The sequence below is a fragment of the Capsicum annuum genome, chromosome 3 (assembly GCF_002878395.1).
Source record: "Capsicum annuum cultivar UCD-10X-F1 chromosome 3, UCD10Xv1.1, whole genome shotgun sequence".
Taxonomy (NCBI): Eukaryota; Viridiplantae; Streptophyta; class Magnoliopsida; order Solanales; family Solanaceae; genus Capsicum; species Capsicum annuum.
The window spans coordinates 11,002,970-11,065,042 of record NC_061113.1 but is presented as its reverse complement, the minus strand read 5'-3'; the positions used below and the strand labels follow the sequence as shown (position 1 = coordinate 11,065,042).

General features: G+C 34.5%; 1 protein-coding gene and 1 long non-coding RNA gene across 2 annotated transcripts; one reads left to right on the top strand and one right to left on the bottom strand.

Annotated features, from left to right (window-relative positions):
* Positions 1 to 21,593: 21,593 nt before the first annotated feature.
* LOC124896992 lies at positions 21,594 to 23,454 on the bottom strand. Its single transcript, XR_007053381.1, has 2 exons — positions 23,284 to 23,454; positions 21,594 to 22,528 (listed from the first exon to the last, which is right to left on the bottom strand). It is a non-coding gene; the product is annotated as an uncharacterized LOC124896992 (long non-coding RNA).
* On the top strand, positions 23,334 to 49,558 carry LOC107864259. The gene is made up of 26 exons (XM_016710592.2): positions 23,334 to 23,461; positions 25,770 to 25,846; positions 25,968 to 26,151; positions 34,853 to 35,070; positions 35,307 to 35,412; positions 35,498 to 35,599; positions 35,766 to 35,819; positions 35,967 to 36,045; positions 37,141 to 37,288; positions 37,721 to 37,844; positions 37,955 to 38,135; positions 38,798 to 38,826; positions 38,953 to 39,101; positions 39,445 to 39,547; positions 39,656 to 39,751; positions 39,822 to 39,877; positions 39,963 to 40,086; positions 40,253 to 40,315; positions 40,432 to 40,491; positions 40,574 to 40,735; positions 42,461 to 42,534; positions 42,617 to 42,710; positions 42,820 to 42,956; positions 43,054 to 43,134; positions 43,248 to 43,353; positions 49,275 to 49,558. Exons 3-26 carry the CDS (start codon positions 25,978 to 25,980, stop codon positions 49,344 to 49,346), a joined length of 2,592 nt encoding a protein of 863 aa, XP_016566078.2. The 5' UTR covers positions 23,334 to 23,461; positions 25,770 to 25,846; positions 25,968 to 25,977; the 3' UTR covers positions 49,347 to 49,558.
* The last annotated feature ends 12,515 nt before the right edge of the window (positions 49,559 to 62,073 follow it).

Sequence of the window (62,073 nt, the reverse complement as noted above, 5' to 3'; positions counted from 1 at the left end):
TAAGGTTCATGTTGGTCTCACACTTCAATCAACACTTTGTCAAGTTCCACCTTTCAACAACAACTTCAACAAGAAGTTCTTAAACCACCAATTCACAACAATAATACAAGGTCAAGCTCAAGAACTCAACAACAACAACACCAACCTTCAACAATAAGGATCAACACATGGCCACTTCAAGTTCATAACAACAATGTCAATATTATAAGCTCAACCTTTAGATCTAGACACTTTTAGTGTTGGTGAGAAAGAACCAACACCAGAAACACACTTGACAAACAAAAGAACTACAAGATCTAGTCAAGAAAAACAAGAAAATCTCGACCAAGACAACAACACAACACAATTTTTGGCCAAGAACACAAAAATGGACAGATTGCTATTTTCTAGAATTTTTCAGTTTTTATCAACTTTTTTTTTTGACTAATCAAACCCAAGATTGGCTTTGTGGGAACAAAAATCAGTCTTGCTCTAATACCAAATGATACGAGAAAGACAACGGAAGGCACAAAACACACTCCAAATCAGTCCCTAATCTTAAGGATCCAAGGACCAAATGGGGACCTCTCTCGGATTCACTATCTAGAACAAGAAAGAAGAGGATACAAGGTGTTAATACACCAAAATAGCCAGCCAACAACAAGTTTAGCAACATAAGATGAAGCTCCACAATATTACAATAGCAACAAGAACGAACGGGTTACATTAACAACACAAGAAGTCGAAACTAAAACAAGATACAAGATAGATAGTGAGATAAATGTTGATGTAGTCTTAACAACCCAAGAGCATATTTCACTCTTGGACTTTAACACTTCACACAACAAACACCTAACTCTTACAATTGATACAAGAGAGGCATCCACCACCCAAGCACCAACGTATCAAACAAAATACAATACACAAGAGAATCCACCCTTATGTTATGCCCTAGTTTCGGTTGTGAACTTTCTCTCTCTAAGAGGAGTTTTATTTCTTCAACATTCATAAAAAATACCAACTAAAACCCTACAATGTTCAATTTATATTACATTATAAAATAAAAGACAAAAGACTAAAAGACCCTTTAACGAAAAGGGCTCCAAAAACAGCCCATGGAGTGTGCTTGGGACGGTTTTGGGCCTCCTTCACACTTAGACTTGTGCACTCTTTAGGTGGTATTAAAAATACTCAAAAAGTGTACATGATCGTGATTGTACTCGTATCAAGAAACATTACTAGAATAAGACAATGCAGGATACAAGAAGACTAACTCATAAGACAATGCCGGATACAAGAAGACTAACTCATGGAAAACAACATGTCGACTAACATAAACACGACCTGTTTTGGGATCAAAACAATGGTAACCCTTGTAGTTGGAAGCATAGGAAAACATATTATACAGAACGTGGTGTAATCTTGTGAAACACTTGGGCAGTCAAGTTTGGAAAACACTCACAACCAAAAACACAAAGAAAATCATAGTTCGGAGGTGTGTGAAAAAGTTTTTCAAATGGAGAAACTCCGTCCAAAATAGGGGTAGGTAGTCTATTAATTGTAAAAACGGCATAAAAGGCATCACGACCCAAAATTGAAGTGGTAAGGTAGCCTCCGTAAGGATGGTATGTACCATTTTAATAATATGTCGATGTTTTCTTTCGGCAATCCCATTTTGTTGAGGGGTGTCTGGACATGACTTATGAAAATAAATACTCGAGTTAGAAAAATATTGGATCATACTTTTGTTATCAAATTCACCACCTCCATCACTCTAAAGAGCTTTTATTTTGGTATTAAAAATATTCTCCACAAGCTTCTGGAAAACACAAGTGTGTTGAAAAGCTTCTGATTTGCTTTTCATAGGACAAAGCCATGTAAATCGAGAAAAATCATCGACAAATATAACATAGTAACGAAAACCTAAATTTGATAAAATAGGTGATTTCCAAACATCTGAATGAATAATTTCTAAAGGAAAGAAACTACAATATTCAACTGAAGTAAAAGACAAACGTTTTGATTTTCCTAATTGACAAGAAACACAACTATCACTAAAAGAATTAACTAAACTAATATGATGATGTTTTCTAAGACTATCCAAAATACGAGCTCCACTATGGCCCAATCGACGATGCCAGACATCACCAGACTTACACACGACAATAAATGCTTGAGGATGAGAGGACATAGGTGAAGAGGATAAATGATAAACATCATCCTTACTATTGTCTTGAAGAAGAGTTGCCCCAAAGTTTTTTCCTTCACAGAAATAGAAGAGGAGCCAAAGTTAACAATATAATCATTATCTATACATAATCGTTTAACAGAAATAAGGTTATAATGAAGTTGAGGAACATGGAACATAGAGTTCAAGTGCATAGGACGAGATGCAAAAGGTACTTTAGAATAGCCTATGTTAGCAATACTAAGCAATATGCCATTTCCGACCAAAACACAATCAAAACCAAAGTAAGGGGATTTTTGTATAAAGTTACCTTCAGATGGAGTCATATGAGCAGACGCAACGGAATCAAAATACCAAGTAGCATAATTTGTTTCACCAACTGACATAGTAGCAAAATACTTGTGAAGATCATTAGCAACAAATGAATGATTAAAACGATTATGACATTGTACGGTAGTATGATCAGGAGATGCACAAATTTGATAAGTAGTAGAAGAGGGGAGAAGACCTAATATCCCATTAGATGGTGATGATGGACTAACAGATTATTAATTATAGGGGTTAGAGGAAGCACCAATAATACCTTACCAGGACTGACCAGTATAACCATTGCGTGTAGTATTATTCTGATTAGCATATTGACCGTGACCATATCCACGACCTTTTCCACTACTACCTTTGCCTCGCGAATATGAACCTCGGCCCCGACCACGATTACCTTGAGTTGAATTAGCATTTCCAGATACCTTAGAGGATCCTGATGGCACAAATTGTGTATTGAATGCATGATGTGACACGAGTGAGTAGAGTTCACGAGATCTCTTTAGCCTCTGTTCATGGAGAAAGAGCTTGGAGCACAAATCTTCAAGAGATATATGGCCAGGAAAGTGAGTTATGATACCCACCAGTGTATCATACTCTGTACCTAATCCAAGGAGCATATAGTTAATAAAATCTCGATTAGAAACTGGTGAATTTATTGTAGCTAGTGGATCAACAAATTGTTCGGCTTCCCGTAGATACTGATCAACAGACATAAAATTAGTTTTGTTTATGGTTGTAAGTTGATGTTTTAATTCGACAGATTTTGCTTGACTATCATCCATAAACCTCTTATGAAGGGACAACCAAATATCATGTGAAGTAGGCAAAAGGTGGACATCAACAAGTACTTCACGAGACAATGTAGCAAAAATCCAAAAACGAACACTCTCATCGATTCGAATCCATGAACAATAGGCTGGATTTGGTTGCGGAGAGCCAACAATATCACAAAGAAGTGGTGAAGGTGACGGAAGAAAGCCATCAACAAAGCCCAATAAAGCATGTGATATAAGAAGAGAAGTGAATTGTGTACGCTAAGTAAGATAATCCTCAATAGAATTCAACTTGATAGTTACCAAATTAGTAACATTCGGGACAGCCAAAGCAGCAAAGGACTGTAAATTAGAAGAGAATGCCAGATCAGTATATAAAGAAGGAAACAACAGTCCAACATAATTTGGTGGCAGGTTACGAACTACAGAAGGTGTGGAAAATGAAGAAATTGGGGATGATAGAGGAGGTAGAGATGCCGGAAGAGATAGAGAAGTCATTGGAGAGGTAGAGATAGTGTTATGGAAACATATGCAATGGTAGCAGATGCAGACAAGGGTTGAGAAGCCACGAGTGGTACAAATGCAGTGGTAGCAGATGTGGAAAAGGGTTGAGAAACCATTGTTTAAATAGTTATGGAGATTTGCAGGAGATACCAAAAAAAATTTAATGATATTAGATAGTATTGTTTCCAGAATATAGAGTCCTATTGCAACCGAATTTATCAAAGTCAACTTGAAGGGGAAAAGAAATATCACGTTGGAGAAAAAGGATTTTATGACTAATCTGATACCATGAGAATGTTTTAGTGAATGGCTCAATAAATTGAGAGTCTGAATAACCTCTATTTATAATGAGAAATATACATGTATAGATAAGTACATCTCCTAACAGATAAATGTTTGCTATCCGTGGGATAAGTACAATAAGAGTCCTAACAGTACTAAAGTGGGGAAACAATTCCCACCCCTACACCCCTGAGCCCTACTCTCAACCCCATTCTATCTCCATAGCATTTTCTTAGATTACATATAAATATTTTTAAAATGATAGATTTTTTGCTTACTTATCAAATATTAAAAAAAAAAATTATTTATTTTTCTTGTGGAAAAATATTTCCCTTCACACCAAACACACCAATTTTCTTCAGTCCCTTTGTTTTAAGTGGTAATAATGAAAAAATTTAATTAGAGACTTGTCCAAAAAAGAAATCTTAAAAATCACACTTTGAATCTCTCCAAATTGGAGACTTAACAAAAAAAGATTTTTAATCGATGTTAGGTCTATCCCCTTTCGCGAACGCTAGAGACCTATTGCAAACATGACCAAATCTTCGTGAATGCAATGACCAATTGACCTAAATTGAACTAACCCCTTACCATTCGCAAATTTAACTCCAACCACCGCGAACGCGACAACCATCTGACTCCCTTCTTCGCAAACATGACACTTCATCGTGAATGTGAAGAAGGGGAAGGCTGCACCAGAACAGCTGAAGCAGCAACAAAGGTTAAAAAATCTTCCTAATGAACCCACAAGAATGAGTTTGGAACCCCACAAAAATGATCCGAATATGCTACTAGTCCAAATTTGATATTTAGACTCAATGGTGTAGTTAGAATTTTTAATTGCGGTTGTTATTAAAGGATGTTGACAAAAGTCAACATTAGGCATAAAATTTCAACTTTCCGTCCGAAGATCCAAAATCACATTGAAAGCCCCTGTACCCAAACAAACCATGCTACCCACTTACTTTCCATATTCTGAAGCTGATAGAATTACAAAATTTTGATACGACGCTTGAATCTCGAAATGATGATCAAAGTCAACCATTCCAAAATAAAAAAAATCACTTCATTCTCAATTGAATGCCTCGGAACAATTCTACCCACTCCCGCAACCCATAAATACCAAAATACAACTTCGGAGAGGATTTTTACTGTCAAAACGCAGAAAATTCAAAAAGTCAGGTATTGGTCTTTACATTATATGTCACGTCAAGAATTAGGTGTCCATGAGACTCAATGAGACGAGTTAAAGTATTCAGTTGTCAATTGTGATCAAGTTAAATTGTCAGGGCTAAATTCAAATATTTATTTATGTGCTAGTCTAAAATATATTTATAGAACCCCTTAAACTTGGCCTGATATTTTAATTAGACACTCAAGCCAACAACTAGTCCACTTGTCCCTGTACCTATATCACTGCCAGCTACATCACGAAGACTGCAAGAGAAGTGTTGGGTGTTTCGAGGGGTTTGGCAGGCCGACATATGGGGGACTGGTGGTGGAATGAAGAAGTTAAGAAGAAAGTGGAGATTAAGAAAGGGGCGTATGTTAAGTTGATTGAGAGTAAAGAAGAAGATGAGAAACGAGTGAATAGAGAGCTGTATAAAGTGGCAAGGAAGGAGGCAAAGTTGTAGACACGTAATTTTATCCCTCTTCGAAAGCATTTTTATCATTTTAACCCCGTCTTACTGTATACCCACACCCATGTGATCCTATCCCACAAAAATACAAAAAATAACAATCCCAAAACAAAATTTCTAATAAATTTTATCTTATTTTAATTTATCCTAACAATTTTATCCTAATCACCTACCTCACTACCTTATCCCAACCAGCTACCCCACGTCACCCTCCTCACCCCATTTACACGTTTTCCTCATCCTTTTCTATAACAGAATAGGCATACAGTACAAAAGCAAATAAAGGTGAATAGGGGGGCCCACAGGGAGGAGGATGGTAGACATCACTCACAATATATATTCCATATGCACACAACACAGGGGAGGGGAGGAATCTCACTAAAAAAAAAGAGGAGCACACCATTTCTGAAGAGGGAATTTTTCCTTTCCCTTTCTTCTTCTTCGCACATTGCATACCCACAAGACCCGATTTACCACAAAACTTCACCCACCAACATGTAAATACTAGACAATCGGAAATCGGAGTGAATAGTCAGAGAGAAACTGGAAAATTTGAGGAGAGTTTGAATGAAATGGGATTAATCTGGTAGATTTTGGAGATTTTCCGGCCGTTTTTCACCGGAAAAACATCTAAGTCACAAAATCTGAGCTGTTTCAATCGATTCCGAGCAAAAAAATTCAATCAGGGAACCATTAAATTAAAGTGGGTCAGTTAGTTTGTTTGGGTCAGTTCAAATTTTGGGATTATTGAAGTCGGGAGCTGGTTATTGAAGTTTTGGTTCGGGTTTTGGACTCTATTTATCTCGATCGATTCTTTGTTGTTGTTTCGTGGTTTATCTGCCTTCGTCTTCTTCTTGGTTTAAATTTGTCCGTTTGCTATTTCTCAATATCGAATCGATTTTGTTCGAGTTGAGGCGGGTTAGTCGATCGAGGTTTCGGGTCCGGTTCCATCACCCAATTGCATAATTTGCACAATAAAGCTCGATTTGAGGTCCAATTCTATCTCGTTCTCATTTTGATTTCATTATATATGCGTGATTGGTTTGTGTAAAGCATGATATAAATACTTGGGTGATATCATTTGTTTTTTTGATGTTGTTGATAATGATTGTGGATTGTTAAAGTAGTGATCGTGAATTGTTGGAATTTTGAGAATTAATTTGGGGCGGGAATGAAGAAATTGATAAAAGTTGAATGTAGATTAGTGTGGATTTGTTGTCTTTTGTTTTAAATCGGAATAAGTATGAATGTGATAGATTTATGATATATTGAAATGGATAGGCAATATAGGTTCGGGTAGGCAAATTTTAGAACTTGTTTCGATTGAATGTTGGAATGTGCATATGAATGTTCCTTTCTAGTTTATCGTATCTAAAATGTACTCAGTTAGTCGGGGAATGCCCCGAGATACATTGTATTTATTCACCGGGGAATGTCCCGACGTACTATGTTGGCGGAAGACATTCGTGAGAAAGGCCCGAGGCGTCGGGTAAAGCACGGGAGCGTAGTTAGTATTAGTATAGGTTAGATAGTATTTATTTTCGCATTTTCCTATCTTGGACTGTATAAATTGGACTGGACACTATATTTTTATTCTCTTTTATTTTGTTTGTTTGTTTGATTGTTTTTACGTGTTTTGTGTGGTTTGTACATTCGTAGTGACAAATTAGCCGATACGCTCTACCGAGCGACAGTGGTCGAACCACGGGATTGGGGGGTGCCTAACACCTTCCCTTCGGTCAACAAAATTTCTTAGCCGGAATCTCTGTTCGCAGATCAGTTATAGAGTCAAAAAATAGTTTTGAAAATGATTTTTCAAAGCTGACTTGGCACACCAGATTATGACAAGCGGCGACTCTGAATTTTGAATATAAAAGGCCCTTTTCAAAACAAATTTTCATCTTTTATCACTTTAATAATAAAAACCCTTTCGACCCTTAAATTTAATCTTTTTGGAGTTAAAAAAAGGGGTGTGACAAAAGTTAGCATTAACGGTTGCCTAGACAGCAGTGTTTGAGAGTCTGTATGCGGGGTTTGAGGATAAAGGCGGGGAAAAGAGATTGTATAGGCTGGCTAAAGCTAGAGAGCGGAAGGGTCGTGACCTCAATCAAGTAAAGTGCACTAAGGGGGAGGATGGTAGAGTTTTGTTGGTGGATGTCCACATTAAGAGGAGATAGCAGGAGTATTTTTGTGGACTGTTAAACGAGGAGGGGGACAGAAACATTGAGTTAGGGGAGCTGGAGCACTCGGAGGAAAACCAGAATCTTAGCTACTGCAGACGTTTTAGGGTTGAGGAGGTCATAGAGGCTATTCGTAGGATGCGGAGCGGTAGGGCGACAGGGCCAGACAAAATTTCGGTGGATTTTTGGAAGTTTACTGCTGGAGCAGGTTTAAGGTGGTTGACTGATCTGTTTAACGACATTTTCAAGTCTTTGAAAATGTCTGAGGCTTGGAGATGGAGTACGATGATTCCGTTATATAAGAACAAGAGTGACATTCAGAGTTGCAACAACTATAGGGGTATTAAGCTGTTGAGTTACACTATGAAGATTTGGGAGAGGATTGTTGAGCGGAGATTGAGGAGGGTCGTGTCCTTTCAGAGAACCAATTTGGATTTATGCTTGGTCGTTTGACGACAGAGGTAATCCACCTGGTGAGGAGATTGGTGAAGCAGTATAGGGATAGGAATAAGAATTTATACATGGTGTTCATCGACTTGAGAAGGCCTGTGAAAAAGTCCCTAGGGAGGTGCTTTGTAGATGCGTGGAGGTGAGAGGGGTCCCAGAGGCGTACATCAGAGCTATTAAGGACATATACGAGGGAGGGAAGACTCGGGTGAGGACGGCGGGAGGAGACACTATTTTTTGATCGAGATAGGGCTGCATCGGGGATCGAGTCTCAGTCCGTTTCTGTTTGCGCTGGTGATGGATGTGTTGATGCGGAGTATTCAAGATGAGGTGCCTTGGTGTATGTTATTTGTAGATGATATAGTGCTGATTGATGAGACGCGGGTGTATGTGAATGATAAATTGGAGGTTTGGAGGCAAACTTTTAAAGCTAAGGGGTTTAGGTTGAGTAGGTCTAAGACGGAGTATATGAAATGCAAGTTTAGTGACTCGAAGTAGAAGGACCGAGTGGTGGTGAGGTTGGATTCCCAGGATGTTTGTAAAAGGGATAATTAAGTATCTCGGGTCTATGATTCAGGGGAATGACGAGATTGATGAGGATGTATCTAAACGTATTGGAGCAGGTTGGATGAGTGAAGGCTCGCCTCGAGAGTGTTGTGTGATAAGAAGGTGCCCTTAAAGCTTAAATGTAAGTTCTACAGAGTGGCAGTCCGTCCGGCCATGCTGTATGGTGCTGAGTGTTGGCCTGTCAAGAACTCCCACATTCAAAAGTTGAAGGTAGCGGAAATGAGAATGTGTATTGGATATGTGGACTTACTAGAGGAGATAGATTTAGGAATGAGATTATTCGGGAGAAGGTGGGAGTGACGTCGGTGTAAGACAAGATGTAGGAGGGAAGACTGAGATGGTTTAGGCATATGATGAGGAGAGGCACGGATGCCCCAGTTCATAGGTATGAGAGTCTAGCTTTGGATGGTTTCAGGAGGAGTAGAGGTAGGCCGAAGAAATACTGAAGAGAGGTGATTAGACATGACATGGAGCTGTTACAGCTTACTGAGAACATGACACTAGATAGGACAGTGTGGAGGTCACGGATAAGGGTAGAAGGCTAATGCGAGGGAGGGTTGTATCTTGTAGTTAGGGAGCTATTGCGTAGCTGGGTTAGTAACTCTAGGATTGTGTCCATTGGTAGGAGCTCTCACGTATTTCTATTTTTATTAGTCCTTATTTCTTATTTCGGTTATGCCACCAATCTTGTTTTTGTGTATTACTTTGATCTTGCTAACTAGTCTTTATCTTGAGCCGGGGGTCTATCGAAAATAACCTCTCTACTTCTTCGGAGGTAGCGGTATGGACTGTGTACATTTTACCCTCCCCAGACCCCACTTGGTGGGAATTCACTGGATTTGTTGTTGTTGTTGTTGTTGTTGTTGATGACAGGGTGTTATAATGGTGACAAACGTACTACTTGATGTATGTTGGGTGTTTATATCAGGTCAATATATATATGTTATGTTTTTGAATATAAAGTTAATTAACTTAGCCATGATGATTATATTAACGTTATAAACATCGACAGTGTGGTCTTTCGATATGATCTTCACCAGAAGCTAAGGGGTATATAATTATTCTGAGATTATAGTTCTGGAATGATATAATTACTCGATAGCTTATCCCATATGAAAGATAAGATAAAATATTAATCTCAAATTAAATGGGATAAGATGAATATCTCATGGTTTAAATTTAGCATAAAATAATTTTTTATCATCAATCAAATGCAATATGAATTTTATCTCAGCCTTATCCTTGATAGTCCACTCTACCAACCAAACAACCCAAAAGAGTGTATATTTACTTGTTCGTCCATCCCCTAATTTGGCAATACCAAATTATTAAAATAAGAACTCAGCCAATTAAAAATATCAAGTGCTATGAGCGGAAGAGAATTATTCTATGCATTTGGGAAATTTTTTTCGTCTTCTTTTTTTCACTTTTTGTACTTAGAGCCCAGGCGTCATAATTAATATTGTTGTTATAAATGTAGAAGCAACTGTCACGTCTTATCTTGAAACTGAACACATCATGCAGATTAGTCTCCATAAATTCATTTATTACCATATTAAGATGTGCTCACTAATTATCTGGATGTTACTTTTAAGTTATCTTATTTTCATGCATTCATGGATGAAGTGATAAGTGGAATGTTTTTACTTATTAGACAAGATTATTATTGTCAACCACTAATTGGTTTATTTAACACGTCAGTGGAGAGTGAGTTTCACATTAATGGTCGTAAGTTTGGAGGTGAAGTGTCTATTTAATTTGATCCCTACATGAGTTTGATTGTCTAACTAAAATATCAGGCCAAGTTTAAGGGATTCTATAAATATATTTTAGGCTAACACATAAACAAATATTCAAATTTGGCCCTGACTGAAAAGTAACATTTCAATTTTGAAAATGGACATCTTTGACATTTTAATTTTGTCTCAACTGACAACTAAACACTTTAACTCGTATCATTGTGTCTCGTGGACACCAAACTCTTGATGTGACATATAATGTAAAGACTTGTACCTGACTTTTAGAATTTTCGAAGTTTTGACAGTAAAAAATCCTCTCTGAAGTTGTATTTTGGTATTTATGGGTTGCAGGAGTGGGTTGAATGGTTCTGAGGTGTTCAATTGAGAATGAAGTGGGTTTTTTTATTTTGAAATCGTTGACTTTGATCATCATTCCGAGATTCGAGCGTCGTATCAGAATTTCCTAATTCTATTAGCTCCAGAACATGGAAAGTAAGTGGGTAGCATGGTTTGTTTGGGTACCGGACTTTCAATGTGATTTTGGATCTTCGGAAGGAAAGTTGAAATTTTATGACTAATGTTGACTTTTGTGAACATCCTTCGATAACAACCGCAATTGAAAATTCTGACTACACCATTGAGTCTAAATATCAAATTTGGACTAGTAGTATATTCAGGTCATTTTTGTGGGGTTTTGAACTCATTCTTGTGACTTTGTTAGGGAGGTTTTTTAACCTTTGTTGCTGCTTCAGCTGTTCTGGTGCAGCCTTCCCCTTCTTCACATTCGCGATGAAGGTGTTGTTAGAACATATACAGCGGAAGCAATAATTCTACAGGATCAATATAACTTACATATAATTTAGATAACATAAATCATCAAAGGAAATTGAAAAGCTACTTACCTGTTGAAGCTTTCACACAATTCGTTCACTGTTTTGACCTCCAGGGCTACAGTCTTCTACTTTATCCTGATCAACTTTTGCTATCAAACTTGTGTGAGCAAGTAATTTTTGGATTCAAAGAGAGTATGTCAAGAGATAATAATTTTCTGAACAAACACTCCTATTTAATCTTGTTTTCTCTTAAAAGGGGAAAGCCAAGAGGCAAACGTTTTTGTCTTTTCAGTTGTCAAAAACGTTTTCTGCCTCTTTATTATCCAAAACGTTTTGTACCCTTTTATTGTCCAAAACGTTTTCTTATTTAAAATCAAAAGATATCTTTTCCTTATAGAAGACCAGTAAATAATATTACTTCTTCTACTAAGTTCTTTCTCTTTTTCAAAATTGATTAGTTAATCAGGTATAGCAGGGACCACAAATTTATTAAAGTAAGGCTTTCAATTATGATATTAATTCGGTAATGAATGAATTATCATATCATAATAAATTATAAATTATTTCACTAAAAATCTGTAATCACACTCAATTTAATTTCAAATTCTATCATTACATTTTATTTAACTTCCCATGTTAGAATTACCGACACCAATCAATTAAATTAAGTTCTCTGAAAAATTTAATTCATTGATTAATTTAATCCTTTATTTACAATGCTTAACTTATTTCACATGGCAGATATAAAATCCACCTGCAGGATTTTCGCATGAAAACTTATAAGCAACCATAAAGGGGTGTCTTCTATCTCAAGTTCGAGACATGGTTCTATCAACTCATTAATATTTCACTAAGTGATTTGTCATCATCCAACCTATTAGGAATATATTGACTCACAAAAGAGTCTCACCTTTTAATAGATTAAAACAATAACCAAACCACATAGATCATAATAATTATATCAAGATTAAGAGTATAAGTACACGTAATGGACTAGAGAAGTCGTTTATTGATATTCAGAACATAAACGAATATCTCTAATGGTTCGTTCAATACATACGAAATGTACTAGCACAAGAAGTTGGAATATTACCATTCTCATAACTAAGATCAAATTATATTTAATCTTGTGCTACAATCAATAAGATATTTGTGTTACCTCATCTTTGATTGTGAACATTAATTTATAACTTATAAGAACCGATAATTTTAATCTTTCGTGCATGAGTTAAAATACTTTATACACAAAATTGTCTACTACATAAGTAAAGGACACACATGTTAACACAATGATCTATTGAAATAACCATTTTATTAATATAATAAATTATTTTTACATGGGATGAAAATATAATACTATAACTCAAACTACATGGTTAATAGTATATTCTAAGAATCTCCCACTTAGACTCATAACCATGAATGCACAACTTTAACACCCATTTCTTCCACATGCTTATCAAAAACCTTATTGGTTAAGCCCTTTGTAAATGGGTCCGCCAAATTGTTCTTCGACTCAAACTTCAAAACTCTCACATCACCCATTTGAGTTATATCCCGAATCAAGTGATATTTTCTCTCAATATGCTTACTTCTTTTATGGTTTCGTGGTTCTTTCGAGTTTGCGACCGTACCACTATTGTCATAGTAAAATAGTAGTGGTGTTTGCATTGAAGGAACAACTCCAAGCTCTTTCAAAAAGTTACCGAGCCAAACAACCTCTGAGGCAGCTATATATTCGACTTCCATAGTGGAATCAGCAACACATGATTGCTTGATACTCATCCAAATAATGGCTTCACCTCCCAAAGTAAACATATATCCTGAAATAGATTTTTTAGAATCTTTATCCGATTGAAAATCTGAATCCGTAAACCCAATAGGTACAAGATTCACATAGTGAAAAACAAGCATGTAATCCCTGGTCCTTTTAAGGTACTTGATTATATGCTTGACAACAGTCTAATGTTCTTGCCTAGGATTAGACTGAAATCTGCTAACCAGCCAACAAAAAAATAGATATCTGGTCTAGTGCACAACATAGTATACATGAGGCTCCTTACAGCAGAAGCATAAGGAACCGCCTTCATTCTATCTATCTCATCAGTCGTTTTGGGGGACTGATCTTTTGATAGAGTAATTCCATGCCTAAAAGGAAGTAATCCCTTTTTCAAAATTTTGCATGCTAAACCTTGCAAGAATAGTATCAATATAAAGTGCTTGAGATAAGCCTAATATCCTTCATTTGCGATCTCGCATGATCTTGATCCCAAGGATATGACTCGCTTCTCACAAGTATTTCATATCAAAATGCGAGGACAATCGTTCTTTAATAGAATTCAACATGCTCACATTATTTCCTATGAGCAAAATTTCATCTACGTACAGAATCAAAAGTGCTACTCTTTCTCCTTCCCATTTTTAATAAACACGTGACTCATTTTCACATTGATCAAAACCAAAAGCCTTAATCAAATTATCAAAACAAGTATTCCATGCTCTAGATGCTTGTTTCAAACCATAAATGGATTTCTTAAATTTACAAAACTTATGTTCATCACCACTTTCCATGAAATCTTCTGGTTGTGCCATATAAATGCACTCATCAAGACTTTCATTTAGGAAAGACGTCTTGACATCCATTGGCCAAATCTCATAATCATAATGAGCAACAATGGATAAGAGAATCCTAATGAATTTAAGCACAGCTACCGACGAAAAATTTTCCTCATAATCAATTCCTTCTTTTTGAGTAAACCCTTTCGCGCCAAGCCTAGCCTTAAAAGTTTGCACTTTTCCATCCATACCTCTCTTTTTCTTATAAATCTATCTACAGCCAATGGGTTTGACTCCCGCAGGTGGCTCTACAAATTTTCAGACTTGATTGGAATACATAGACTCCATTTTAGATTTCGTAGCAACAATCCATATTTTAGCATCTTTATCATGTAGTACTTCGGCGTAATTAAGGGGTTCTGTATTAAGCTTCTCAGGGATTCTATCATACGATTCTCCCAAGACCGTAAATCGTAAAGGTTTTCTAATAATTCTCCCACTACGATGACTAGTCACTACAAGATCTGCTACTACTGGAACTAAATTCTGAACATCCCAAATGTCTTCCTTCACTATGACAGGTTCCTCGACATTACCCTGAACGTGTTCCTCCATAATTACAGGCTACTCGACGTTACTTTTAGTATATTGAGGTGGTGTAATGTCAAGTATCTTCTCTTGTGCAACCTCTTTCCTATTGACATTTCTCCCACTATGTGGATGCAGTTGTATGTCAATAACGGTTTTCAAAAGTTGTTCTTGTGTTTCATTATTCGTTATTCTATTGCTCAATTCCTGTCAAATAATTTTTCTTCTAGGAACGTGGTTCATTAAATAATCTTCTTCAAGAAATCTGGCATTTATTGAAACAATTACCTTCTGTTCCTTAGGACAGTAAAATTACCCCCTTTTTTTTCCTTTTGGATATCCAATAAAAATGCATACTTTTGTCCTAGATTTTAATTTATCAGTTTTTCATTTTAGCACATGGGCTAGACAACCCCAAATCCAAATATGCCGTAGACTAGGCTTGCGCCTACTCCACAATTCAGATGGGGTTAAAGGTACTGATATTAAAGGAATCAAGTTCAGAATATAATTTGTTGTTTCTAATGCATAACCCTAAAAAGAAAAGGGCAAATCTGAATAACTTAACATTGATCTAACCATTTTCATTGGAGTTTCTATTTCGTCGTTCTGCCACATCATTTTGTTATTGATGTTACTGGAGCAGAATATTGAGATGTAATTCCTGATTCTGATAAGTATTTAATGAACTCTGCAGAAAGGTATTCCCCACCATGATTAGATCGTAATGTATGGATATGTTTGTTATGTCACATTTTCGTTTTCATCTTAAATTCTTTGAATTTTCAAAGCATTTAGATTTACGGTGCAATAAATAAATGTATCCATATTTTGAGTAATCATTTTTGAAAGTCATAAAATACTCAAAACCACTTCTTGATTGTATATTCATAGGACCACACAAATCAGTATGAATTAATTTCAACTTATTACCGGCTCTATTTCCTTTGAAAGGAAAATGTCTCTTGGTCATTTTACCTTCTAAATAGGATTCACAAGTTGGAAGTGCCTCCACTTTCAATGAACTCAAAGGTCCATCAAAAATCAACCGTGAGATCCTATTTAAGTTAATACGACCTAGACATAAGTGCCATAAGTATGTTTCACTCAATTTTAAAATATGTTTTCTTTTATGTGATTGATCAACATTATTAAGTTTTATTATTTGTAGCATATCATGGGAAACTTCAAATACAAGCAAATCATGTAATCTAGGAGCAGAAATAATAAAATGCTTGTTAAACTTAATAATTGCACAATTATTAGCAAAATAAATATTATAACCAATATCCATTATTCTTGAAACTGAAATTAAATTTCTTCTTATAGAAAAACTCTAGTACCACTAAACGAAATAAAAATATTTCCTATAGCTAAGGCTGGTGCTGGTTCCCCATTTACTTGAAACACGTTCAGTTCATTTTCATGTAAGCGTCGTGTTTTCTGAAACCCCTGCAAAGATGTGTAGATATGATTAGTGGCTCCCCAATTGATCTATAGCCCAAAATTGGATAGAAACAGCCGCTAAAAATATTTCAACGACATATGAAAACGATGTACCTTATTTCTGCATCTTTGCTATGTAGTCGGGACACTGTTTCTTATAATGACCAGGTTGCTTGCAATGATATATAACACTTGCCGTTAGGTTTAGCCACACCACCATTAGCACCTGAAACCTTATGGGACTTCTTTTTCTTTTTCTTTTCGTCTTTCGGCTTAGAAATTGAAGATAAAGGTTTGTCAACCATCAATGCCGCAGGAGGAGCTTGTTGCTTAATGATAGATTCTGCCGCTTGCAGCTCATTCAATAGTTTCGTAAGAGATAAATCCATCTTATTCATGTTATAATTCAAGAGAAACTGCTGAAAACTGTCCGACAGAGTCTGCATGACCATCTCAACCTAAGATTCCTTATCAATAACCGCACCAAGAATTTCTAACTCGTTCAATAGACTCATCATTTTAAGATCATGTTCCATTACCAAAGTTTCTTCAATCATTTTCGTGGTCAAAAGTTCTTTTATAATCGTCTACTTAGTAGCACAATTTTTCTCACCAAACATCTTTTTGAGAGATTCAAGCATATCGTAAGTTGTAGTCATGGATTGATGCTGATGCTGCAACACATTTTTCATAGAGGAAAGAATGTAGCATCTTGCCATCTCGTCAGCCTTAACTCACTTATCGTAGGCTTTAATCTCATTATCAGTAGGTTCATCCGACTTAATAGGACATTCCTCAACCAGCACAAATTTAAAGCCCTCGACCATAAGAAGAATATCCAAATTACATTTCCAGTCTACATAGTTAGGGCCTTCTAATTTATTTTGATTCAGGATAGAAGTTAAAGGATTAAATGAAGACATGGTTAATCTGTTATATAATACAATTAAAAATAGATCATTAGACATGCTGCAGAATAATAAAATTCTTAAAACCACATCACACATATAACGATGCACATAAACAGTTAGAATCGATAGGAAAACTTAACCATTTAAGCAAATATACATGTAATGTCAGATATTTTATCTCTCCAATAAAACAGAACCAACTCAGCTAGAGAGTAAACTGTTGATTTAAGTTAGATAAATATCACATTTTATAAGTCTCTGTACCATTGAACAAACATGTAATTTAGTTGGAAAGTTAATACAAGTCATCAAAAACAAGAGACTATAAAACAGTATTACATGATACAAGTTTATCCGATGGGGAAGATGTAACGCCCCAAAAATCTAATCCCAAGGCATCACACGGTGTTCAAGACTATGAGTAGCCTTAAGCTAACCATGCCTGCCTTTTACTAAGTCTGAATCTCATAATAAAGGAAATATAGATATAAGATCACACAAAATGCAAAAAATTATCCGAGTTAACTGAGAATATCTGAAAATACGACTCAAAATGTCTGAAGAATACTGAAATCATCTATACTAGAAAGCTGAAAATTTGAATAACTAAGTCCCCAAACTATAAGGACTCACCAACTGTCGAGATGTAGATGGAGATGCTCAAAATCACTCTCGCTGCTGAAACTGAGCACCTGAACCTACATTATGAGACAATGTAACACATAGACGTAGATGTGGATCAATACTTTGAGGATGTACTGAGTGTATGGGGTGAATGCATAAGTAAAACATTATCTCAATATTTATATAAATTTACAAAAGAATGCATGCAAAATATAAATGACTCACATAAGCTGAAATATCTGAAAGAAAATTAAAATCTGTAATCATGACTAGCAAATCATACTTTGTAAATCTAGTGAGCCATAACATTTAGTTCTAAAAGTTGTACTAGTGGTCTATCTATAAATCATACTTCCTAAGTGTAGAAAGGACTCACTTTTATATCTAAAATATGAAAGCTGAAGTCTGTAGCTAATATCTTTCTGTAAAGCATAATCTGAATAAAGTTGTGAGCCTTTACACTTAGTTTTCTAAAAGTTTTTTTTTACTAGTAGGAAATTCTTTAAAAACTAATCTATAAAATTTTGCTATTAGAGAGGTTCTCTTAACCGACATAAACCATGTGAGATAAAATGGAGTCCAACGTCTTATTCTCTTATAGGAAAAACCTCACGATGGGGAGAGGTACCATGCTCTTGCCAAGGAGTATAACCTAATCTAAGTGATCACATCTATAACTGTCATCCATATAGAAATGAGAATAATCTGATAATCTGTACCTACGTTGGCTATGTAGTTCTGTGAAAGTTAGGGCACACTAATCCCACACTTCCCGCTCGGTGCTAAATACTACTCCCTTTAATGTGTATGCCCATTCTGTTGGAAATCCACTTTAAAACTAGCATAAGGGTTTATTGTGAAACCAATTATGCTTTTATCTGATTCAATCTGTAAGTAAAGCAAATATGATTTTTGTAATCTGTAAAGTAGATTTCAAATCTTATTTGATGGTCAACAGATCAAATCTTTACTGAAAATCTAAAAAGAAATTGATTATTTGATGCTTAAAGCATAATCGTTCATGAAATAATAGTATTCAATCTTGAGATGATAACCCATGCATCAATCTCATGTCAAAACATTATAAAGTTCATGCTTGATAATGTAATTAATGACAATTCATCTCAAAAGCTGAAATTTACTGCAATAGGCATGTAAATATGAAAATAGTTATGCAATTCAACTTCTAAAATACTTGAAATCTCATAATCTTGCAATTAGCAATAATGGGTATGAACCCTAATTTAAAATCACTGTATAATCATTCAAAATCATATAAATTTAAAATAAAAACTTGGTTTTGGGCACAAGGATGAAAGAGGATCCTTGTTCATAAACCCCACATACCTTAATTGATGAAATCTCTAAGGAAGCTTAAACTTGAATCTCTAATTGTGCTCTTGAAGATGAACTCTTGATTATCTTGATTTGGGAATCCTCAATTTTGGGTTTTCTTGGAAAAACAATGGAGGAAATTCGATTTCTTGGAGCTTAAGTTTTGAGCTCTGGGGTTTTCCTTTGAAAGAGAATGGATGAAAATAAGCATAAAGTGCTTAGAATGAGCTTAATTCCTTGTTTTTGACGAATTGGGGCTTGAAAATTGACTAAACTACCCTTTTTAAAGTTTTATCGGAACTGAAAAAAGAACATTTTTTCTAATTTTGCATGCCACCATGACGTGCCACTATCGTGGTGGTTCACTGGATTTCGACAACTGGGAAATGGGGATCCAACGCAATGCGGTGAAATTGCGTTGGGCACTGGAAAAGGAATGAGTCCCATTTTGGTCATCACCGCAACGCGCCACCATCACGGTGAGCCACTGGAAAGAGAACGAATGGGACCTGTTATTTCTCCGCGATGCGGGCTAATCGAGGAGGTCCACTGAAAATCAACAATTGTCAAATTGTCCCTCTTCGCGACGCGGTGCTTGCCTAAATGGTACACTGTTTTACTAAAAATGTCATAACTTCTCAACTGAGTATCGAATTTAGGCGAATTTGGTATCGATGGAAAGCTAATTCAATTTTCTACATAATGGAGGGTTTGAATCTGAAAAATTCTACATGTAATAAAATTTATTCATCTTTAAAGATAACCTTTGACATTCTAGGAGAGAAATTAAGCTACGAAAAAGTACGGGGTATTATAGAAGATGACCTACGTCAACATGTAAATTCATATTATTTACTGTTATTAACTACTGAAAATCATAAGGAATGATCCTTATTACTATTGGTTTGCAAAAAATAATTTTTTTAGAATTTATAATTTTTCCGAAAGCATAAAAACGCCCCAAAACTCACCAAAACAACCCCGAATGGCCAAAAAATGGCATGGATCAAAATTATTTGTGTGTATTGTTCAGTGGATCGTTTCAAATGAACGTACCAAATTTCAAGTCATTCGGAGTTTGTCAAAAAGCAAAAAACTCCAAAACCATCCAAATCGACAATTATTGGTTGGGCTGATTGCGAGGGTCAGCAGGGCTGCCTCTTTGGTTGACCAAATATGTTTTCTTCAATGATACAGTTAGATTCTGAAAATCACTAACATCATCAAAAATACGAAAAACAGCCAGCAACAACATGATTTATACAACTATTATTCGAAATATGTACAACAAATCATGTAATTTTCTTATATTGTTTAGTATATGTAAGAAGACTACTGATACCAATTGTTAGAACATGCACAATGGAAGCAATAATTCTATAGGATCAATATAACTTACATATAATCTAGATAACATAAATCATCAAACGAAATTAAAAAGCTACTTACTTGTTGAAGCTTTCACACAATTCGTTCACTGTTTTAACCTCCAGAGCTACAGTTTTCTACTATATCCTGACTAACTTTTGTTATCAAACTTGTGTGAGCAAGTAATTTTTGGATTCAAAGAGAATATATCAAGAGATAATAATTTTCTGAACAAAAACCCTTATTTATTCTTGTTTTCTCTTAAAAAGGGAAAGCCAAGAGGCAAACATTTTTGTCTTTTCAGTTGTCAAAAACTTTTTCTGCCTCTTTATTATCCAAAACAATTTGTGCCCTTTCATTGTCCAAAACATTTTCTTATTTAAAATCAGAAGATATCTTTTTCTTATAGAAGACCAGTAAATAATATTACCTCTTCTAGTAAGTTCTTTCTCTTTTTCAAAATTGATTAGTTAATCAGGTATAGCAGAGACCACAAATTTATTAAGTGAGGCTTCAAATTATGCTATTAATTCGGTAATGAATGAATTGTCATATCATAATAAATTATAAATTATTCCACTAAAAAACTATAATTGCACTCCTCAATTTAATTTCAAAATCTACCATTACATCTTATTTAACTCCCCATGTTAGAATTACCGATACCAATCAATTAAATTAAGTTCTATGAAAAATTTAACTCATTGATTAATTTAATCCCTTATTTACAATGCTTAACTTATTTCACAAGACGGATATAAAATCCACCCGCAGGATTTTTACGTGAAAACTTATAAGCAACCATAAAGGGTATCTTCTATCTCAAGTTCGAGATATGATTCGATCAACTAATTAATATTTCACCAAGTGATTTGTCATCATCCAACCTATTAGGAATATATTGACTCACAAAAGAGTCTCACCTTTTAATAGATTAAAACAATAACCAAACCACATAGATCATAATAATTATATCAAGATTAAGAGTATAAGTACACGTAATGGACTAGAGAAATCGTTTATTAATATTCAGAACATAAATGAATATCTCTAATTGGTCCGCTCAATACATACGAAATGTACTAGCACAAGAAGTTGGAATATTACCATTCCCATAACTAAGATCAAATTATATTTAATCTTGTGCTACAATCAACAAGATGTTTTTCCCAACTCATCTTTGATTGTGAACATTAATTTATAACTTATAAGAATCGACAATTTTAATCTTCCATGCATGAGTTAAAATACTCCATACACAAAATTGTCTACTACATTAGTAAAGGACACACATGTTAACACAATGATCTATTAAAATAACGATTTTATTAATATAGTAAATTATCTTTACATGGGATGAAAATATAATACTATAACTCAAACTACATGGTTAATAGTATATCCTAACTTGTGTCACTTTTGCAAAGAAGGGAGTCAGATGGTTGTCATGTCTGCGGTGGTTGGAGTTAAATTTGCGAAGGGTAGGGGGTTAGTTCAATTTAGGTCAATTGGTCATTGCATTCTCGGAGATTTGGTCATGTTCGCAATAGGTCTCTCGTGTTCGCAAAAGGGGATAGAGTAACATTGATTAAAAATCTTTTTTCGTTAAGTCCTTATTTTCATCATTTTTTAAGCTTAGAGCCTCAGATCTTTGATTTAGAGAGATTCAAAATGTGATTTTTTAAGATTTCTTTTTTGGATACGTCTCTAATTAAATTTTTCATCATTACCCACTAACTATTCCAGAAAAAATTTGGAGGTTTTTCATCAAAGTTAAGATTTGATAATTTGATGATTTCTAGATCGATTTTAACTTCTTTTTCAATGAAATTTCAAATGTAGAACTCTAAAACAATAAGTAACATGGTTTTTTTTTTTTTATATAAAAGTTTAGTTTTTTACTTGTGGACTAGAGAGTGATTTTTATTTAGGTTAGCTTTTTGGATCCAGATTCAAAAGATAGCTTTATAGCTTTATGGGGATCAATGATTTCCTTTTCTCCTATAGAATTCATATTTGAATAGATTGGCCTCGTTCGAAGGCGATTTGAAAGGGAAAGGCTTTTATCTGCTTCTTCGGGCTTTGATTCGACTTCTTGTCTTTTTTTAAAACAAGTTGAGGTTTTTATTTTTTTTGATTTTTTTTTTGATGTGTTTATGTGATAATTATATGTAAGAGAAGTAACTGAAATTAGGCAGTCCCGTATAAATGAAATGAGAAGCATCTATGCGACTGCTGATTTACCTGTGAAGAGAACAAAAATCAGTTAATATGGTTGCAAAGTTTAGCAAAATTAGATTTTATAATTTATTATGGTTGCCTCATACTTCTCTATTAACTTAATCAGCTCAAACTTTAATTTTCTCAAGTGATATGACCAATTAGCACTCTTCATTTGAAAAACTTTGTTAATAGCTCAAATTTCACCTTTTCATTAATTTCCTTATAAAGTAAATTGAAACTATGTTACTCCACTTAACACAAAGGGATTGAAGAAAATTAGAGTGTTTGGTGTAAAGGAAAATATTTTTCATTAAAAATAATTTCACGACATAAATTATGCTCCCGCCATTTCAGAATAATTGAATTATTAGGTACGATGACACACTTCTTAAGAAAATTTTTTTAGGAAATAAATTATATGTTATTTTTCACTATTATGCTTAATTGTTCTTAAGTTACTCTCCTAGAAAATGTAAAATACGGATAAAATTGAATAAAATTTTCAACACGTCTTTGAAAAAATAAATAATTCATTTATTTTGAACACTGAAAAATAGCTCAATAATTTATTTATTTTGAAATGAAAGAAATAAGTAAAAAGTTTATCATTTCAAAAATATTTGTATGTAATCTAATAAAATAATATAGAGATAAAATAGGGTGAGAGGTTAAATAGCAACCGTAGTTCAGCTTGGAAATGTAAAGGATGATTTCTGTCAAAATAGGCACAAGAAGAAAGTAAATCGAAGAAATTGAAGGTAAAATGAAATTCTTACCTTGGTTGGTATTCCCAAACTTCCGATCTGAAGGAACCAATTGAAGAACTTCGATTGTTGGAGATCTTGAGAAAAGAACCGTTTGAAGGAGTATCATTTTCATGGAATTTTCAAAAAGATGGACAAGAGCAGCTCATTAATGGTGGCAGCAGCAATAGTTTGGTACAGTGGATGGAAGGTCCGGTAACTTTCCTTTTTCCACATTTGTTAAAACCAGATATTGCTCGTAGATTTTATTGTTGCTTTTATGGACCGGGTCACTTTTGACCCGCGTGTAAATAATTTATTTTGGATTTTAATAAATAAATTAAAAATTACATAAATATACAATTTATGTTTTTAATATTACAAAAAAATCTCAACTTCTTAAACATATTACAAAAATCTCGCATATATACAGAATGTTATGTGTATATTAACTATGTTATGTATATTAATAGAAAGAGAGAACAAAGTAATTAATAAAATAGAAGAGAGTATAATTAAAGATTGATATTTATGTTATTTATATTTTAATAAATGCGCCAAGTAGCCCAACTTTGAATTTAAAAAAAAGGGCCAAGGAGATAGGCGTGGGACTGGTCAAGGGTTAGGGGTTGGTGGCATTATGTGGATGGGGTGAAGACAATAAATTTGGAAGGTCATTCATGAAATTTATTTCCCTACTTTAATACTAGTATATGCAAGATCTTTTGTCAATTGTATCACCATTTAAAACGAGATATAATAAATAAAAAGGATTCCTTAAATAAAATAATGTAATGTAACACCATAGTGAACACTTCAAATTTTTTAATATGCACATTTAAATAACTAAATGTGTCTTCCCTATATTAGTTGAATGCTCTTACTTATAAAATGATCATTTAAAAATCTTTATAATTTATGGGTTGCGTCAGTATCCAACGTACATGAGCCACAATGAGAATGAGTTGGGGCATTCAATATTGATTGAAATCAAGTTGATCAAGTGTCTAGATATGTATACTCAAAGTTAGAGTGTGTGCTTATCAACGAAGGTCAAATTCAAGTGTCTCTTACTCTATTTATCTATTATGCTAGGACCCGTTTTAAATTTTTTGCCCTTTTTTTTTAGAAAGAAGTGACAAGTTTTTATTTTTCGCATAAAAAGAAATAAGTTTTATTTTTCAAAATAAAAATACTTTTATCACAAATTTCTATTTATCAAATTATTCCTCATTAAAAGTACATACATTGCTCAATTAATTTTCTTTTTCTCATCTTTCTCTATGTAAATGGACCGTCAACTATATAAATGTGTGCGCTTTTTTTTTTTACTGTTCCTAATAATACACACCAAGTAATTTTTTTCCTCATAATACAAGTGTCTTTATTAATAAATATTTAAAATGAATTTTATGTTTCAATAATTCTTGATGTAAAACATATCTCTATACAGATTGTTTTTTGGTAGTAATCTAACATTCAGAAATACTTTCTAAAATAATTTAACAAATACAGTTTGCTTATCAAATACTGAAAAAATTACTTTTCAACTGATTAACCAATCAGAAATTGATTCTTTCCCAAAGAATTTATCAAAAATTATTTTTTAGTGAAAATACTTCTCAAAATAAGCACTATCCCAATTTTAATTTATTTATCTTACTTTTTATTTTAAATTCATTTAAAAAAGAATGTTTTTCTTTTTTTCTTTTTGGACAGCTTTCTAATTCTGACTTTCACATTATACGTTCAAGACTATAAGATTAAATAACTTTTTGATACTTTCTACATATCCTTAATGTTAAGACTACAAAAATTCAAAAGCTTCTTTATTTTCTTAAGACGTGTGTCAAATTAAAATCAAATAAATAAATTAAAACGAAAGAATTAGTATTTAATAATTTGGTCAAACAGGCCATAAGGAACTAGCCGTCCTAAAGCCGTTCTATCCATCCATCCCTTTAATTTATTATAGTGAATTAACATAGGAATTTTCCACAACTCTATAAATTATAGTACTTCCTAATTTCGTCCTGCATTCTAATTAATTAGTCTCTATAATCCATTCATATATCCTTTGAGGTAAGTTAATTAATGGAAGGAGTTATGTTTTCATACATTATAGATTCAGGTAGTCTTGATTATTTTTGAGAGTTGAGTTCTAATACTGATTCGTATGAAAGCAGTACAACATGACAATCAAGTACTATTCCTTTTTGTTATGTTTTTCGTTTGTTTGATACGTTTAGAAAAAAAAATAAACTGTTTATTATGCTTTTAGTGACATGCTTTTATAATTGCTACCAATATTACTCATTTTATTTCAATCCGCTTAAAAGAAAACGACTCTGTCATTATATTTGGATAAACTTTAATTCTGAATTTTCCACATAGTTTAAGATTAGTTCTAAACTTTCTTCTAATATACACGTACTGAATTCTAATCTAAGTACCTACTCTCTTATTAAGTGAATACTAACAATACATTTCATCAAATATCGTTATATAAAATAAAACAGGACGGCTATCATTTGAACTTCATTCTGCCTCTTCAACCTTAATCTAAGTTGCTCAGACTCTTCAAAGATATCTAAAGGTGCGTGTCGGATCCTCTAAAAATAATTTATGTTTGAAGGATTCGACACAGATGCATGCGGCAACATTTTTCGAGATTTCAAGCAACTTAGACCTTAATCATCTTTTCATCATTGTTGCAGTTTTATAAACATGAAAGTAGCAGTGGTGGGAGCAGGAATAAGTGGACTGGTTTCTGCATATGAATTGGCAAAATCTGGTGTCCAAGTTGTGGTTTATGAAAAGGAAAATTATCTTGGTGGCTACGCTAAAACTGTTACTGTCGATGGCATTGATCTTGACCTTGGTTTTATGATCCTCGATCGAGTAAGTACATAAAATACTCACTGCATGCTAATGGATATGTAAATATTTGAATAATAATCACAAAAATATTTAAGAAAGAAACAGTAACTTTGTAGCTACACTATAGTTTTTTGGCATGATATATAAGCGTTTGATTTTAATAAATAGTAACAAAGTCAAGGTATCTTTGTTTGATCCTAAGAGTAACATATTGCATGAGGTAGGCGTTAGGTGGGAGATTGTTGGGTAATGCCGGCATCTGCCTTATGCATGGCAAGATCGAGTAAGTACATAAAGTACTCACTGCATGTTAATGCATGTATAAATATTTGAGTAACCACAAAAGAGCAACATATTGCATGAGGTAGGCGTTAGGTGGGAGATTGTTGGGTAATGCCAGCATCTGCCTTATGCATGGCAAGTCGAGTAAGCACATAAAGTACTCACCTCAATCGAGTGAGTACATAAAGTACTCATTGCATGTTAATGCATGTGTAAATATTTGAGTAACCACAAAAATATTTAAGAAAGAAACAGTAGCTTTGTAGTTACACTATAGTTTTTGGCTTGATATATAAGCATTTGATTTTAACAACTAGTAACCAAGTCGAGGTATCCCTGATTGATCCCAAGAGTAACATATCGCATGAGGTAGGCGTTAGGTGAGAAATTGTTGGGTAATACCAGCATATGCATTATGGCAAAACTTACACGAGAAGTCTAGAGTGGTCAGGATTGGACTCATGATCAAACAAGATACTTTTTTGGTAGGCTTTAGTTAATAAAGAAATAAAATTGTACTTTTTGTTATCAATCACTCGAAACTTTAATTTGGCATTGTGGTAAGCGTTTGATTTTGATACTTGCAGTCTCGATCCGGTTCTTCTCCATTTTTCTTTTCTCCAATTTCTCCAAGTTCCTACTTGGATCATTGACACATTACAAAGATTAAATTAAATGGTTAAGATTTAATTATTCAATATAAATCTTTAATTATAATTTAGATATATAATAATAAAATTATATTATTTGGTTTCAAAAATTATTATAATTTCACAATTCTAGCAATATATTATGTTGTCCCTAAATATAGGGGAAAATTTTTATCTTCCTAGTTGTTTTTTCTTTAGGCAGATCCAGCTTTCAATTTCTTTTTGAATCAATCGTTGTATTGCATTTTTTTCTTTGAAACTTTCTCTTTAACAATTATCTTCATAAAACTTATTTCACAACAAAAATACAAAGAAAATAGGTTAAATAATATAGTAGAAATAATTGGCTCTCCATTAACTAATGTTTAAAGAAAAAGTGTTCAAAAAAAGGTAATAAAAAAATAATTTTAAAAATAAAATAAAAGATGAATCCGACTAAGAACAAAAAATTAGGAAGAAAATTTATTCTTCTATATTTATTGACAAGATAATATGTTGCTAGAATTGTGGGATTATAATAATTTTTGAAATCAAATAATATAGTTTAATTATTATCCAAATTATGATTAAAAATTTACTTTGGACAATTAAAACTTAACCATTAAATTTAACTTATGCCATGTGTTACTAATCCAAGTAGAAATTTGGAGAAATTGAAGAGAAGGAAAATAGAGAGGAGCCGAATAGCTTGCGGTCTAAAATTTAGTATGCCATAATATTTTTATGAATATAATAATTATCTCTAAAAATAAACTAAAAAGTTTAAATTAAAATATTTTCAAATTTAGAAACATTATATATTCTTTAAATATTAAAAAGAATGTTGCCATAAAGAAGCGAAGGAGTATTATTTAAATAAATAAAGTTTTACTTAATCAAGATTCAAGAAATACTACACAATTATATTTTTTTCAAAATATTTATTAAGGGTAAGTTATTATAAGTATATTTTATCTTTTAGAAATGAATAGCTTTTAAGTTGTGTTAAAACTAAAAAATGACATTTAGAGTGTGTTTGGTATGAAGAAAAATATTTTTCAATTTTCTCATATTTGGTTGGCTTAAAAGTTTTAAATTTTTTTTTTTTTAAATCAACTATTTTTCCCTTCAAAAAGTAAAGAAAACACTTTCCAAAACTCTCTTTCAACCTCACTTTCAAGTTGAAATGTTCATACAATTTTCAAAATCACTCACCCCTATTCCCCGACCTCCAATCACTTACTATCCCCATCCAAAAAAATATTTCAATTTTTTTTCTTACCCCATCCCCTACCCCTACCGTCACCCCCATCCCCTACCAACTCCCCTCCTCTCCCCTCAAAAAAAATATTTAATTTTTTTAATAAAATTCAAAATTTTTTTTACCCCACCCCCTAGCTACCCGATCCCCTAACCCTACCAACCCCAACCTCAAAAAAAATATTTTAAAACCTTTTTCTTACTCCACCTCTAGCACCTATTCTGACCCCCAACGCCCCCTCCTCCCTCCACACACCTGCCAACTCCCCTCCCAAAAAGAAATTTAATTTTTTAATTTATTTTTTTAAAAAAGTTTCAAAACTTTTTTCTTATCTCACCCTTTTTATTATATTCGTTCTCATATATTGTTTTTTGTTAAATATGTAAAAATATATTTCTACTTACATAACGAACACAAAAACATAACCAGGAAACAAATTACTTTTCCAGAAAATATTTTCTCCTCCATATTGAGTATATCCTAAAAAAGTATTTTCGGGGTCAAAAAATATTTTTTTAAAGAGCATTTTCTACTTGTTAGCTAAACACTAGAATTTATTTTCTGAAAGATATTTTTTCATTCACCAACTAAACACCAGAAAATATTTTTCACCTACCAACCAAACATAAGAAAATCAATAAGAAACCAACTTGTTTTCCAAAAAAAAAATATTTTTCATGAAAAACATTTTCCTTCTATACCAAACACACCCTTATTTTAAAACGGTTGAAGTAGCTAGTGTGAAAAACAGAAACAAGAAGAGGGAAAAAAATGGCGAGACTAGAAAAATGCTGGACTAATCTGTTGGGAAAATCAGGCAATTTTCCCGCTAAAAATAAAACAACAAAAGCAATACCCGACAAATAATATTGAATACTAAATAAAAAGACACCAGAAAAATTTGATAACGGAGTTCAGCCAATTAGGTTAATCTCCGAGCACACAACGTTTTTATTAATTGTGGGAGAAGAGAACAAATTTGGGATGGATACAAATGGGAGGAGGAAGGGTTCTTTTATAGTTCTAAACCTCCTCCCCAAATGGTATTTTTCCGATGTGGGACAAAAATGAGTCAAACTAACAAATCTCCACCTTGGCTCAATTTCAATCCCTCCAAAATACATATCTTCTCAAACAAACAAATAAAAAAAAAACCTTTGTGGTGCTTCCAACTTTGCGCCATGAGGCGCCAACTTCAAATGTGCAGGACATTAACCAAGTTTAAACAGTGTTCGAACTTGGCCCTTGTAACCACCTTGGTCAGCATATTTGCGGGATTCTCCGTAGTGTGAATCTTCTGGAGAAGTATCTCCTTCTCTTCGAGAATTTCCCGCACATAATAATAGCGAACATCAATATGCTTCGTCCGAGCATGAAAGACTTGATTCTTTGCTAAATGAATAGCACTCTGACCGTTAGAATATACCTCAAGTTGTTTCTGACCAACTCCCAAGTCTTTAAACAACCCATGAAGCCAAATTGCTTCCTTCACAGCCTCTGTAATCGCCATATACTCTGCCTCTGTTGTAGACAAAGCCACCGTAGACTGCAAGGTAGACTTCCAACTAACTGGCACCTTTGCTAAAGTGAACAAATAGCCAGTTGTAGATCGTCGCTTATCCAAATCACCTGCATAATCAGAATCACAATATCCAACTATGCATTGACCAAGTGTTTTATCCCGATCGAATGTCAATCCAACATCTACGGTATTTTGGATATACCGCAAAATCCATTTCACAGCTTGCCAATGACCTCTGCTAACAACACTAACAACTTGTGAAATATTTGGTCTCGTACATACCATTGCATATATCAAGCTTCCAACTGCATTTGCATACGGGACTTTTGCCATGTATTCTCGCTCTTCATCAGTTGTCGGAGATAATCTGCTACTCAATTTCAAATGAAGAGCAAGTGGGGTACTTACAGGTTTTGTATCATCATGGATACCAAAATATTGTAGTACCTTTTTCAAATACTGCTTCTGTGACAGTCAAAGTTTGCCCCTCTCTCTATCCCTGCTTATCTCCATGTCGAGAATCTTCTTGTCTTTCCCCAAATCTTCATCTCGAACTCTTTACTCATTTGAGCCTTCAACCTGTCAATCTCAACTTGGCTCTTTGCTGCAATCAACATATCATCAACATATAAGAGTAAGTAGATGTAGGATCCTCCTTGAAGCTTGCGCAAATACACACAATGATCGTATTAGCTTCTCCTGTACTTCTGACCCTTTATGAACATGTCAAATCATTTGTACCACTGTCTTGGAGATTGTTTCAGTCCGTACAACGATTTGCTAAGTTTGCAAACCCAATCTTCTTTACCAGGAACATTATATCCTTCTGGATGAGTCATATAGATTTCCTCCTACAAATCACTGTGTAAGAACGCGGTCTTCACATCAAGTTGAGCTAGCTCTAAATTCAACTGCGCTACCAAGGCCAGCAAAATTCTAATGGAGGAATGTTTTGCAACTGGAGAAAATACCTCATTATAATCAATTCCCTCCTTCTGAGCATAGCCTTTAGCTAGTAATCTTGCCTTGTAGCGAATGCTTTCTTTTTCAGGAAATCCTTTTTTCTTTGCAAATATCCATTTGCATCCAATTGCCTTTCTACTTTTCGGTAGTTGTGCCAGCTTCTACGTCTCGTTCTTCTTCAGAGATTGTATTTCTTCTTCTATTGCACCTGCCCAACTACCACTTTCTGTGCTTTGAATGGCCTCTGGGTAGGCGGATGAAACATCTTCGTCAGTCACTGAAAGTCCATAAGCTACCACGTCAGTGAAACGAGCAGGCTTCTAAATTTATCTTCTCTGTCTTTTGACTACAATTGGTTCTGGTTGCTGCAGAGGTTCTTGGGTCGGAACCTCTTCCTCATCTGACTCTTCTTCTACCATAGTCGAGTCAGGGGTTGTGCTTCGTGCTGTGGTCACTACTGTTTGCTCAAACTCCACCTGCTTTGGATTACTCTCCACCTGCTTCATAGTACTATCAGCTTTCTCTGGATTTACCTTGTCCAACATGTCAGATTCATCAAAGGTAACATCCCTGCTGATAATCGTCTTCTTTGCCTCAAGACTCCACAAACGATATCCCTTCACTCCAGCATTGAAACCCATGAAAAGAGCCTTCTTTGCACGTGGATCTAGCTTTGATTCAATCACATGATAATATGCAATAGAACCAAAAACATGCAAAGTATCATAATCAGTTGCAGGTTTTCCAGACCATACTTCTAACAGAGTTTTGCCACCTATAGCAGATGATGACAAACGATTGATGAGATGTTGAGCGTACATCATAGCCTCAGCCCAAAATTTTCTGCCTAACCCAGCATTAGACAACATACAACAAACTTTCTCCACAAATGTCTTGTTCATACGCTCCGACACCCCATTCTGTTGCGGTGTATTTCTAATAGTGAAGTGTCGAACTATGACACAGTCTTGGCATACCTTCAGGAATGGATCATTCTTATATTCTCCTCCGTTGTCTGTTCGGAGAACCTTGATCTTTCTTCCTATCTGGTTTTCAACTTGAGCTTTCCACTTAAAAAAAATTCCAAGCACTTCATCCTTGTTCTTCATAGTAAACACCTAAACTCTTCTGGAAAAATCATCAACAAAAGTGACAAAATAATGCCTACCTCCGATTGACGGAGTTTTGACAGGTCCCCACACATCTGAGTGCACATAATCTAAAATACCCTTGGTATTATGAATTGCAGTGCCAAACTTCACTCTTCGTTGCTTTCCCAGAACACAATGCTTACAAAATTCAAGTTTGCAAGTATTTGTACCTTTCAACAATCCTTTCTTGGCAAGAATTTGCAAGGACTTTTCACCAGCATGTCCCAACCGCATATGCCATAGCTTCGTTGCCTCAACATCCTTCTTGGTGCTAGAAGTTACTGCTGCTACTGTCCCTAACACTGTACTACCTTGGTAGTAGTACGAATTGTTCTTCCTCACGCCTTTCAACATTACCAGTGCTCCTGAGGTTGCTTTAATAACTCTATCTCATATCGTCACAACTAGGCCCTTAGATTCAAGAGCCCTCACCGAGATGAGATTCTTCTTTAACTTTGGCACGTACCGTACATTCTTCAAAATTTTGGTGGATCCATTATGATTCCGCAGCTTGATCGAACCTATCCCGGTTGTTTTACATGGATTATCGTTACCCATGTAGATAACCCCACCATTAAGTTCCTGAAACTCAAAAAACCATTCCCAAATGGGACACATATGGAAGGTACATGCTGAATCAAATATCCACTCATTTCGATGAGATGATGTTGAAGGCATAACAACTAGGGAAACATCTGATTCTGCATCACTTTTGCATTATGCAACATTTGCATCTTGCGGATCTTGCGGCCTTTTTTCTTTCTTTTTCAACTTCGGACAGTCTTCTTCCAGTGCCCTTTCTCATGACAGAAAACACACTCATCTTTGGCAACGACTTGGCCCTTTGATTTGGACCTTCCTCTTCTCCCCTTAGTCTTGCCTTGCTGACGATCCCTTTCCACCAATGCTTCTTCGAATGTTGATAATCTGGTTTTTATCTTATCCCGCTTTCTTAATTCATGACTATATAAAGCAGAACAAACAGCATCTAACGACACATTCTCCTTCCCGTGAAGTAACGTAGTCTCAAAATGTTCAAATTCATTAGGAAGAGATGATAAAAACATTAAAGCCAGATCCTCATCCTCAAATTTCACATCTAAATTCAATAGGTCTGCTACTAATTGATTGAACGTAGTGATGTGTTCATTCATAGTAGTACCTTATTAATAATCAAATCGGAACAACCTTTTCTTCATAAGGAGCTTGTTCTGACCACTCTTTTTCAGTAACTTGTCCTCCAACGCCTTCCATAATTTGTGCACAGAAGTCTCATTTTTGACAGCATACTTCTGCTCTCTGGACAGGCACGATCGAATTGTTCCACACGCTAACCGATTTATGATGTTCCAATCTCTTTCTTCTACCTCTTCTGATTTCTTTTCCTCAATAGCAATATCAAGAACCTGCTGGAAAAGAGAGTCCAAAACCTCTCCTTGCCACATGCTGAAATGGCCAGTACCATCAAATATCTCCACCACCAACTTCAGACTGGACAGCGGAAACCTTGACCATGATAACGAGGAGCCCGATGCCCCCGACGTAGGATCCTTCGTTTCTTGATCTTTATTTGCCATTACAGACTCAATAAAAAATATTCAATATTACAACAACAGCAAACAACCCAAGAGGACCAAAGTAATTCTTTTTTGATGTGGAAGATCAGGCAGAGCTGCAACCATAGAGCATACTCAGACAGAACCTTAGCCTAGTACAAACCTTGGGTTCAAAAGGACCAAAGGAATTCTTTTCTGATGTGGAAGATCAGACAAAGCTGCAACCACAGAACATACTCAGACAAAACCTTGGCTCTGATACCACTTGTTGGGAAAATCGGGCAATTTTCCCCCTAAAAACAAAACAACAAAAGAAGTACCCGACAAATAATATTGAATACTAAATAAAAAGACACCAGAAAAATTTGATAACGGAGTTCAGCCAATTAGGCTTAATCTCCGAGCACCGAACGCTTTTATTAATTGTGGAAGAAGAGAACAAATTTGGGATGGATACAAATGGGAGGAGGAAGGGTTCTTTTATAGTTCTAAACCTCCTCCCCAAATGGTATTTTTCCGATGTGGGACAAAAAACAAGCCAAACTAACATAATCAGTAACAAGTAAATAACTGTTAAAATCACTATCCATAAGAAGGTCTCTAGCTTGACAAATTGTAACAGAAACTAAGTTACAGTTATGCGCGGAGTTTGAGAAGGTTAAATCACAAGGATCTATTATAGATATCCTATTTTGTATTTTCACAAGAGACTTAATTTTTTCACATAGTATAACATAGTATTAGTGTTATACATTGCAAATATGCTTTTTAGGCAATTTTTGTAATAGCTAATCGACCGGTAATTGAATTCCAAAGGATTTACTCTGAATTTATCCTTTGACAAATCTCATATCGGAATGGGAGTAAAAAGCTAGTATTTTGGACCAGAAAAGTATCATGGCAGTTGAGTCTGGTTGCAGGTTGATATGTCAAAGATTAAAACTTTAAAGTTATACAATCAACTTAAAACTCAATATTGATTTATTGTTAGTATAAAGGACATCCAGGTACATTAACGCTCCAGCTATGCATTGGGTTTGAAAGAAGTCGACCACAAAGGTCTATGGTTGTAGTCTTATCTTACATTTCTACAAGAGTATATTTCAATTGCTTGAACTCGTGACCTCCTGGTCACACGGCGACAACTTTATCCGTGATTTATTGTTAGTATAGGAACTTAAAAGACACGTCTTACTTCATTTTCTTTGGGTAAAATTTATGCTTTGTTCATTGACATTTCAATTCATAATAATAATATTTATGTTGTCTGAATCCTTGTTTTGGGCATTTAATTGGAAATGATTATATAGCCAGAGTTGTTCTCGGATAGATGCTGAAATGGTGTATTTGATTGACAGGTAAGTTATCCAAACATGATAGAATTTTTTGAGTTCCTTGGAGTTGATATGGACATCTCTGATATGTCAATCTCAGTGAGCTTAGATCAAGGTCGTGGTTGCGAATGGGGTACCAGAAACGGATTCTCTAGTTTGTTTGCGCACAAGAAGAATCTCTTGAATCCGTATTTTTGGCAAATGATTAGAGAAATTAGCACATTCAAGCAGGATGTCATAAGGTAGTAAAAACATATTTATCTTTACATATTTGACGTCGTATCAGTAATTGTTATTGTTTGAGCAATTTATTGATGTACTGATATAATTCGAAATTTGTTCATTTGAAGAGCATGCATTTGATGGATATGGACCAAGTTGTGTTGTTTTTTGCAGTTTCGTTATATATGTGTCAAGTGAAAAGGCTATCTTCAATGAAGTTTATTTCATCTAGAATATGTTTTTGCCTGCATTGCAGTTACCTTGAAGCACTTGACAACAATCCTGACATTGATCGCAATGAAACATTAGGGCAATTTATTAAGTCACATGGCTATTCGGAGCTATTTCAGAAGGCTTATCTGGTGACACTGTTGTTTGTCGGTGTTATCGATTTTGATACTCATGTTTGGCTTTTTTGTTCATTCAATTCACTCATATGTTCCACAGATTCCAATATGTGCTTCAATCTGGATTTGTCCCATAGCAGGAGTACTGGACTTTTCTGCATATTACATTCTTTCATTCCTCCATGACCACCATCTTCTGCAGGTTTTTTTTTCCCTCTAATCTACTATTCAAGCAGCGTACGCACATCGTTTGTTGATTATAGCCAATTTTTCAATGTGGTGCATGCAAGATACTGAATTTGAATGCTTACCTATATCATTTTACTGCATTTATGCCAAAGGGTGTTTTTATCTTTCTTTCTTTACAGCTCTTTGCTCTCCCTCAATTGCTCACCCTAAGATGGAGATCACATATAAATAAGGTAATTTTTCATTCATAGATACTTCAAAGTTCTTACTACTTTCCTGAGAAAGACTCCATGCAATTACTAGTTTCACGATCTTCTGTGATTTGATAAGTTAATCATGTATCATCCTCGAGAGTAATTTGATGACGGCATCAAATGCAGGTTAAGGAGGAGCTGGAAAAGAGAGGCTGCCAAATAAGAATTGGTTGTGAAGTAAATTCTGTAACAACAAATGAAGAAGGTCTAGCTTGATTTTATCTTTTGGCTTCTTTCAAGAACTTTTCTGTCTATTTTTATTGTAATAGTAGATGGTCATATACTATTATCCGGGGTAAGGCTGTGTATGATAGACGGTTGTCTATCCATTCCCCGAACCCTGCGAATAGAGGGAGAGTGCACCAGGCTTTATTAGATGGACATATATCTGTCGGAAAACAGATAGGCTTAAGGGAAATTTGTTAATTATAACCATGTCACTTTATGTGGTTAAAATGGTCCTGACAAAATGATGTTTGGGAGGGCAGTGTTCGTAGACCTTATCTCTACTTTGTGGAGGTAGAGAGTCGGTTTTTGAAAGACCCTTGGCTCAAGTGAAGCAAATCAAAACAGTAATGGAAAGGAAAATGGCAATGAAGAAAACATGACAACTAATAGGAAAGTGGTACAGAGCATACATGCAAGGAACAGTAACATCAGCAATATAGGGCGATCACCTAAAAATAGTAAACAACACAAGATAATAGATACCAAAAGCCAAAAACTACATGGATTAGGCTAATACTATCATGGTTCTCTAGACTACCTCCAAGTACGATCCTATCAAAAAGAAAGACATTGCTCGGCTACCTACAAACCTTCTACCCTAATCCGCGAGTTCCATATCCTCCTATCTAAGGTCATGTCCTCGGTAAACTGAAGTTACGCTATGTCCTGTCTAATCACCTCTCCCGGTACTTTTCCAGCATGCCTTTACATCTACTTGTACCCACTATATCAAACCTCTCACTCCTTCTCTGGGGCATCTGCACATCTCCTCTTCAGTCTTCACGTGCCCAATCCATTCGTCTTCCTTCCTTCATCTTGTCCACCACAGAGGTCCCTTCCAGTTTGTCCCAAATAACCTTATTCCAAATCTTATCGCTCCTAGTATGCACACACTCTATTTTACTACCATATCTTCCCTATTTTATTAAAAGTATAAAGGTGACTGAAGATCAAAAGACATTATGTTGTATACATTATCTTGGCTTCTAGCTCGTTGATTTGTGTAAGAAAATGTGCTTCAATCAGCTTTGTGTTACTATCACATAGCTATGAAACGGAAGAGCCCGTGCAGGTTGTACCATAGCTAGCAACGATGGTGCCAAAGAAGTATTTGATGGATGCATCATGGCTGCACATGCTCCAAATACTCTGAAAATGTTAGGCGAAGAGGCAACAAGCGATGAAACAAGAATACTGGGTGCTTTCCAGTATGTCTATAGGTACTTTTGTCTCCTTTATTTTAATACTTGGGCTTTCTTTCATCTTTAAGTTTACATTTATATTCTCTGTGAATGTTATCCATAGAGACATCACTAATGTTGTTTATCTTCCCCTAAGAAAAGGTACTAAATGTATAACCATGATTTATATATTTGTGCTTTCTGTTACCTGAGGAGCTTTAGTGAAGTTCAGTTAAAATGCATGTTTTAATGTTGGCAGGGTTTAGTCAATTTTCAGCTACAATTAAACTTGTAGATTTCTAAGCTAATATGAAGATTGTATCGGAGGCCAAGATTAATATAGTTAATAATTCCGCCTCAAAAATTTTACCCACGAGCACTACTTATCTTGCTGCCTGGTGGATTGTACCACAGTCTTAATAAAATTTATGATGCTAAAATGCAAAATCATTTTCTCTTCCTCTACAACAGTGACGTTTTTCTTCATCGTGACACAACATTCCTACCTCGCAACCCAGCAGCATGGAGTGCGTGCAACTTTCTTGGAACCATGAATATTAGAGGATGCGTGACATATTGGCTCAATATAATCCAGGTATGTTATGAATTACTGTGATTAATTTAGGACCTTAGGTAGGAAGTAGAAGAGAATGTTCTTCAGTGTGGAGTTTTTTTTCTTCATTTATGAGTTGTCTAAATTTACAGAATATTGGTAACTCAAAGCTGCCTTATCTCGTAACCCTTGATCCTCCTCACGCACCAGAGCATACATTGCATAAGTGGACAACAAGTCACCTAGTCCCCTCAGTTGCTGCAACAAAAGCATCATGTGAGCTACATCAAATCCAAGGGAAGAGAAGAATATGGTTTTCTGGAGCATATCAAGGTATGAATCTCTTGTTATGTAGAGCATGGAGAGTTGCTTCAAGATAGATTTTCCTTTTTAACCTGCTATCGTGCAGTCTTCTGTTGGACTTCAACTATGTTCAATTTGGAGAACCAGTCACTGTCGTATTAAGTGATATGCGATGCAAATTATAACCAAACACCGAATGAAGTTATACCAAATAAATAAGATGACAACGAAAAATAATACTAAAAACATAATTTTATTATATGATTTGGCCAGTTGGCCTACATATAAAACCTAATATTAAAAACCATAAAAACTAATGAGAGAGAAAATCTCCCCCTAAGCGTGACTTTTAAAGACTACATTGTGGATGCTATTCTGTTATGGTATAAGAAGGGTCTTGTATTTATAGATGTCCAAAACCTTTCCTCCAAGAAAGAGAAATAGATGTCCAAAACCTTTCCTCCAAGAAAGAAGTTAGCCAAATATGAAAAAGAATTATATTTTTCTTTCAGGAAAAGTAAACGTAATTATTGTAACTTTTATTTTCCTTCTAACAAAAAATAAAACTTAAATATAGTAAGAAAATCATGGCAAAAACCCTAACAGTTCAAACTTTAGTATTTGCTTCTCTTTAGTGCACGACTGCTTTGCGTTTCACTGCTGATTGATCTCTATTTGTTTAATACTTTTAGGCTATGGATTCCATGAGAATGGACTAAAGGTAGTACTACTTCAGCTCAACAGATTTTAAGTATCACCTAACTTGAAAACAATGTGGAGTCTTTTCCCGCTCTTATTGTCCCTTTGATCTCATTTGGATAATTGCCTACCTTTTGCTCCTCCTCAGGCGGGTGTTGTTGCTGCATATGTCATGCTTAGAAAGAATTGTAGTATTCTGGACAACCCCAAGCAGATGGTACCAACCTGGCCTGAAACTGGAGCACGCCTCCTCGTTACAAGCTTTTTCAAAAATTTCATTCAAACAGGATGTATAATGTGAGTGATGATAGTTTCACCTTGTATTCCTTTAATCACAAAATAGTGGCAGATACATGTCTGGCGACTTGTTTATTTCCATCGATCCTATTTCTTAATTTATCACATTTCTGTTCTTGCTAATTAAATGGTAGTGAGATGCAGAACGATTATTTTATTGAGAAAATACACGTCTTTTATTCCAATCTCTTTGGCTAAAAGCTCACATACTAGTGGAAAATCTCGCTGCAACATAAATCACATGTGAATTATGATTTATTTTGTTACTTCGATATCTTTTTCTTTTTCTTTTCGTGATAATTAAATATATCTGGATAATAATTTTGCATGTTTTAATACACAGCTTGTTGGAAGAAGGAGGTAAAATTTTCACCTTCCAAGGAACAGATAGGAAATGCTCTCTCAAAGTTTCTCTTAGAGTTCATAATTCACAGTTTTACTGGAGGGTAAATTCAAATATTCCTTTTTCCCTTAAGAGTAATAAAAAATACACCAAAAGAAAGATTCAAGTTTCCAAATCTTGACAATTCTGTGACACGGACAATCTCTTATAGGTTGCAACTCAAGCTGACATAGGCCTTGCTGATGCTTTTATTCATGGGGATTTCTCTTTTGTTGATAAGAATGAAGGTCTTCTTAATCTTATCACGGTGAGGAAATGACTCGATATCTTTGTGCATAGCTTTTGGCTGGTACTTAGCTTCCCGAGTTCTTTTGCAGATATTTATTGCCAACAGAGATTTGACAGAAGGTATTAAAACGTCTAGCAAGAAAAGGTAAAATAATTTAATGAGCTGAAAGTAAGAAACATAAAATTCTGTTCATACGTTAAAATAGTTCATCACTTTTTCATGGCTCCAGAGGCTGGTGGACACCTGTGCTTTTTACAGCAGCACTGTCATCTGCAAAATATTTCATTCGACATGTTTCAAATAGAAATACCCTTACTCAGGCTCGCAGGAATATCTCTTGCCATTATGACCTGGTGAGCAATTAACTTGCATATTATATTTTTCAAATAATGTAGGGGATGTCAAAGATCACTATTGAAATTGTACTCAATCCTGGCCATGTTTTTGCTAGCTGTTATTGTTGTAAAATTGGCAGCCATGGTATAGATGATAAGCATTGTGGTGATTGTTTTTTTCCAGAGTAATGAACTCTTCGAACTCTTTATGGATGAGACAATGCTCTACTCATGTGCAATATTCAAGGTTGGCTCTCAAACGTTTAAGTGCTTGCCGCTTTCTTTTCTTCTTATGTTAAGCTAGATTTCCTGTTCTTTAATTTCATTGCATAGTGATCTATTCTTCTTTCATAAATTTTCTAGAGTGAGGAGGAAGACCTAAAAGATGCACAGCTGAGAAAGATTTCTGTTCTCATTAGAAAGGTAAGACATCAACTAAAGTAAACATCTTTTCTTTTATACATAAGTTTCAGGCATAATTGGATTCTGTCTCTGTTGTATTTAGGCAAACATTAGCAAGGAACATCATATTTTAGAGATTGGATTTGGTTGGGGAAGTTTTGCCATGGAAGTTGCCAAGCAAACAGGATGTAAATATACTGGTATAACTATCTCAGAACAGCAACTGAAGTATGCACAATTGAAAGTTGATCAAGCAGGCCTTCAGGTATAGTACTTACAATATCTATGGAAGCACAAAATTTTCTCGGTGCTAACATCAAGTGAACACTATAATATAACTGCTGTAAGCTAAGGCAAGTGATAAAGCAGCTAATTACGGTAAATTTCATCCATGTCACTTAACTTTGTATTTATTATGCAAAATCATTTTTCTTTCACTCATTTCTTTTATGGTCACTTAACTTTGTATCTATTAAGCAAAAGTCATTTTTCTTTCATTCATTTCATCCATGGTTATTTAACTTCATTCCGACCATCACAAAAGTCACTATGACCGAATTTTACAATAATTTCATTGGAAAAATGATGTGGCAACTTTAATTAGTTCTTAATTTTAATTTAAGTGAATATATAATATACTACTCATATATTGACCTTTTTATATGTATACAACCCAATTTTTCTTATGGATTATTTAATAAAAGAATACCAATTTCTTAATAGATTAGATTACCTAATGAAGACTATTTTCATAAAAAAAATTTGGTTGATATTTTTATGAAATATTTCATAATATTGCATTCATTTTCCAAAAAGGTGCATCGAAAAAGAGTGATAAATAAGATAAATTCTTCAAAACACATAAAATAGAAATACATGTATGATATTATTTTTTTAAAAAGTTTATTTTAATTCTTTGAAAATAAATCAACATGCTAAAGATAGTTTTAATTAAAATAAAATCTTTTTAATTGTGTCACTGAATAAGTATTGTCAAAATTTGTACAAATAATGTTATATTAACAAACAGTTCTGTTAATAAAAGTTATAAAATATAAATACTTTAATAGATAAAGAAATTATAGGATATCTAATTTTTTATATTATCAATTAAATTAATTAAAAAATATGTAATTTAACATAAATTGAATATTATAATAAAAACTTTTAAGAAAATTAATCGATTAGTCAAACAATTAAAAATATAAAGACAAACTCAATAAATAGAGTAGTATATCATATTATTATGATATACCGAATGCAAAGACTCAAGTGGCAAGAAAAAGAATGTATGAAAAAAATAATTTTATCAACTACATGTCACAATTTTAGAGGAAGAAAAATAGTTTTATCAACTACATGCCATAGTATTAGAGAAAAAAATAATTTACCAATACATGTCTCAACTTTAGAGGATTTTAAGAATATATAAGTATAATTTTATTTCATAAAAATATCAACTAAATTTTTTTTATGAAAGTAGTCTTCATTAGGCAATCTAATCTATTAGGAAATTGACATTCTTTATTAAATAATCCATAAGGAAAATTGGGTTGTGCACATACAAAAAGTGTCAAGATATTAGTATTATATTATATATTCACTTAAATTAGAATTAAGAACTAATTAAGGTTGCCACATTATTTTTTCGATGAAATTATTGTAAAATCTGGTCATAGTGACTTTTGTGATCATCGAAGTAAAGTTAAATGACCATGAATGAAAGAAAAATAACTTTTGCGTAATAGATACAAAGTTATGTGACCATGAATGAAATGAATGAAAGAAAAGTGACTTTTACCTTTACCCCGGCTAATTAAGAGATTCCACTTCTTCAAAAACTAGGTCGCAAGTCAAGCTAGCGAAATTAACAAAAATGCTTCTTTGTGTGATGCATTCTCACACTTGCACTTGTGCGAGTAACGTTGGAAGCAACTTTAAAGCTAGGATTATATCTACTAATATTCAATTCAATGTAATTTTCTCACAGGATCAAATAACATTTATCTTGTGTGACTATCGCCAAATCCCAAATAAGGACAAATATGATAGGATTATAGCAATGTGAGTATTTATCCATCTAAATCTTGACATATTGTATTACTCACTACATGTCGAGCCAGTGTTACATAATTATTATTTTCAGCGAGATGATAGAACATGTTGGTCATGATTACATGGAGGAATTCTTTACTTGCTGTGACGCTGCACTAAAAGAAGATGGGCTTCTAGTTCTTCAGGTACGTAATTGATATTATAGTGACCCTTAACACATTCCACCTGCAGGTTATATTTCTTTCACGCACTAGTTTCTTTATACTGCTTCTCACGAGGGTTGGCTTTCCCTAGTTCATTTCAATACCAGAACCGATGTATGACGAATTAAGGCATAGCTCAGGCTTCATAAGAGAGTACATATTCCCAGGTGGATGCACGCCTGCACTAAGTCGAGTAACTTCAGCCATGGCTGCTGCCTCCAGACTATGGTAACAAAGGGTTCATTTTAGTGATTTTCACTAGCGTGCTTGTCAATTTTCAAATGCATTTCTTTCTGAAATCATCTGACAAATCATATCAATGCAGTGTAGCGCACCTGGAAGAGATAGGAATTCATTACTATCAGACACTGAGATGTTGGCGGAAAAACTACTTGAAAAATCAAAGGTAACAAGAACAATTAAGTCCACAACCTTCTATTTGTAGGGGACTTCGGGAAATATTTGTAGCTTGATCAGTTGTAGGTGCTGATACTTGGTCATTGTTAACTGTGTCATTAGCAAAATTCGTTCTTTGGGATTCGATGACAAGTTCATCAGGACTTGGGAGTACTACTTCGACTACTGTGCTGCTGGATTCAAATCACGCACGGTAGGAGATTATCAGGTATGGTGATATATCTTTCAATATATTTTATAGGGTAAAACTAACTCTCAAGACTCAAGCCATATTTCTTTGGTTTTTTGGACATAAATGTTGATTACGTAATTTTACCAATGTTCAAAAGATAAATGTTGGCGTCACATAATCAAACTGGAAGGCAGGAGGTGCAGTATGTGGATGGCGCTCACTGCGCAGCCATTCTTTTAGGTAGCAAGGATACAGCCCAAAATTCTAATGGAATTGTTATAAGCTGTTAGGAAGGATCCTAAAGAGTAAATGACAAAAATTACTATTGAACAGCTCACTTCTAATACCCTAATTGGGAATTTTGTAACAAGAGAAGGAAAAAGGAGATTGTATTTCACTGTGTGATTTCTGAATGAATATTACAATGGCTAATCAGTTCCATATATGAAGTCCAGCTAGGCGGAGGAAAAGTTGGTTGTTGGGACAGGTGGATCACGTGCTAAATCACTACACTAAAACAGACTAACTGTTTTTAACTAACCGCTAGCTTATTACAAATGAATTCTGAAATACAATTGGTCTAAATGAACTAATGAATAGGAATCATATCAAATACTGCCCCCTTGACATGATCCTTGTCCTCAAGGATCAAGAACAAATTGAGGAAAATTCTGAGTGAAGGATTGAAAATCCTCCCATGTACTATCTTCAGGTGCCGAATTCAGCCACTTGATGAGCAGTTGTGGAACAGTTGTGCCATGCTTGTGGATCATTCTTCGGTCAAGAACCTTCTCAGGGTAGAGTAATATAGAACCAGCACTGGAATAAATCACTAGGAGTGTGACAACAGCAGGTTGTGACCAAATCTTTCTATTAAGCTGGGAGATATGAAAGGTGCGGTAGATCCTGGTGGTAGTAGGAAGTGCCAAGGTATAAGCAACAACACCAACCTTACCAATGATTGGGAAAGGCCCAAAAACTTAGAAGAAAGTTTATGAATAGTGTGAGACTTCTGAGACAGCTGCTTGTAGGGTTGGAACTTAACATAGACCCAAAATCCAATATCAAATGTTCTATCAGTTCTACCTTTGTTAGTATGAGCTTGCATTCTATTCTGAGCACGGAACAAATGGAACTTGAGAGTTCTTAAGGTATCTTCCCTAGCCTAAACGCTTCTATCAACTAAATCCAATTGAGAATCAAAGGGCATATGAGGTAATAGAGGTGGTGGTTTCTGTCCATAAACAACCTCATAAGGTGACATATTGATGGAGGTGTGGTGAATAGTGTGGTACCACTATTCTTTTAGTGCCATTCTCTTGGCTTCTCATGTGTCATACATCAAAGATAACATACCAAGCATCTATTAACAACCACCGTTTGGCCATTAGTTTGAGGATGGTACGCAGTGGATGTTAAAAGAAAAGCTTTCTGCAATCTCAATATTTCCTTTCAAAACTTACTGATGAAAACAACATCTCTGTCACAGACAATAGACTTAGGCATGCCATGCAACCTGAAAACTTTATTGAGGAACTCTTGAGCTACATCAGTTGCAGTATAAGGGTATTTAAGAGCCAAGAAGTGAGCAGCCTTACTTAATTTGTCAACCACTACAAATATAACCTATTTACTAGCAACGTTAGGTAAGCCTTCTACGAAATCCATGGAAATGTCTTGCCAAACCTTGTCAGGAATTGGAAGAGGCTGTAATAAACTAGGGTAAGCAACATTCTCATTCTTGTATTTCAGATAAATATAACAAGCCTTTACATAAGAACAGACATGCTGTTTCATTTTTTTCCAGAAGAAATCCTGTCTTAGCCTATTTAGAGTAGTTGCTATGCCTAAATTTCCCCCCATTGGACTGTCATGGTAGAAGGCAATCAACCTTTCCCTTAAGCCAGTATCATTTCCAACCATCATTTTCCCCTTCCGGCTCAAGACACCAGCAAGGTACTTAAAGTAAGGTTTATGGCCTGCAGTAGATTGGATTTTCTGAATAATTTATTATAGTGCTGGATCTTTATCCCAAGAGTCCTCCACCTCTTGTAAAAACTCAGCCTAAACCCCAGAGATACTTATAAGCTGAACAACATCTTGTTTTCTGTAAAGGGCATCAACTATTACATTGTCTTTGCCCTTCTTATACTGTATAGAGTAGTCATAGCCAAGAAGCTTGATCAACCACTTTTGCTGGCTAGGTGTGGTGATCTTCTACTCCAAAAGATACTTAAGACTATAATGATCAGTCTTAATCACAAATGGTTTACCCAAGAGGCAGAGGCTTTCATACATAGATAGTGCCTTATTTCTATTAAACAAACCTTGACTAAGGAATGCAATAGGTTTATTTTCTTGGACCAACGCAACTCCAATTCCTTCTCCAAAATCATCTATATCCACCATAAGTTCCTTGGAGAAGTTCGGTAGAGCTAGAATATGTGCAGTAGTGATAGATTTCTTCAATTCTTCAAAAACAGCAACTGTTGCATCACTCCACTTAAAATTACCCTTCTTTAAGAGATTGTTCAAAGGTCTTTCAATGGTACCATAACCATTCATGAATCTTCTGTAGTACCCTGGTAATCCTAGGAATTCTCTCAACCCCTTAAGATTAGTAGGTGGAAGCCAATTCAACACAAATTCCACCTTATACATGCTCATAAATACTCTAGAGATGACATGTCCTAAATAATCAATTTCCAATACTCCAAATGCACACTTTCTCTTCTTAATAAACAACACATGTGACCTCAAAACCTCAAGTATAACTTGTAGATGCTGTAAATATTCAGTCCAAGTCTGACTATATATAAGGATGTCATAAAAAAAGACAAATGAATTTCCTGAGGTAAGCATGAAAAATATGATTCACAAGGTTCTAAAAGGTTGAAGGGGCATTAGTAAGACCAAAGGGAATGACTAAAACTTTATAGTGGCTATGATAAGTTCAAAAAGCAGTTTTAGGGTTTTCACCTTCAACTATTCTAATTTGATGATAACCTGACCTGAGATCCAGCTTAGAAAAGAATTTTGCTCCATGTAACTTATCCAGTAGTTCTTCAATGACAGGTATTGGAAACTTTTCCTTAATGGTACATCTATTTAGTTCTCCGTAATCTGCACGCATTCTCTAAGATCCATTCTTCTTCTACACCATTACAACAAGTGATGAATAAGGACTGGCACTATATTTGATAATTCCAGTTTATAACATTTCATCGACCAACTTTTCTATCTCATCTTTTTTAACTATATGATATATGTAGGGTCTAATATTGATAGGGGAGATTTCTTCCTTCAAAATAATCCGATGATCATATGATTTTGAAGGTGGCAAGTTAGTTGGAGGCACAAATAAGTCATCATACTGCTGCAAAATGACCTGCAACTCTTGATCCTTCTCAATGATCAACTGGTCTCTGTCCATGTTGAGCATCTCTTCTCCCCTGCATACATCTATTTGTTCCTCCTGATACACACCTATAGAGATCATGCACAGTTCAGCTAGTTTATCCAACAATTTCTCCATTTTCTCTGGTTGCTCTAGTTTAGCGGATGGAGGTTTGATGCCTCTAAATGAAACCTTGTGTAGCATGATAGTGAATTCCATTCTCAATTTCCTGAAGTTCCACATAACATCTCTCATTGTAGCTAGCCTTTGAATACCTAATACCATGTTGCAGCCTTTGATAGGCAACACCAACATATCTGATTCAAAAGAAACACCCTGTATTTTCCATACCAAGGTTTTAAACAAGTAGTGACTTTGTATTTTTTTTCCATCAGCAACAAAAATAGAGAAAAGTGAGATTGAAGTTAGGACACATCCAAGCCTTTTTGTAGTATCCAAGTCCAAAAAACTGTGGGTATTTCTACTATCAATCAATACATGAATTGCCTTAACCTTGAGAGATATAGTGACTCTCATGGTTCTAAAATTATGCAGACCATTCATGGCATGGACAGACACATGAGGTAGTATTGATTCTTCAGAGTAAATCTCTAATCTGTGTCCCAACATCGCTAAGCACTCACCTGGATTCCATAAATTTTCTTCTAATTAAGTAATCTCCTCTCCGTTATCAACTTTCATTGAAAACAATTGTCTCTTCTTTTTACAGAAATGACCAAATGTGTACTTCTCATCACAATTGAAGCACAAGCCCTTGCTTCTCCTCTCATCCATATCAATAGAAGTAAGGATCCTAGCATTTTTATATGAGGGTTTGGGTCCTACACTAGTGGAATGGGAAGGTTTAGTTATTATCTGGTGAGGCTTGAAATTGCTAGATGAGTTCTGTGCAAAAGAAGAGGCAGCATTCTGAATTTTAACATGTTTTTAAGGTTAGACAATATTCCACAAAAAACTTGATTTTGAACAACAAGGGTTTGTTCCTGGATCTTTGCTAAACTAATAGCCTTAGCCAGGGTTCTTGGACCCAACACCTTGACAGAGAGTCCAATTTCAGGCTTCAAGCCTCTCACAAAGCAGCTAACTACATAATGTTAAGGTAAATCTACCCTAGTTAGCAATTCATCAAACAAATCAACATATTCTTGCACAATAGTTGTTTGTTTGAGATCTTTAAAATGACACATGGGGTCATCAAATAATTCTTCCCCAAATCTAGTATAAAGACAACTTACATACTCTCTCCATCTAGGCTAATCCCCAGTTAATCAATGCTTCATGTAGGATTGATGCCATTATAATGTATTTCCTTCCATGCTGCAAGAAGCCATTTTCACCTTGGATTCCTCTTCCATTTCCTCCATATTAAGGAATTTTTCACACTTGCACAGACAATCCTTCAACCCGTGCCCATCGAATTTTGGAAACTCTAGTCGATACTTTCTATTATGCATCTGATAAGCTCCATGTCGTTCGCGTCTGGGTTTCCCTTCTCCGGTTGCTCCACTGTCCTTTGTAGTGGCGGTTGGGGCCTCCATTGGGGCACCACCATTACCCAGAAATAACTGTTTGATTCATTCATGGCTTGAGCTATTTTTTCATCTACAATCGTATGCATTTCTGCCATCGAATTCACCACTCCATCCCTGGAGGTTTACGAGAATCTACCTCTTTCCTTAATTCATGCATCTTTGTATTATGGTCATCAATTGCAGAGGTCAGAATATAGTCTCTAATACCAATGATACAACCCAGAATTCTAATGGAATTGTAAGCTGTTAGGAAGGATCCTGAAGAGTAAATGACAAGAATTACTCTAGAACAACTCACTTCCAATACCCTAATTGGGAATTTTGTAACAAAGAGAAGGAAGACGGAGATTGAATTTCCCTGTGTAATTTCTGAATGAATATTAGAATGGCTAATCAGTTCCTGATATGAAATCCAGCTAGGGGTAGGGAAAGTTAGTTACAACTAACTTTGGGGATAGGTGTACCACATGCTAAGTCACGTGCCCGATCACTACACTAAAACAGACTAACTGTTTTTAACTAATTGCCAGCTATTACAAATGAATTACAAATGAATTCTGAAATACATTTGGTCTAAATGAACTAATGAATTGGAATCATATCAAAAGAATGAAAATATCGTACATATGTTTGTTGGACCAAGTGGAATATAGGAGGGGTAGATTGAGCTAGGTGGCTATAAAGAAAAATGGTTAGATAAACAGAAGCAATGTTGAGTTATGGTAACTACCTTATGTAAAAGTTTAAATTATTAGAGCGGGCTGGTACAAACTTTTATTCACTTATACGTAACATGCCACTTCATGTTCTTTGAAAAGTGTCAATTATGTGAACTATATTGAAAAACTTGAGCAGATGGAGTGGGCATGATTTCTTAAGTTATGTCTTCAAAATTAAATATATGCATCCACTTAATCCAATTTTTTAACAATGAATGTTGAAACTGTTTCACCAAATTTGAGAAGTAAAGTAAAACAACTGATCAAGTGGTGCTTCTTACTTTGTAGATTGTATTTTCAAGGCCAGGCAATGTTGCAACATTTGATGATCCTTACAATGGTGTGCCTTCAGCTTATTAGAGTTTCTTTTTTGGAATGTATTATATTGGAACTTTGTCTTTGCAAATAAATAGTTGACATGTGCCATTGGCATTGGCTCATGCCTAATTCTGTGATTCTCTTGTACTTTATTGTGTGAACTTTTTCCAATATTACTCTAGCTAATAAAAGTTATTCAAGGGATTTACTATTATTGGAATAGGAAAAGGTGATGATATTTTGGTTGGCTGAAATTTGATTCTATTGATTATGAAGCAGGAATAAGAAACAAAAATATGTTTAGTTTACTTAATCAAACTCGTTATCAACCTCAATTAGCCATGAAAATTTACAAGGCTTTACAAAGCAAGAATTAGGTCAATTGTGAAGAATGGATTAAGTAATTTGTAGGTTATTTGAAAAAAATTGCTTGGAGCACATCCTAATAATAAACATCTTAGAATTAGGGTGTTTCACAGCCTAGCTATACAAATGTGGCTTGGTGTATTTGTATCATCTTTATCGGGAAATAATAAGAGTTGATGACTGACCGTGAATTTTTTTTTTACTCGAATATTTTCCACATAAAATTTGTGTTTATCTTTTGTTATTATTGTTTTTATTAATTGTTGCCTCACGACAAACTCGAAACTAATGAAATAATGAATGTAGTGCTCGATAATACTCAACGAAGTACGTTAAATATTATATGAACCTACACAAAATTCCAAATAAAGGAATGAGATGCTAAAATAGGGGTCGAGTTGTTACAACTGACAACTAGTTTAGGGAAAGGTTGAGTTAGACCTAAAATCCACTTTTAACATGGTATCAGGTCTATCCTCGTTTTGGGTTCATGGTCCACGCGCCAGGCGCCAGTTGGGCCCTGGGCGTGAAGAGAGTGTTAGAGTGGGTAAAATGTCCCACATTGATTGGGGAATATAATGGACTGGTAGTTTGCTTTTATGGACTTGGGTAATCTTCACCTCTTGAGCTAGCTTTTAAGGTTGAGTTAAGCCCAAGATCCACTCTTTACATAGGGTCAAATTTATTTCTTTACTTTGAAAAATTTGCTAAAGAAACCTTTTGTCATAATTGTAGGTCAAATTTATACTTAATGTCATATTTTGAGGCAAAAGTGGGAGTCCGAAGCCTAAAAGGCAAGTTTTTTAATTCAAAATTTTCAAGGGGCATATAAAAATTAAAAAAAATCCAAACGCACAAGGCTTGTCCATAAAAAGTTAACGTCATCAGGTAATGATAAGTGTAAGACAGGAGCATGATTTTACCTTATAAGATAAATAGAGTCACTTACCATATGAATAAATGCCTCTAGGAAAGGAGTGTTTGCAAGACAAATAAGGGAATAAATTTTCTTTTGCCTTTTGCAACAAGTGAGGGAATAAATTCTCTTTGTTGGTTGATGAGACTTACCTGTAAGTCAAGTATGGGTTCTCTCCTTGTAAGGTTGGATCCCATAGTTGCCTTATAACAACTTCATTTATTTTTACATGGTTGCATGGTGCTATAAATAGTGTAGGTTCATTTCATTTGCAGCAATTCTAAAAAATTTTATCAACCAATGTAGTAATAAAGGAATAATTTCCGGGAACGTATCCAACATCTATAACACTCCTATGATTAAAACAAAAATAATTAAGAAGACGGGGATGAAACAGATGATTTCTAACATGTTGTCAAATGATACAAACTTGTCTTTTCTCCCTTAATGTACCTCTCCAAATAGCTTCGGATAGATGCTTACTTTGTGTGGCATATACGTCATACTGTGATTATCCTAGATGCATAAACTATTGATATTTCAAATTTATACACAAAGAAAATTAAATTTATTGTAGATTAAAAGAAAGAACAGACTCATATGAAAGTTTCCCAGGAAAAATGGTTGTTGTTGAATCAGCTGTAAAATACGCTCTTGCTCATAAATCTGCTGTTCTAGCTCAGACCAGGCTATCTCCTCCGAGAAAATAGGGGTTTCGAACGAGAGAAGAATAAGGCAAGCTGTTCTTTGACTAGTTTGTAGTTGTTTCTGGGGAATTTGCTTGTCAATGAAATTCCACTCATAAGTAGGTTTCCATCATGATCTAAGTTCCATTTTCCATCAAGAGGTTATGATACTAAATTAATTTTGATGTGTTTCATGAATATTTATGTCAAGTAATAATTTGATGAATTGATCAATTTACACATATGCAACTAAAAGTGGGGATATTGAAAAGGATATTAGAAACACAACAACCATTAATTATTCATTAATAATTTATATTTCATAAACCTCTAATTTAACATTTTCTATGCAAATAACAAATTCAAAAAGAATTAGATAGACAATAATAACCCAACATAGGTTTAGGCTTAACAAATTGGTACAATAACAATAATATTTAACAAATTAGTAAGCTAAAAAGATAATTAACAATATTACTATTACATAGTTTTTTGTTAGGTATTGAAATAATTATATAAAAACGTGATTGAAATATATCTTAAAGTGCAAGATTTTTGATGAAAAATAAACTTGAACAAGAACATACACTCAGAATAATGTGAATCAAGAGAGAATGAAATGGGTGAACAAACACGCAAAATATTGTGAATAAAAATGAATGAAACAGGTGTTTTATAAAAGAAATTAATAAGGCGGGGAACACGTTTTACCTTGTAAGGTAAAACCGTCTCCCAACCTTGCACTATCAGCAGTTTAAATAAATTCTTCACTAAATACCCCTCCGCCTATAAATAAAAAAAGGGCAGCCCAGTGCACTAAATCTACTGTTATGTGTGGTGTCCGGGCCTCCCACCACAAGTGTATATGTCCGAGGACCCCACCACAAGCGTGTATCTTATGCAACCTTAACTTGCATATCTGCCAGGGACTGTTTTAAAGGCTTGAACCCGTGATCTCCGTCCATAAATAATTGTTCACTTTTGACTTGACACATGCCTTAAGAAACCATAAATAGAAGGTTGATTTTACTATATCATGACCCTTTGAATATAATAAATTTTTTACTTTGAAAAATGCAATGAGTGATGTTGTATTTAATTTCAAGGGTAAAATAGGTAAAGATGAGTAAACTATCCATTATTTTATAAACTAGACAAGTATTGTTGGACAATTCAAAATAAAAAAGTGGACACATAAAGAGGGACAGAGGCAGTACATCGGTGTCAGCTCCAAGAAATTAATATCTCCTTCCATAGGGGGTCAGTTGACAACCCCCACCACCTTAAATTACATTTCCAACTCCCACCAAATTTTTCACGTTTTTTTTTTTTTTTTTAATATATGCCCCTTCAAAATTTTGGATGGAAAAACTTACCCTTTAAGCTTCAAACTCTAAATTTATTCCTATATTTTAGAAAATTGATTAAATATATTATTCGTCATATTTTGCGGTCAAATTTACCATCGATATCATACTTTGGGGTCAATTTTACTCTCATTGTAAAAAAACTTTTACATATACTCTTTGTTTAACAGAAAGCTCAAATCAATGTTAAATAACTCATTTTTTCAATCAAAACACATCATATTCTAATTTGTCGGATCCGACCCACAAAAATACACAAATAAATATACCCTTCCCTCAGTTTTGTTGGTCGAATTTTTCAGTAAACAAATATACTTCTCTTTCAATGTCTGGTGCTGGTAAATTATTTGCAAATGAATAAAAAGTAAAATGGAATGGGGTAACGCAGAAGCATGAAACTAGGGAACGTGTTTATTACAAACTCTACTCATGTTCAATTATGTCCAATTTTTAAATTTTGATATGCAATTCTATGTGCATCTAGATTCTAGATTCAGTGGATAAATTTTCTAAGCAATTGACATGATGAAAAATTTGTGTAGATCTAAACTGCATATAAAGACATAAGAATGAGGAGATGTCATGATTGCCACATAAGGAGACATCCTAACTCAATCATCCAAAGAAATATCCAGTGGGTCTAATATGTTGTATTTGACCGCTAAGTGTCAATTTTCATGATCCCTACAATGACACAAATTCATGAACTGAGGAAGGGTTATATTTGTTTGTATCTGCACTGGTGCAGATCCATGAACTGAGGAAGGGTTGTATTTGCTTATGTTTGCACTAATGCAGATCTAATTTTCATGAGCGCTGTGCACCGATAAATATCAGTAAATTAGAAGTGAGGAGGGTATAATTGTTTGTGTCTTTTTTGTGGCTCGAGTTGGATTGGTGAGTTAATTAGAGTATGCTTTTTTTTTTTTTTTTAAATGAGGCATTTAACGTTGATTTGAATTTTTCTATTAAAGAAAGGGTACATATGAAAAGTTTTTTAACAACGAGGGTAAATTTAACCGCAAAGTATGACATCAAGAGTAAATTTGGCTCAAAAATATGATGAAGAGTATATTTAGTCAATTTTCAAAAATAGAGTGATAAATTTGGTCCCAAGATATGATGACAAAGGTAAATTTAACTCAAAAATATAATGAAAAGTATATTTAATAAATTTTTAAAAATAGATGGATAAATTTGATCTTTTTTTCATTAATTTATTATAAACTTCAAATAAATATAAAATATTTTTTGCAGAAAAGAAAAAGGGTACTCTATTATACCGAAGGCTCCTAGGTAGGCCAAAAACTCTAGTTACCCTTATAGAAATGGAGATTCTAGCGATTGATCTTTATATGTAATATAATTAATGCTAATTTAGGCCTTAGCCCTTCGCTACACCTATTTCGCATATTTTTTATATAGTTAATAGATGGGATAGCTCTTAAGGAAGTCTACTATTAAATTTAATGCTCTCTTTGTCTATTTTTACTTATTCAATTTTAACTTGACATATATTTTAAGAAATAAAAAATAATAAGAATCGTTATGAAATATAAAAGAAAGAACAAGAATAAATAAAGAGAAGAGGGAGACTTCTTTATTTCTCTTGAGAGATGAGAGACCATAAGATGATTGATTATACAATGAACAAAACTCCTCTATTGATAGGAGAAAATACTCCAAGTTTCTGACTAAAAAATAGATACTTCAAATCCTGATAGATATCAACTAAATCTTATTAGATCTGGATAGACATTCACTATAATGTAAATACATTTATAACACTCCCCTTGAATGTCTAGATAGAAAATGTGCCTTGTTAAAATCTTAGTAGAAAAAACCCAGTGGAAAAAAATCTAGTGAAGAAAAAAGAGTACACATCTCTAACAATACGCATATAGGCTGCCTCATTAAAAACCTTATAAGGAAAATCCAGTGGGACAAAACCTTGAAAGGGAAAAAGAGTAAAACGCATATTTGCTCCCCTTGATAAGAACATCAATGAACTTTTGCATCCCGATCTTATGCACCATCTTCTTGAAATTTACAATTGGAGGAGACTTGATGAATAAATCAGTCACATTGTCATTTGAATGAATCTGTTGCACGTTAATATCAACATTATTTTGTAGCTCATATATGTAGAAAAGTTTTGATGAAATGTTCTTCGTTCTACATCCTTTTATTAATCCTCCATTAAGATGTGCTATGCATGATATATTATCTCTGTATAAAATTGTGGGTAGATTGTCATAGTTCACGCCACATTTTTCTCGAATGAGATGTATCATGGACTTCAAACATACACATTCTCGGATTGCTTTATGAATAGCTATTATCTCAGCATAATTCGATGAAGTGGCTACGATAGACTACTTTGTATATCTCTAAGATATAGCAGTATCACCACATATGAACACGTAGCCTATTTGAGATCGAGATTTATACGAATTAATTAAATACTCAATATCAGCATAATTAATAAGATCAAGACTACAATCTTTAGAATAAAATAAGGTCATGTGTTTTATCTCATTCTGATGTCTCCTAGTGGGAGCAGAAATATACCTTGCTAATAAATTGACTGAAAATGTTATATCAGGCCTTGTAGTATTTGCAAGATACATGAGTGCATTAATTGCACTAAGATATGGTGCTTCACAACCCATATAATTCGGTATATTTCTCATTTCAGCAGATAATCTATTACTTTTGAAAACTCTCCAAGAGTTTCAACAATATTCATAACATCAATTTATCCCTCATAAGGATAATAAACAAGTTTTCTAAAAACTTTATATGCTTCAGGCATTTTGAATCCTTTAGGGATTTTCATATGGATTTTTGTCAAGTGACAATATCAATATGTGTGACATCTTCAAGTGTCTGAACTGCAAATCAAATAAGTGTTATGCTTACCAAGATGTATCCTTTCATGTCACTTGATAAATATTTCTATGTCAGCATGCTTAAATTAATGTAGAATTCAGATCCTCATAATCTTTCACAATATTACACCAATATTGTATTAAAGATATCATCGACAATTTCTCATTTTGTATCGATTCGCAATGTGACATAACATTTTGAGATCTCATCACTTCATTATTTTCAAATACCTGAACCTATCATAAGGTTTCATGAAGTATTATGTCGTAGTGTAATACTCTGCGACTTTTCTAGCTTAAATTCGTCCCTAGAATGTTAAGGGATAGCTTCCCAAAACAAATGCTATTTATTTGTTGTGGAATTCCTTAGATTTTAACTTTTCATTATGTAGGAAATTGAATTAGCTTTCCAACGATATAAGATTCGCATAAATCTGATAACTTGGTAAGAAGTTATGGTTATTTTAAGTTTCTACAAAACACCTTCATTTGGACCCTTAGCGTGTTACGGAGCAGTGTAAATTTCTAATTATCCCATTTCAGTGGCCCTCCGTGATATTGGCACGTCGCGGAGAGGGTCAATTTTCCGTTTGTCAATTTTCAGAGGTCCAATGCGATAATGGCACGTCGCGCCAAGTTTCTAGGTCCCACCCAAGGTGGCAATGCGATACCACCGCATTGGGCCACCATACATATTCCCACTTGGCATTTTCTAGTGGCTTGGCGCAACAGTGGCGTATCACTCCAAGGCAAAAAATTAAGAATTTTGGATCGTTTTTCAGTTCTGAATTAAAGATGAATAGGGGCATTTTGGTCAATCCCCAGGGCCCCAATCCGTCCAAAAACAGAAGATTTATCATATTTGAAAACACTTTGTGCTTTATTCATCATTCTCTCTCAAGCAAAACCCTAAGGATCATACTTCCCCTTCAAGAAACTCAAAATTTCTCCATTAATTCTCCAAGATAACTCAAGATTAAGGATTCTCAATACAAGAACACTAAGAATTCATCTCCAAAGCATCAATAGGAATCCAAGGTTCAAGCCTTTCAATAAAGATCATCAATTAAGGTATGTGGGGTTATGAACAAGGATACTCTTTTCATCCTTGTGCCCAAAACTTGTTTTAATTACAAAAGTTATTTGATTGTATGTGTTTTCCTATGAATTTAAAGTTAGGGTTTATACCCAATATTGCTATTCATAAGATTATGAGATTTTCATTAATTTAGAAATTGAATTACATGAATATGTTTATATTTTCATGCATATTGCTGAAACTCTCAGATTTTTAGATGATTTATGAATGGTTTCATTACCAAGCATTAATTTTGAGATGTTTTAACATGAGTTTGATGCTTGGGTCATTAGACCCCAATTAAAGATTGTTAATTCAAGATTGTTTGTGCTATAAGCACCCCATGACTAGATTATTTTTAGATTTTAGATAAAGATTTAGACTTTTGGTCCTAAGCTAAGATAAAGAATCCACTTTATTCATATGACTTGAGATTAAAAGAAAAGCATAATTTTTTTTTGTAAACCCTTGTGCTATTTTTAAAGTGGATTTCTTAAGATTTTGAGCATGAGAATGAGAGTAGTATTTAGCATCGAGATGGGTAAGTTACTACGGTTTCATACCCCATAACTACGTGTCACCGTAGTGCAGATTATTAGATTATTCCCACTTCTACGTGGATGACTCAGATTGTGATCACTCAGATTAGAAGTTCTATTCTGATGGCAAGGGTAGAATAGCCCTACCTAATGGGGGCCAGTCGTGGGACTCCATGGATGCTCACATAGTTTATTTCAGTTAGAAAAACCTCCCAAAAGATGTCCCCTACTCTTAAAACAACTTATTCATTTAAAGCCTTAAGATATACAGAATAAGTTTTCAGACTTCACTTAGCCTACGTGATTTGAGAAATAGAACAGAAATACAGATTTCAGAACTAAATGTGATGACTCACAAGATTTAGATTACATGTTTTATTATTCATGGTTTTATTTTCAGATTTTAGATTACTCAAGCTTGTGTGAGTCATTTATATTTAGCATGACATTTAGCATGCATGATTTTTATAAACTGTGATGACGTTGTTTACTTATTGCATGCACTCTCATATACTCAGTATATCCTTAAAATACTGATCCACATATATGTCTATGTGCTACATTATCTCATAATGTAGGTTCAGGTGCTCAATCTCAGCAGCGCGAGTGATCTTGAGCATCTCTTCTACATTCCTGCAGTTGGTGAGTCCTCATAATTTGGGGACTTAGTTGTTCACACTTTCAGTTTATTAGCAGATGTTTCTCATTTTATTTCAGATAGTTGAGTCAGCTGGGGCCTGTCTCAATGACTTTCTAGATCCAGATAGTAGAGGCTTGTCAGACTACCAAATTTAGTATTCAGACATTTTATTTTAGTACTCAGATTTTTAGAATTCGCTTTATCAAACTTTCGAGATTCGTATGATTCAGATATACCCAGATGATTCAGATAGTTTTTCGCATATATTATGATTTTTCATTGATATTTTCCCCTATTTTGAGATTCCGATTTAGAAAATGCAGCCAGGGTTAGCTCAGGACTACTTGTAGTTTGAAGCACCATGTGGCATCTCGGAAATTAGATTTCAGAGCATTACACGTAGGCTCTTCAAAGCACATTGCCTTTTTAATACGATTATTTTCTCCTTGTTTCATTTGGAACCGATTAGTCTACCATGTTTCATGCATGCACAGACTTTGTTCTTCAAGGACACAAAATAGGAGCACTTGCAACTTAAATATGAGATACTTTCAACATATGACTTGAATTATATTATGAATGAGGATCTTATGATAATTCCTAACATATTTAATAGTTGTTTATAACCTCCCTCTTATGTTAGGAAAACTAACATACATCCTCTATCTTCTTTGAGGAATCCAGCTTTTTGCATCATAGGATATGTTAGAGATTGTTAGAGTTGTGACCCAAATTTTGTTGATGAACCTTTATGTTCTTGGGCCTAGGACCTATTTGTATGCACGTAATATATAAGTGTGATTTAGTGGGTTATTGTACTATTAAGAAAATTCAGCCTTCTCCACATTATACTCTTTCTCCATTACAGTGAAACCTCCTCTGCCTATGCTCATGGTTTTTCTCGCAAAGGTTTTCACGTAAATCTTTGTGTTGTTCCTATTTTCTTTTACTTATGGTTTGCTTATTCTGTCCGAATCATAACAAACTGGTATCAAGAGCTTGGTTGATTGTTTTCTCGAGGATGACAACCATGAAGTTTGATATTTCGTTATTGGATTGCAACACCAGATTTTTGTTATGGCAGGTTAAGATGCGGGATATGCTCGCGCAAGTGGATTTGTATGATGCTCTATTAGGATTTAATAAGATGCCCTTATCGTGGACGGACGAGGACAAATAACGTAAGGTCGGAAGGCTCTCTCTCAGATCCACCTTTATTTATCCAATCAGATTCTACAGGATGTTTTGAAGGAGACCACTGTGGCTGCGTTGTGGTTGAAACTGGAATCTTTAAGCATGAAGAAGAGCCTAACAAGTAAGTTGCATCTCAAACAGTGACCTTATTCCCATCATATGTCTGAGGGTGCATCTTTGGAAGGTCACCTGTTTGCCTTTACAGAAATCGACTCTGATTTAGAGAATCTAGAGATTAAGTACGATGAGGAAGATTTAGGGTTGATTTTGTTGTGTTCGTTGCCTGCATCATACACGACCTTTAGGGATACAATTTTATATAGTCGTGATACCCTGATGATTGATGAAGTCTATGATGCATTGTTCTCTAAAGGGAAGATGAAGCATCTTGAGAATGGGTTGGACACTCAAAGAGATGGTCTCATTATTTGAGGAGGAAGGACTCGTGAGTGGAATTCTGGGGGTGATGAAAGGAATAGGTCAAAATCCAAAAATAGAAACAAAACCTGTAATTACTGCAAAAAGAAGGGCCATATCAAATCCGAGTGTTGGAAGTTACAAAATAGAGAGAAAAGAGAAGCTCCAAAACCGAAAGGAAACTAACCAGAGAAGTCCGGTGAAGCTAATTTTATGGAATTTGGCGGAAGTGATGGAGAACTCTTGGTAGTTTCTGATGGTAAATCCAAATCCTGTGAGGATTGGATTCTTGATTTAGGTTGCACGTTTCATATGTGTCGTAATCGAGATTGGTTTACAACATATGAAACAGTCTCTAAAGGTGCTGTGTTGATGAGAAATAACATACCTTATAAGATAGCTGGCATTGGAATAATCAGGATCAAGATGTTTGATGGAGTTGTGAGGACACTCGATGATTTGTGGTATGTCCCATACCTGAAGAGAAATATTATTTCCTTAAGTACCCTTGATTCGAATGGTTATAGGTACACTGATGAAATGATACCACAATCTTCAGGTTATAGGAAGAGGACAAAGCACATCGATATTCGGTATCATTTTATGTATGAAATTATTACTCGTGGTGATATTGTGGTAAGCAAGATTAGCATGCATGATAATCCTACTGATATGATGACCAAGAAACTACCAAGTGCCAAGTTTGAGCATTGCTTGGACTTGGTTGGTGTTAGTTGTTAAGATGTGCCCTTAGGGGCTTTTGTGGAAGAGGTGGAAAGTTTATGTCTTAAAACGGATTTGAGTTCTGAATTAGAATTCGTGTCAAGGTGGAGATTGTTAGAGATTGTTAGAGTTGTGACCCGAATTTTGTTGATGGACCTTTACGTTCTTGGGCCTAGGACCTATTTGTACGCACGTAATATATAAGTGAGATTTAGTGGGTTATTTTATTATTAAGAAAATTTAGCCTTCTCCACATTGTATTCTCTCTCCATTATAGTGAAACCTCCTCTTCCTCTGCCCGTGGTTTTTACCGCAAGGGTTTTCACATAAATTTGTATGTTGTTCTTATTTTCTTTTACTTGTGGTTTGCTTATTCTGTCTGAATCATAACAGTATATTCATTAATTGTACACCACACATTAACTATTAGATGGACAACGAGTGATTCCTGACTTAGTACCAACTTTGAGGGGAAATTAATCATAATTTATTGGTTTGATGCATATAATTACTTTTGTATATAATATTTCAAACCAACACATGAAACTTTTGTTCTCAATGGTTTAACTATTTATTGAAGGTATTCGATGCTAAACCATCATCATCAAGATGAATTGTCTTGATTGCACAATCTGAAAGTTATACTCTTAACTCAATTTTATTAAGCAAGCAACTTTATAAATGTCAAACTGCAGGCTGACAATAAACGCATATGTGATCATCTTATATTGATGCATCTTAATAGATCACATGATTGGTGCATGGGCCCATATTCACCTTTTATATTTTTCAGATTTTAAGGGATCCAATCTCAATATTAGTTGGTCCAACCAACTTATCATGAGAACAAGCAACATTAAAGTTCATGAAGAATTTTCAAATTCTTCAATATATGTTCAATACTCAGTAGGCACATGTTAATCGTTCATGTCAATTTATGAACTTTTGTTCTAGCAAACTCCAAGTTTACTTTGACAAGCACCTTTTACTTTAGTAAATTTCAGATTTACTATTACATGAATAAATTTTAGATTTACTAGATTTCAAAATAACTTTTCTCAATTATTCCGCCTCTTTTGTAGGTGAGTTGTGATACCATGACAATCAAGTACACGTTTGCATTAATAAGCTTCTTATTCCCCATGAATGAAATATAATCATGCCTTAAGCGTATCAAATTATGATAGCTACTACAAAAGTAAATTGAGACATACATATGATTTATTGCTACCACATTCAATTCAAGGAATGAAACATATTTAATGGGACATGTTTCACCAAATATCTATTATTTTGCCTTAGCCATCATAATATCATTAATATGGTGCAGTGATATTCAAACTCAACGTCTTATCCATTTAAAGGTGTCTTAAGCATAATTCGATGGGGTTTGAATCCAACATATTATCATCCCTTTGGATAATATTTTTCTTGAGGAGTAAATTTTAAACATAAATGGTTCCAGACCAATTATTTTTCCTCAATCAATGATATAATAGGCTAGTGATATTTTTGACTTCTTGTCGTTAGTAAATTTAATGACCAAAAAACATATCAAATAAGCCACTTTTAGTGGTCACTTTTCGTTTATTAGGCTGCCAAAGTGCAAGCCGATCTACTATATCACCACATAGTCCAACAAATAAATGATGATGAAATAATTAAATTAATAATAAGCAAATATCTTTAATTACTCACCTGTGTGCATCTAATTGGTACTATACATCAAATCACAAGTGAAGTTAATAATCATTAAGGCCACATGCTGCAGATTGAACGATCACAACAAATAATATTGTTTTCTACTGTCATTAATTCTTGAATTTTAGAAAATCAACAAAAGTTGATACACAGTAAAGCAACGAATGACCCCAATCTCACGGAAGCCAACATTATTGCGCACTACTAAAAAAAAAAAAAAAAAACCGACCACAAAAACCGACCATATGTGG

What these genes read in the sequence shown, in the direction of transcription:
- LOC107864259 (XM_016710592.2), top strand. Translation starts at nt 25,978, where the DNA reads ATGAAAGTAGCAGTGGTGGGAGCAGGAATAAGTGGACTGGTTTCTGCA. An exon ending in GTTTTATGATCCTCGATCGA is followed by an intron (nt 26,152 to 34,852) that starts GTAAGTACATAA and finishes TTTGATTGACAG; the next exon opens with GTAAGTTATCCAAACATGAT. An exon ending in ATTCACAGTTTTACTGGAGG is followed by an intron (nt 39,548 to 39,655) that starts GTAAATTCAAAT and finishes AATCTCTTATAG; the next exon opens with GTTGCAACTCAAGCTGACAT.